General features: G+C 50.4%; 1 protein-coding gene across 7 annotated transcripts; it reads left to right on the top strand.

Moving 5' to 3' along the window:
- Positions 1 to 24,154: 24,154 nt before the first annotated feature.
- On the top strand, positions 24,155 to 62,883 carry LOC141161267 (uncharacterized). Of its 7 annotated transcripts, XM_073646053.1 has the most exons (10): positions 24,290 to 24,447; positions 33,390 to 33,431; positions 33,533 to 33,595; positions 33,670 to 33,958; positions 34,110 to 34,301; positions 36,000 to 36,034; positions 38,452 to 38,481; positions 38,700 to 38,729; positions 55,455 to 55,490; positions 56,269 to 56,891. In XM_073646053.1, the coding sequence occupies exons 1-10, from the start codon at positions 24,301 to 24,303 to the stop codon at positions 56,281 to 56,283; spliced, it is 879 nt and encodes a 292-aa protein (XP_073502154.1). In that variant the 5' UTR covers positions 24,290 to 24,300; the 3' UTR covers positions 56,284 to 56,891. The 7 variants fall into 7 exon arrangements, with proteins under 7 accessions (XP_073502160.1, XP_073502154.1, XP_073502153.1 ...); XM_073646059.1 differs by lacking the exons at positions 24,290 to 24,447; positions 55,455 to 55,490; positions 56,269 to 56,891 and adding exons at positions 24,155 to 24,223; positions 62,632 to 62,880; XM_073646052.1 differs by lacking the exons at positions 55,455 to 55,490; positions 56,269 to 56,891 and adding an exon at positions 62,632 to 62,880.
- Positions 62,884 to 72,089: the final 9,206 nt, after the last annotated feature.

Below are 72,089 nucleotides of genomic sequence, written 5' to 3'. Positions count from 1 at the left end.
TCCACAATCACGGTCTCACCGCTCCACAATCACAGGCTCCCCGCTTCACAATCACAGGCTCCACAATCACAGGCTCCCTGCTCCACAATCACAGGCTCCCCGCTCCACAATCACAGGCTCCCTGCTCCACAATCACAGGCTCCCCGCTCCACAATCACAGGCTCCCCGCTCCACAATCACGGCCTCCCCGCTCCACAATCACGGCTTCCCCGCTCCACAATCACAGGCTCCCCGCTCCACAATCACAGGCTCCCCGCTCCACAATCACAGGCTCCCCGCTCCACAATCACAGGCTCCCTGCTCCACAATCACAGGCTCCCAGCTCCACAATCACAGGCTCCCTGCTCCACAATCACAGGCTACCCGCTCCACAATCACAGGCTCCCCGCTCCACAATCACGGCCTCCCCGCTCCACAATCACGGCTTCCCCGCTCCACAATCACGGCCTCCCCGCTCCACAATCACAGGCTCCCCGCTCCACAATCACAGGCTCCACAATCACAGGCTCCCTGCTCCACAATCACAGGCTCCCCGCTCCACAATCACAGGCTCCACAATCACAAGCTTCCTGCTCCACAATCACAGGCTCCCCGCTCCACAATCACATGCTCCCCGCTCCACAATCACGGCCTCCCCGCTCCACAATCACGGCCTCCCGGCTCCACAATCACAGGCTCCCCGCTCCACAATCACAGGCTCCCCGCTTCACAATCACGGCCTCCCCGCTCCACAATCACGGCCTCCCCACTCCACAATCACAGGCTCCACAATCACAGGCTCCCCGCTCCACAATAACAGGCTCCCCGCTCCACAATCACAGGCTCCACAATCACAGGCTCCCCGCTCCACAATCACAGGCTTCCCGCTCCACAATCACGGGCTCCACAATCACAGCTTCCCCGCTCCACAATCACAGGCTCCACAATCACAGGCTTCCCGCTCCACAATCACAGGCTCTCCGCTCCACAATCACAGGCTCCACAATCACAGGCTCCCCGCTCCACAATCACAGGCTCCCCGCTCCACAATCACAGGCTCCACAATCACAGGCTCCCCGCTCCACAACCACAGGCTCTCCGCTCCACAATCACAGGCTCCACAATCACAGGCTCCCCGCTCCACAATCACGGGCTCCCCGCTCCACAATCACAGGCTCCACAATCACAGGCTCCCCGCTCCACAATCACAGGCTCCACAATCACAGGCTCCCCGCTCCACAATCACAGGCTCCACAATCACAGGCTCCCCGCTCCACAATCACAGGCTCCACAATCACAGGCTCCCCGCTCCACAATCACAGGCTCCACAATCACAGGCTCCCCGCTCCACAATCACAGGCTCCACAATCACAGGCTCCCCGCTCCACAATCACGGGCTCCCCGCTCCATAATCACAGGCTCCACAATCACAGGCTCCCCGCTCCACAATCACAGGCTTCTTCTGCTGAGGAGCCTCGCCGCTACCCTGAGGCCTCAGTCCTACGTCTTCAGAGGCAGAACGCTGCCTGTTGTAGTCTATGGGGTTCTTCACATGGAGTCATGGATGAAAAATCGCAATATACAAGTCTATGGGTCCCTGACAATCCTGGACAGCACACGGTTGAATCGGGGGTTCAGTGTGCGCCGCCCGTGATTAACATCGTAGTGAATGAGAGACGCAGACAAACCACTGGTGCAACCTGTGCGGCTGTACAGGAGGTCAGGGGGCCACATCCACCTCCAGAACTGGTGGAGTTGTGCCCTATGAGGGGCCCCTTTTACGGTTCCTGCACAGGGGCCGCTCCTGTCTCTGCTGCTCCAATCACAGATGACACTTGGACTGTTTTTTTTGCACACATGAATAAACCAGCAAACGGTTTCCTCAAGGAACACACGCACCTCCTGACCTAACATGAGCCAGAGTTCTGTTTCGGGATGTTTTCTCCTCATTAGTGCAAAGCAGGAATTCTGATTTTGATGAATGAGAGGCTTCTGACGTGGGATCTAAGAAGACACGTCTCTTCTTGTGGAGAGCGCCAAGCCACTGTAAGGAGACTCCTAGGCCATGCAATGCTCCTCTGGGAAATTAAATATGCAAATAGCCTCTTCAGTAGGAGGAGTACTTGATCTCTGGTGCCACCTATTGGATGTAACAATCCTAAAAGTCAATATTGACCCTTTAACACACCTCGTCACATGACTGAATATGAAAGCCAAACAAGACATCCTACCTACAGATTCGTGTTTCTGGGTGTTGCCCCTCATCAGCGCAAAGCAGGAGGTCTGATTTGGATCTTTAAAGGGGAACATTTCTCTTTGTGGAGAGTGCCAAACTGGCCTCAAAACACCACAAAAATTGAAGTTTCCACTCCAAAACATCAGGTTACATTCACACAGAGGGAGTTTTTTGGTTTTTTTTTAGAGGCAATCGATAATAAGTTTTATTTTGGCAACTGCTCCAGGAAACTCTTCTCCTCCTGGGAGTTTTTGGAGGAGTTTGTCTTTTCCTGATTGGTCAGTGCATTGTTTGGAGCAGATTCCATCAGGAGCGGCTCCATAGATCTGAGTGACGGGCATCGTTCAAAATCTGCGGTGGAAAAACTCTAAAAAGAAAACTGATTATACGAACAGAAAAGTGTTTTTGCAATAGAAAGGAATAGGCGGAGTATTTCAAATGTTTTTGAAGTGATTTTTAGGTGTTTTTTGAAGCTCCAAAACTTCTAAAAAACTCTTGCATGTGCATACCCTAAGGCAGTGTTCACACACAGTGTTTTTGCTGTGGTTTCTTTCTGCAGCCAAAACCTGCTCCTTTGGCAGTAAAAAGGCTGCATTCAATACTTTCTGCTGCATTTTTGCCCCTTTTTTTTTTTACGTGGATTACTATGTCTGCAGTAGTTTAATAAAGTAAATTGTAATTGGATTTTTCTGCAGCATTTTTTTTCACTTTCCGATTGCTTTCTGTGGGTGAAAAAAACACTGAAAGATGCTGCAATTTTCAAATTCAGCCAGGAAAAAAAAACAAGCGTCGTGTGCAGGAGATTGCTGACATCTGAGCAAAAAAAAGCACCAAAACTGCAAAAAAAATCTGCAGATTTGTGATGCAAAAAAAAAAACATGAAACATGTGAAAATAGCCTTAAAGTCAATATCGATCTTTTAACGAATCTCGACCCATGACAGGATAGGAAGCCAAACCAGAAACTCCATTTTTAGACACGTGTTACCAGGGTGTTGCCCCTCCTCAGTGCAAGATCTGATTTGGCTGGGTGATTTTTTGGATTGCTACATCCAGTAGGTGGCAGCAGAGATCAAGTCCCTTTTCCTTCGGAAGAAGCTATTTGCATATTTAATTTCCCAGAGAAGCATTGCATGGCCTTTAAGTTTCCTTACTCCAACATGCCAAGGATGTCACTCTCCCCAAGGAGAGACATTACACCTAGACCGTCTTCATAATGTAGAACCCCAGAAGACTCCAGACAAGACTTCTTCTTTTAAAAAAGTTTGCCATCTTCTAAAAGACTGAAAAATGTAAAAGACGCTGAAAAGCCTGAACATGTGAATAACAAATAATTTTTCTATACAAATTGAATATGTTCGTACTTTTTGAGTGTTTTACCTTGTTATTTTACATCCAAAAATAGTGGAAAACAGTGTGAACACTTCCTTAGGGATGTTTTGGCGGTCCCGTTTTTCTCATCCTGGTTGTATCATGGATAGAGCTCATACTTACGATCGTATATGCAACTGTTCACATGACCGTGGATCCTTACAGACTGAGGATATGTTCGATTTAGATCTGAGCCTGGGATCGATCTCACCAATGTGAATCTATAAGCTTGATTTTCATGCACAGATTGATGGGAGAATATCAAGAAAAACTGATGATCATTTTTCAGAACCGGGGTAACATAAGTTGGGAGATGACCATGCGGTGTGGGAATATACTTCATTCTTCCCCCCTGTCTCCCATTCGTGGAAGAAAGTCTGAAACAATCCCTTGCAGGATAATACCCATGGAGGTGTTCACTAGGAACCCCACGGGGTTCACTATATTCAGACCCCCTAGTCTCCCCGTGCGGTAAGTGACCTCCCGCTTGACTAGGTTCAGTCTGTTCCCCCATAACATCTGGAAGAACAGACTGTAGACTCGTGTCCAGAGAGGCTCTGGCAAGACACAGACGCTGCCCAGGTAGATTAGCAAGGGGAGCAGGAAAGCTTTGCACAGGCCAACCCTTTCCCTCAGGGTCAAAGACCAACCCCTCCATTGGTCCACTCTTTGGGCGACACCTTTGATTCTGCCTTCCCAGTTTTTCGTGGGGTAATCACCCTGGCCAAATCGGATGCCCAGGACTTTGGCATGTTCTTAGGGTTCGGGGAGGGTGTTCGGAAGATCAAACCAGGATCTCAGCCTCCCAGCCAGAGACTCTCACACTTATCCTGGTTGATCTTTGACCCGGATGCCTCCAAGTAGCTCTCCACTTCTGACATCACCACCATCGCCTCGTCTTGCGAAGAAACAAAGATGGTGACATCGTCTGCGTTGGCCACTACCATCAGGACAGTCTCCATGCCCATCCTAACCCCCGCCAACGGTCTACAATAAACCCTTCTGTGGAAGGGATCAAACACAAATGCATAAAGCAAAGGGATAAGAAAACAGATCTGTTGAACATCAGATCCTACCCCGAAAGGTTGTCCAATCCACCCATTTACCAGAGGGAAAGTCTCAGCCCCTGCATACAAGGTCTTAAGCCAGTCCACAAACCCTCCAGGCAGACCATACCTCAAAAGAGTGGACCAGAGGTACTCGTGGGTGACACAATCAAAGGCTTTTGCCTGATCCAGGGTCAGCAAGAACCCCTTCCAGAGGCCCGCCCTGCCTTGCTCCACGGCCTCTCGGACACCTAGAACAGCACTAAAAGTGCTACGGCCAGGAACGCAACAGTGCTGAAGCTCCGAAAGGAGCCGGGGTGCAAACTTCACCAGCCTGTTGAAAAGTATCTTAGCCAAAATCTTCCTTTCCACATTGAGAAGTGCTATGGGACGCCAGTTCTCAATGTGTGACGGATCCTTACCCTTTGACAAAATGATCAAAGCTGACCTCCTTAATGATCTCGGCAGAGTGCCCGAGGAGAGACACTCGTTAAACACCTGAGTCAAGAGGGGGACCAAAGAGTCCCTAAAGGTCCTAAAGAACTCGGATGTTAAGCCATCCGGACCTGGCGATTTTTGGGGCCTTAGCCCATCGATCTCTAGTCTCATTTCCTCTTCTTTGATCGCTTCTACCAAATCTCCCAACGAGAGGTCAGCTCCTAACTCAAGAACAGCTTCAGCCAAGAAAGCCGACATCTTATGATCCAGCTCCCTCCTTCCCAAGAAGTGCGAGTAGTAGGAACTGACGACCTCCAAGATCCCTGATCTGGACCTTCTAAGGGATCCCGTGCTATCTAGCAGCCCCATCACTATCTTAATATTCACTGACATCTTACAATTTCTGTAAGGGTCAGGCAAGCAGTACTTTTCGTAGTTCTTCTCAAAAAACAAAGATGTGTGCCTATCGTCTATCCTAGACCTGCACTGACTACCTCTAATTAAAGTGAATCCTGTGTGGCCTGGGTTGTGTCAGATGTAGACATCCGCTAGGCGTGCCTCACTTACTATACTGATTAACGCGACAAAATCATAAGTGAGCCAATCTCCAGGGACCTCCTCTATCACAGGGTCTCGTGATATTATTTAAATCCCCTCCAAAGACCACCTGCCAACTCGAAAATAAAAAAGGTTTGATCCCCAGTCTCACTTGGACTGGGGACCACAGATGTCAATGAGCCGAAGATCCTGTACCCCCATGAAGATATCTAGAATCAAGCATCTCCCCATTCCTAATTCGATCACTCATCTGCATTCAACCTCTGTGGTCTTAAAAATAGCGCCACCCCACTATACAGCTCAGCAGCAAAAGACCAGTAGGATGGCCCATGCCTCCACTCCTGCCTTGCAAGATTGATATATCAGTCAACCTGGTCGCCTGCAAAAATAAAATGTTGGTGTCAAGTTGGCCAAGAAAATGAAAGGCCGTGTACCTTGCCGCATCTGACTTTATGCTGGAAACATTGATGGTTGCCAGTGTCAATGGGTTGGGTACCTCCATCGTGATTGACAGAATTAGATAGCCTTTTTCTTCCCACCACCGACAGTCCCACCCTCTTCCTTTGATAATGATGAGTTTTTAGTGCGCTTAAGACAAACAGACTCATCCATTCTCTCCTTGTCTGATGGTCCTTGATTAGTTCCCCCAGAGGGCCTTTTATTTGCTCCCTGAGAGGAAAACCCAGCCACCTCCTGAGCTCCAGCAACCCTGTCCGCTACCTCTGGCCCCGCGTTCCCATCCTCCTCAGGAGCGAAGTCCTGAAGGGGTTTGGAACTGTTTGGAGAGATCCACCAGAGGGGGGGGGGTGGTATCTTGACCTTCTAGTGGCACCTGAATTAGGATTAGAGCATCAGAGGGGTCCAACTCCAAAGAGGAGGTTCAAGACCTGGTTGTTTTCCTGTTACGCTTTTTATTTTTCTGTGACCACTGCCCCTCTCCCTCATCAAGACAGTCACCGGATGAAGGTTTCTGGAAAGACATGGCGTCCTTCTGCTCCTCCCTTTCAAGTCCCTTGACTTCCTCGCTCAATTCGCTGTCTTTAGGATCCTCAGCTACAAGTGAAATACTTGGGTCAGAGTTTAGGGACATTACTCCCTGCCCCCTCTCCCCACGGCGCTGCTCCTGTCGCCTCCTTTTGGAAGGCGGCAGCTTACTCTTCATCGGTTCCCTACCTCCTTCGCCCCTACAGGTCCCTTCACTGGCAAGAATAGTCCCGGCTTTCACATGTCCCGCACTCGCCGCTTTCTGAACCGCATTGGCAAAGAAACGTGGACAACGACTGAACTGGTGACTGAGGTCACCACACAAGTTACACTTAATCCTGCCACATGTAGCAGCAAGATGACCAAGGTCCCCACACAGTGTGCATCTCTGGGTGGTGCACTACACACTAAAGTGCCGCACCTGTGGCAAACCTTAGGCTGCCCCCGGTAGAAAATAAAGATCCCAAAAATATTGAGGAAGGGATATGGGTAACAGTGTTTCCTGAAACCTTCAATTTCACTATGAAGGTCTGGGCCCTTGACCAGATACCATCATCATTGAGGTTCTTTTGAGGAACATCGACGATATCTCCATATCGACTTACCCAGGTGATAAGGTCCATACAGGAAAGTGACTCGTTACTGTTCAAAATTGTCACCTTCTTGACTGAATTCTGGCGAGTTATTACCAGAGCAAAGAAACCCTGCCATTCGGAGCAATTCCGAGCCAACTCATGGCAGACCAGTAGGTCCCATAAGAATGGATCAAGGCAAAGATCTCACATGACGCAAAGCCCATCCCCAGCAGCAGCTCAGCAACCTTCGACCTATCAGGACAGGCATCCTTGCTTACCCACTGGAGATGGACCACGTTCCTACGGTTACTCCTCTGCCCCGTTGTCAGCTGAGACCAAACAGTCTCTGCCCCTCTATCTCGGAAGGCTAAAAGACCATGTCTCTCTCCAGAAAGACAGATCAACCTCCCTCCCTTCTACATTGATGGAACTCTCCTCAGGGCGTCTACGAGTTGCTGTTGCAAGTCACCATCCCCAGGGCCACTAGACAAGGCGCACTACAGCCCCCAGCATTGACAGCTCCTGAAGCTTTGGGATGAAGGCACTGCCACAGCTGGGGGGCAGCAGAACCAGTACCTACTTTCTCCCCACCAACACCAGTGATAATCTCCTCATTCACTCCAATACTACTCCCATCATTTGCTGCACTGCTACTTTCATTCCCCTTACTTGTCACACCATTACTGCCACCTTCAGTCACCCCATTACCACTCATACCACCACCTCCTGTCACCCCATTACCACTCATACCGCCTCCTTCTCTCACCTTGTTACCACCTCCAGTCACCCCATTATCAATGTTCTCACCACCATTTATTCCATTGTTCTCTGCACATCCATTCCTTTTTCCCTTGTATCTGGCGTTTTTGCAGTCACACCGGCTGGGTTGGGGGATGGGAGCATTTTCAGAGACTCTTTTTCCTGCAGCACCACACGTTTTCCTGGGATTGGTGCTAGCTCTCTGTTGTGTTCTCTTGGAGCGCCTTTCCCCCCTACTGCAGCAGTTTTCTCCTTATTATCTTGGGCATGTTGTTTTTCGGGCACTGCCGCCTGCCCTGTACACACAGACTTTGGGGTCTTAGTGTCACATGTAGGCGCCTCCCTGTCGCAGCAGTGCGCCCAAGGTTCCACACAGATATTTCTTCTGCTGCTTATCTGCAGCAACATTCTTGGCACATGACACCTTCTTCCCAGCCTCGAACCTTTTCTCCTCTGTTGAGGTGCACTAAGCCCCAGTCACCACAGTGCCTCTCACTTCACCGGCTCCAGTAGTGGCATTGCTCGATGATGGAGCGCACCTCCCCTCTTTCGAAGCAACACGCTCCTCCTCCCTGCAACCGTCGGCTGGCTCAGCCTCAGTGAGCAGGGATGGAGTCTCCTCACACCGTCCCCCTTTCGCAATGGCGTGTACATCTCTCCTGCCCTTTGCGTCCCCGGCAATAACCAGCTTAGCCGCAAAGGGCAGGGAGGGAAACTCCACAATCTCCTATGTCCGGCGCAGTGATTACTTCCACAGCTTCGCCCCCTGCACTGTTCCCCGAACAGATGGCAACATCGCCGGACGTCCTCCTCTCCCCACCTTGCCTCTGCCTCGGTCCCACTCCAGAACCCATGCCTTTAGGTTTGGTGGGGTGGATGCAACATCAGACATTGCTACATACTAGTAACTCACCACCTCCCGTGCAGTTCCTCTGGTCTTCGTCCTCTTTTTCTTGGTCTCCTCCACTGGTTCGTCCTCCCAGAAGGTAAGTGATTTAGGTTCACAGGAGACTCCAGCTCTCGAATCTCCCTCAGCAATCCACCTTTCTTCTCCTCCTCTTCCTCCCTTGACACTCCAGTCTCTGCTGTCAGGAGTCGTCCACCCTGCAGGGAGGCCACTTCCTTCTTGGCTTGTTCCAGCACAATGCCAGTCAACTCTTCGTCCTTCTCCCCCTCTTTGGTTAGGACACCAGTTGGTGGTTCTCCAGAGGTATTTAACCCCTTCGTTTTTGAGAACCGCCGCTGGTTCTTAAACCTCTCCAGGAAGGGACCTGCGCTTTTTTCAATCCCCTCCTGGAGGACCACTGACCTGACCACCTCGTCTCTGAGGGCTTTAAACCTCTAGGAAGTCACGGGTCTTTCCTTGTTAAATGCCTGGGTGTTCAGGACCCGGGCCTCCCGCAGCTCCTCTTTCAGCTGGGTTAGTGTTTTGCCAGTGTCCTCATACTCCCTCAACATGGAGTCCATATGGGTGAAGGAACTTGCGGACTCAGTGGAGCTCATCTCCAGGATCTTCCTGGACTCTTCTTCCTGGGGTGCCCCTGTCTCCCTCTCTGAGCGGGCGATGAACTGTCTCCGGGTTAGAGTAGGTAGGTACGTTCCTACTCACCCTTCTTAATCATCTCACTCCCTCCTGGGCCGGTTGTTGAGACTCCCAGTCCCCCGCCAGCATTGACTGGGGAACAGAAGCCTGGAAAGCTGTGCTGGCCTCCCAGGACGCCTGCCTCTCCCTGGGGAGAAGAGAGGCCGACCACGGTCCTCCTCCTGGGGAGAAGAGAGGCCGACCACGGTCCTCCTCCTGGGGAGAAGAGAGGCCGACCACGGTCCTCCTCCTGGGGAGAAGAGAGGCCGACCACGGTCCTCCTCCTGGGGAGAAGAGAGGCCGACCACGGTCCTCCTCCTGGGGAGAAGAGAGGCCGACCACGGTCCTCCTCCTGGGGAGAAGATAGGCCAAACACGGTCCTCCTCCTGGGGAGAAGAGAGGCCAAACACGGTCCTCCTCCTAGGGAGAAGAGAGGCCGACCACGGTCCTCCTTTCTGGGGAGAAGAGAGGCCGACCACGGTCCTCCTCCTGGGGAGAAGAGAGGCCGACCACGGTCCTCCTCCTGGGGAGAAGAGAGGCCAAACACGGTCTTCCTCCTGGGGAGAAGAGAGGCCGACCATGGTCCTCCTCCTGGGGAGAAGAGAGGCCAAACACGGTCCTCCTCCTGGGGAGAAGAGAGGCCAAACACGGTCCTCCTCCTGGGGAGAAGAGAGGCCAAACATGGTCCTCCTCCTGGAAGTCCTGGAGCTCCTGAGACAGGTGCTACTCCTAGCAGGGAGGCATAGATTGTAGAACAAAACTGCAGAACAAGACGACAAAACCCAGCAGAAATCACAGAAAACAGAAGCAAAATAAATCAACCAGAAATAGAAGATTCGACCTACTGAGAAAGAACAAAATCCCCCCAGGAATATATACATAGAGAAGAAATAACTATTATAAAACCTATAAAACCCCCGGCCCAGCTTCATTCATACTACTATATACAATCCCACACAACACTCACACCGTCCTATATACACATAAAACACCGTCCTATATACAAGATTATATACAATAAAACACTAAACCTAATATAACGTATATACAACCGGGAACTAACACTAACCTACTGGTCCCACTGCCTGACCTTAGTCACCCCCTTACCGCACCTCATTCACACCACAGAAAACCAAAAATAACAATATATACAATAGTGACATGGACTTTTTTTATATATATATATTGTATTTTTTTTATTTTATATATTTTTTTGTAATTTTTTAGTATATATATAAAACACAGCCCTACACTAACTATCCCGCCACCCCTGATCCAGCTCTGGCCACAAAGTTCAGGATTACTCCGAGCTAGGATCAGGCCCCAAAAGTTTATCCCCAGGCGGGGCCTGGACCAGGCCAGATCAGTCCTCTTATCACCGCTGATGAAGAACTCCCCCAAATCCCCCACCCAACCTAACTAAAACCCCCTATTATACATTATATAAAATATATACAGAACACAACCTACACACTCACCATCCAATGCTCAAGGTCGATGCCGGCAAACCTTCTATTCAGGAGACAAAAATACAAAACAAAAATCTAGGGTGGAAAGACATCAGCCCACCACCAGGATATAGGAGTACTACCGGACTAAGGCACCCTGAAGGAAAAGCCCCTCCAGAGACGGGCCGCCCTCCGGGCACCCAGTCTTTCATACTCCAGAGAACGTACCTTCACCAGGTCACCTAGGATATTCCTACAGACTTCATCTACATGGAGGATTTTACTCTGCGTCGAGACTAAAACTCGTGAGTAGGCCACCACCCTCAGGATAGCCTCCGGCGCCGCCCCGCCCATCCGCACCCCCGCCAACGGTCCACAATCGATTCTTCTGAGGAAGGGATCAATTGCAAACGCGTAAAGCAAAGTGCTAAGTGGACAGCCCTGACGGACACCGGATCCTACCCCGAAAGGTTGTCCAATCCACCCATTCACCAGAGGGAAAGTCTTAGCCCCTGCATACAAGGTCTTAAGCCAGTCCACAAACCCTCCAGGCAGACCATACCTCGAAAGAGTGGACCAGAGGTACTCGTGGTTAACCCGATCAAAGGCTTTTGGCTGATCCAAGGTTCAGCAAGAACCCCTTCGAAAAGCCCACCCTGCCTTGCTCCACGGCCTCTCGGACACCTAGAACAGCACTAAAAGTGCTACGGCCAGGAACGCAACAGTGCTGAACCTCCGAAAGGAGCCGGGGTGCAAACTTCACCAGCCTGTTGAAAAGTATCTTAGCCAAAATCTTCCTGTCCACATTGAGAAGTGCTATGGGACGCCAGTTCTCAATGCGTGACGGATCCTTACCCTTTGACAAAATAATCAAAGCTGACCTCCTTAATGATCTCAGCAGAGTGCCCGAGGAGAGACACTCGTTAAACACCTGAGTCAAAAGGGGGACCAAAGAGTCCCTAAAGAACTCAGATGTTAAGCCATCCGGACCTGGCGACTTTTTGGGCCTAAGCCCATCGATCGCCAGTCTCACTTCCTCTTCTTTGATCGCTTCTGCCAATCCGCCCAGCGAGAGGTCAGCCCCTGGCTCAGGAACAGATTCAGCCAGGAAAGCCGACATCCCGTCACGATCCAGCTCCCTCCTTCCCAAGAGGTGCGAGTAGGTAGTCGGAACTGACGACCTCCAAGATCCCTGATCTGGACCTTCTCAGGGACCCCGTACTGTCCATCAGCCCAGTCACTATCTTACTATTCACTGACATCTTACAGTTTCTGTAAGGGTCGGGCGAGCAGTACTTCCCGTAGTCCCTCTCGAAAACCAAAGATGCGTGCCTATCGTACTGACACCTCTTCAGCAAGGACTTCACTCTGGAGGTCTCCTCGCGGCTACCTCCAGTCAAGACAAGATGCTCGAGTTTCCTCCTCAGGCTCTGATACAGGCGATCCCTGTTCAGGCTTCTGAGGTTCGAGAGCTGCCGGAAGAATCTCACCACCTGATGTTTGAACATCTCCCACCACTCCAACTTAGTGTTACTTAGGCCCAGCAATGGTACCTGGCTCTGAAGGAGACCGTCTTACAGCTTCTTCCTCAAGGAGTGACGAATTCAGCTTCCAATAACCTCTTCCCATCCGAGGAGTCTCTGTAACGTTCAGAGAAAACATAATCAAACCAGTTGGAGAGATCCACCAGAGGGGAGGCGGCTGAACCCTCCAATGGCGCCTGGATCACGGCCAGAGAGTCAGGGGGGTCGCACTCCAAAGAGGCAGCTTGAGACCTGGTCCCCCTCCTACCTCTGGCCGTTTTCCTGTTACCCGTTTTCTTTTTCTGTGACCACTCCCCCTTTCCCTCATCTAGACTGTCACCAGAAGAGGGTTCCTGGGAAGACGTGGCGTCCTCTCGCTTTTCCCTTTCAAGTCTCTTGACTTCCTCACTCAGTTCGCTGTCTTTAGGATCCTCCGCTGCAAGTGAAGTACCTGGGTCAGAGTTTAGGGACATTACTCCCTGCCCCCTGTCCCCACGGCGCTGCTCCTGCCGCCTGATGTTGGATGGCGGCAGCTTGCTCCTCACCGGACCCCTGCCTCCCCCGCCTCTGCTCGTCCCTTCACCGGCAAGATTAGTCCCGGCTTTCGCCTGTCCCACACTCGCCGCTTTCAGGACCGCATTGGTGAAGGAAAGCGGACAGCGACTGAACGGGTGACCGAGGTCACCACACAAGTTACACCTAATCCTGCGACAGGCAGCAGCAAGATGACCAAGGTCCCCACACAGTGCGCATTTCTGGGTGGTACACTGCGCACTGAAGTGTGTGGGGCTACCGCACCTGTGACAGACCTTAGGCTGCCCCCGGTAGAAAATCAAGATCATATCCCTCCCCAAAAAGATTGAGGAGGGGATATGGGTAACAGTGTTTCCCGAAACCTTCAATTTCACCATGAAGGTCCAGGCCCCTGACCAGATACCATGGTCATCGAGATTCTTTTAGGGAATATCGGTGACCTCTCCGTATCGACTCACCTAAGTAGTAATGTCCATACAGGAAAGCGACTCGTTACTAGTCAAAACGGTCACTTTCCTGACTGAATTTTGGCGGGTTATTGCCAGGGGAAAGAGACCATGCCATTCGGGGCGACTCCGAGCCAGCTCATGGCGAGACCAGAAAAGCTCAAGGCCCTCTGGTCTCACGAAGCTGACATCGAAGTAGGAAGTCCCGTAGGGATGGATCAAGGCAAAGATGTCATATGCCGCAAAGCCCATCCCCAGCAGGAGCTCAACCACCTCCGACCTATCAGGACAGGCATCCTTGCTCACCCACTGGAGACAGGCCACGTTCCTACGGTTACTCCTCTGCCCCGTTGTCGGCAGAGACCAGACAGTCTCTGCCCCTCTATCTCGGAAGGCTGAAAGACCATGTCTCTCTATCCAGAAAAACAGATCAACCTCCCTCCCCTCTACAGTGATGGAGCTCTCCTCTCTCCTCAGGGGGCAAGGAGCTGCTGCAAGTCACCATCCCCAGGGCCACCAGACGAGGGCGCACTACTACCCCCAGCACTGACAGCTCCTGAATAGCTTTGGGCTGAAGCCCCCACCAATGCTGGGGGGGCAGCGGGACCAGCGCCTACTTCCCCCAACCAACACCAGTGCTGCTCCCATCTTTCACTCCACTACTACTCCCACCATTTGCTGCACCATTACTCCCATCATTCACACCACTACTACTCCCACCATTTGCTGCACCACTATTCCCATCATTCACACCACTACTACTCCCACCATTTGCTGCACCACTACTCCCATCATTCACTTCACCACTACTCCCAGCATTCATTCCACCATTACTCCCATCATTCACTGCACCACTACTTCCATTCCCTTTACTTGTCACCCCATTTTCTCCGCTGTTCTCTGCACCTTCCACAGTCACCTCCATTCCTTCCTCCCTTGTGTCTGGTCTCTCTGCACTCACACCTGCTGGGCCGGGGGAGGGGAGCACTTCCAGAGACTCCTTTCCCTGCAGCTCCACACCCGTTTCCCTTTGGTTGCTGCTGGCTTTCTGCAGGTCGTCTCCTGGAGCGCCCCGCCCCCCTACTGCAGCATTTTGTTCCTTGTGCTGGGCAGACTGTTTGTTGGGCACCTGCCCTGCACCCACAGACTTTGGGATCTTAGTGTCCTTTTTGGGCGCTGGGGCACACTGTCCCCCTGTCACAGCAGTGTGCCCAGTGTTCCTCGCAGATGTGTTTTTCACATCCCTCCCGGCCTCCCCGGCCCCGGTAATAACCGGCTTAGCCGCAGAGGGCAGGGATGGAAACTCCACAGAACTTCCTATGTCCGGCGCTGTGAGTACTTCCACAGCCTCGCCCCCTGCACTGTTCCCCGCACAGATGGCAGCATCGCCGGACGGTCTTCTTCTTCTTGGTCTCCTCCACTGGTTCGTCCTCCCTGAAGGAAAACCGCGTCAGGTCCACTGGAGACTCCAGCAGTCTGATCTCCCTCAGCAGTCCTCCCTCCTCCTCCTCTTCCTCCCCCGACACTCCAGCCTCTGCTGTTGGAGTCCTCTGCCCTGCAGGGAGACCACTGGAACTCCGGCTCTGCCCCTCACTGGCTCCAGCAACTGAGACTCCAGTCACCTCTTCATCTTCCTCCTCCTCTTCACTAAGGACGCCGGCTGGCGGTTCTCCTGAGGTGTTTAACCCCTTCATTTCTGAGAACCGCCGCTGGTTCTTAAACCTCTCCAGGAAGGGACCTGCGCTTTTCTCAATCCCCTCCCGGAGGAGCACTAACCTGACCACCTCGTCTCTGAGGGCTTTAAACCTCTGGGAGGTCGCGGGTCTCTCCTTGTTGGAGGCCCGGGTGTTGAGGACCCGGGCCTCCCGCAGCTCCTCTTTCAGCTGGGTTAGTGCTTTGCCGGCGTCCTCGTATTCTCATAGCATGGCGACCACTCGGGAGGAGAAGGAACTTGTGGACTCGCTGGAGCTCATCTCCCCCCAGGATCTTGCTGGGCTCTTGTTCCTGGGGCCTGGGGTGCCCGGTCTCCCTCTCTGGGCAGGCGGTGAACAGTCTCAGGGTTGGAGTAGGTGGGTATGTTCTTCTTCACCCTTCCCGATCTCCTCACTCCCTCCTGGGCCGGTTGTTGTGGCTCCTTGTCCTCCGCCGGCATAGACCGGGGGATAGGAGGCTGGGAAGCCATGCCGGCCTCCCAGTAAGCCTGCCTCTCCCTGGGGAGAAGAGAGGCAGACGACGACCCTCCTCCTGGAAGTGCTGGAGCTCAGGAGGCAGGTGCTACTTTCAGCAGGGAGAAACTGATTGTGAGCACCTGTCCTACAGTCACCTCCCCCAGTAATGGCTGATACCAGGGAGTAATAAATTGTAGTCTCCTGTCCTACAGTCACCTCCCCCAGTAATGGCTGATAACAGGGAGTAATAGATTGTAGTCTCCTGTCCTACAGTCACCTCCTCCCCTAGCAATGGCTGATAACAGGGAGTAATAGATTGTAGGTCTTTTTTATTTATAGAAGAAGAACATTACAGGACACAAAACATAAGAACAAAACAAGATGACAAAAACCCGACACAAATCACAGAAAATAGAAACAAAATAAATCAAAACAGAAATATAAGATCCGACCTACAGAGAAAGAACAAAATCACCATCACCCCAGGAATATATACATAGAGAAGAAATAAATACTATAAAACCTATAAAACCCCCGGCCCAGCTTCATTCATACTACTATATACAACCCACACAACGCTCACACCGTCCTATATACACATAAAACACCGTCCTATATACAAGATTATATACAATAAAACACTAAACCTAATATAACGTATATACAACCGGACACTAACACTAACCTACTGGTCCCACTGCCTGACCTTACAGTCACCCCCTTACCGCACCTCATTCACACCACAGAAAAACAAAAATAACAATATATACAATAGTGACATGGACAATTTTTTTTTTTTTTTTTTATATTTTATATATTTTTTTAATTTTTAATATATATACATAAAACACAGCCCTACACTAACTATCCCGCCACCCCTGATCCAGCTCTGGCCACAAAGTTCAGGATTACTCCGAGCTAGGATCAGGCCCCAAAGTTTTTCCCCAGGCGGGGCCTGGACCAGGCCAGATCAGTCCTCTTATCACCGCTGATGAAGAACCCCCCCAAATCCCCCACCCAACCTAACTAAAACCCCCTATTATACATTATATACAATATATACAGAACACAACCTACACACTCACCATCCAAGGCTCAAGTTCGATGCCGGCAAACCTTCTATCCAGGAGACAGAAATACAAAACAAAAATCTAGGGTGGAAAGACATCAGCCCACCACCAGGATATAGGAGTACTACCGGACTAAGGCACCCTGAAGGAAAAGCCCCTCCAGAGACGGGCCGCCCTCCGGGCACCCAGTCCTTCATACTCCAGAGAATGTACCTTCACCAGGTCACCTAGGATGTTCCTACAGACTTCATCTACATGGAGGATTTTACTCTGCGTCGAAACTAAAACTCGTGCGTTCCACGTGAAATACCTGACCACTGCGCTGACTATGAATAAAGTGTCTCGGTCCCTTCTCCCAAGGTCTCCGAACGCTCCATAGGCCCACCCGGCGTAGGACAGAGTAGCCAGCCGCGGCCAACCAATGGAAGCCCCCACCCTGTTGTACACCTCTGTATTAAAGGGACAATGAAGCAGGAAGTGCTCCATGCTTTCCAGCACGTTAGCACAAGCCTCACGGGGGCAATTCCTGTCCTCGGAGCTCCTGTACTTCAAATTGTTCCTCACATACAGCTTACCATGGAAGCAGCGCCAAGTCAAGTCCCAGTACTTCTTGGGGATCCTGCTAGAATTTAACAAACTCAACCCAACCTCCAGATCCCGACTTGGGCAGTCTTTGAGGACCAATGGACTCTGAAAATGAGAAAGCAAGACCCTCATATCAAGGAGTTTCCTCGGGAGGGACCTCACCTCCCACATTCCCAGACCCCACCGGCGGATCATTTTCAGAACCGGGGTAACGTAAGCCGGGAGATGCCCGTGTGGTGTGCGAAGATCCTTCACTCTTCCCCCTGTCTCCCATTCCTGTAAGAAAGGCTGAAACCATCCCTTGCAAGAGAATACCCACGGGGGAGCCCTCTCTTTCCAGAGGTTTGCCACGTTCACTTTCAAGAAGGTGTTCACTAGGAACAGCACGGGGTTCACCATATTCAAACCCCCTAGTCTCCTCGTGCGGTAAGTGATCTCCCGCTTGACTAGGTTCAGTCTGTTCCCCCATAACATCTGGAAGAACAGACTGTAGACCCGTGTCCAGAGAGGCTCTGGCAAGACACAGACGCTGCCCAGGTAGATTAGCAAGGGGAGCAGGAAAGCTTTGCACAGGCCAACCCTTTCCCTCAGGGTCAAAGACCAACCCCTCCATTGGTCCACTCTTTGGGCGACACCTTTGATTCTGCCTTCCCAGTTTTTCGTGGGGTAATCACCCTGGCATGTTCTTGGGGTTCGGGGAGGGTGTCCGGAAGATCAAAACCGGGATCTCCGCCTCCCAGCCAGAGACTCTCACACTTATCCTGGTTGACCTTGGACCCGGATGCTTCCGAGTAGCGCTCCACTTCTGACATCACCGCCGCTGCCTCCTCTTGCGAAGAAACAAAGACGGTGACATCGTCCGCGTAGGCCACCACCCTCAGGATAGCCTCCCGCGCCGCCCCGCCCATCCGCACACTCGCCAACGGTCCACAATCGATCCTTCTGAGGAAGGGATCGATCGCAAACGCGTAAAGCAAAGGGCTAAGAGGACAGCCCTCACGGACACCGGACCCTACCCCGAATGGTCGTCCAATCCACCCATTCACCAGAGGGAAAATCTCAGCCCCTGCATACAAGGTCTTAAGCCAGTCCACAAACCCTCCAGGCAGACCATACCTCAAAAGAGTGGACCAGAGGTACTCGTGGTTAACCCGATCAAAGGCTTTTGCCTGATCCAGGGTCAGCAAGAACCCCTTCCAAAGGCCCGCCCTGCCTTGCTCCACGACCTCTCGGACACCTAGAACAGCACTAAAAGTGCTACGGCCAGGAACGCAACAGTGCTGAACCTCCGAAAGGAGCCGGGGTGCAAACTTCACCAGCCTGTTGAAAAGTATCTTAGCCAAAATCTTCCTGTCCACATTGAGAAGTGCTATGGGACGCCAGTTCTCAATGCGTGACGGATCCTTACCCTTTGACAAAATGATCAAAGCTGACCTCCTTAATGATCTCGGCAGAGTGCCCGAGGAGAGACACTCGTTAAACACCTGAGTCAAGAGGGGGACCAAAGAGTCCCTAAAGGTCCTAAAGAACTCGGATGTTAAGCCATCCGGACCTGGCGACTTTTTGGGCCTAAGCCCATCGATCGCCAGTCTCACTTCCTCTTCTTTGATCGCTTCTGCCAAACCGCCCAGCGAGAGGTCAGCCCCTGGCTCAGGAACAGATTCAGCCAGGAAAACCGACATCCCGTCACAATCGAGCTCCCTCCTTCCCAAGAGGTGCGAGTAGTAGGAACTGACGACCTCCAAGATCCCTGATCTGGACCTTCTCAGGGACCCCGTACTGTCCACCAGCCCCGTCACTATCTTACTATTCACTGACATCTTACAGTTTCTGTAAGGGTCGGGCGAGCAGTACTTCCCGTAGTCCCTCTCGAAAACCAAAGATGCGTGCCTATCGTACTGACACCTCTTCAGCAAGGACTTCACTCTGGAGATCTCCTCGCGGCTACCTCCAGTCGAGACAAGATGCTCGAGTTTCCTCCTCAGGCTCTGATACAGGCGATCCCTGTTCAGGCTTCTGAGGTTCGAGAGCTGCCGGAAGAATCTCGCCACCCGATGTTTGAACATCTCCCACCACTCCGACTTAGTGTTACTTAGGCCCAGCAATGGTACCTGGCTCTGAAGGAATTCCTCAAAAGACCGTCTTACAGCTTCTTCCTCAAGGAGTGACGAATTCAGCTTCCAATAACCTCTTCCCATTTGAGGAGTCTCTGTAACGTTCAGAGAAAACATAATCAAACAGTGATCGGAGAACTCCACCTCCACAACCGACAACGGTGAAGAGACAGCCTCCTCCTTCAAATAAAACCTGTCTAGCCTAGACCTGCACTGACTACCTCTAAAAAAGGTGAATCCCGTGTCGCCCGGGTTGTGCCGGATGTGGACATCCACCAGGCGAGTCTCACTTACTATCCTGTTTAACGCGACGCAGTCATAAGCCAGCTGGTCTCCAGAACCTCCTCTATCACAGGATCTCATGACGTTGTTGAAATCCCCTCCGAAGACCACCTGCCGACTCGAAAATAAAAAAGGTTTGATCTTCAGGAAGAGACATTTGCGGTCCCACTTGGACTGGGGACCGTAGATGTTAATGAGCCGAAGCTCTTGTCCCCACATGGAGACATCTAGGATCAAGCATCTCCCCATTTCTAATTCGATCACTCGTCTGCATTCAACCGCTGCGGTCTTAAAAAGGACCGCCACCCCGCTATACGGCTCGGCCGCAAGAGACCAGTAGGAGGGTCCATGCCTCCACTCCCGCCTTGCTTTATGCAAGGTTGATATATCGGTCAACCTGGTCTCCTGCAAAAACAAAATGTCGGCGTCAAGTTGGCCGAGAAAATGAAAGGCGGTGTACCTTGCCGCATCTGACTTTATGCTGCAAACGTTAATAGTTGCCAGCGTCAACGGGGTGGGTGCCGCCATCATGATTGATTGAATTAGATAGCCTTTTTCTTCCCACCACTGACAGTCCCAACCTCTTCCTCCGATAACGACGGGTTTTTAGTGCGCTTAAGACAAACAGACTCGTCCATTCTCTCCTTACATACATTCTTGCCCTTGTCTGGTGGTCCTGGGTTAGTCGTCCCCCCAGAGGGCTTTGTATTTGTATTTGCCCCCCGAGAGGAAGACCCAGCCATCTCCTGAGCCCCAACCACCTTGTCCGCAACCTCCGGCCCCGGGTCCCCACTTCCCCCCTCCAGAGGGAGGTCCTGGAGAGCCCCGAACCGGTTGGAGAGATCCACCTGAGGGGGGGCGGCTGAACCCTCCAATGGCGCCTGGATCACGGCCAGAGAGTCAGAGGGGTCGCACTCCAAAGAGGCAGCTCGAGACCTGGTCCCCCTCCTACCTCTGGCCGTTTTCCTGTTACCCTTTTTCTTTTTCTGTGACCACTCCCCCTCTCCCTCATCTAGACTGTCACCAGAAGAGGGTTCCTGGGAAGACGTGGCATCCTCTCGCTCTTCCCTTTCAAGTCTCTTGACCTCCTCACTCAATTCGCTGTCTTTAGGATCCTCAGCTGCAAGTGAAGTACCTGGGTCAGAGTTTAGGGACATTACTCCCTGCCCCCTGTCCCCACGGCGCTTCTCCTGCCGCCTGATGGTGGATGGCGGCAGCTTGCTCCTCACCGGATCCCTGCCTCCCCCGCCTCTACTGGTCCCTTCACCGGCAAGATTAGTCCCGGCTTATGTCTGTCCCGCACTCGCCACTTTCAGGACCGCATTGGCGAAGGAACGCGGACAGCGACTGAACGGGTGACCGAGGTCACCACACAAGTTACACCTAATCCTGCGACAGGCAGCAGCAAGATGACCGCCGAGGTCCCCACACAGTGCGCATTTCTGGGTGGTACACTGCGCACTGAAGTGTGTGGGGCTACCGCACCTGTGACAGACCTTAGGCTGCCCCCGGTAGAAAATCAAGATCCTATCCCTCCCCAAAAAGGTTGAGGAGGGGATATGGGTAACAGTGTTTCCCGAAACCTTCAATTTCACCATGAAGGTCCAGGCCCCTGACCAGATACCATGGTCATCCAGATTCTTTTCGGGAATATTGGTGACCTCTCCGTATCGACTCACCCAGGTGGTAATGTCCATACAGGAAAGTGACTCGTTACTAGTCAAAACGGTCACTTTCCTGACTGAATCTTGGCGGGTTATTGCCAGGGGAAAGAGACCATGCCATTCGGGGTGACTTCGAGCCAGCTCATGGCGAGACCAGAAAAGCTCAAGGCCCTCCGGTCTCACGAAGCTGACATCGAAGTAGGAGGTCCCGTAGGGATGGATCAAGGCAAAGATGTCATATGCCGCAAAGCCCATCCCCAGCAGGAGCTCAACCACCTTCGACCTATCAGGACATGCATCCTTGCTTACCCACTGGAGACGGACCACGTTCCTACGGTTACTCCTCTGCCCCGTTGTCGGCAGAGACCAGACAGTCTCTGACCCTCTATCTCGGAAGGCTGAAAGACCATGTCTCTCTATCCAGAAAGACAGATCAACCTCCCTCCCCTCTACAGTGATGGAGCTCTCCCCTCTCCTCAGGGCGTCCAGGAGCTGATGTTGCAAGTCACCATCCCCAGGGCCACCAGAAGAGGGCGCACTACTACCCCCAGCACTGACAGCTCCTGAATAGCTTTGGGCTGAAGCCCCAGCCAATGCTGGGGGGGCAGCAGGACCATCGCCTACTTCCCCCCCACCAACACCAATGCTGCTCCCACCATTCACTCCACTACTACTGCCACCATTCGCAGGACCATCACTCCCATCATTCACTCCACTACTTCTCCCACCATTTGCTACACCATTACTCCCACCATTCATTCCACCACTACCCCCACCATTTGCTACACCACTACTCCCACCATTCATACCACCACTACCCCCACCATTTGCTGCATCATCATTCACTGCACCACTACCCCCACCATTTGCTGCATCATCATTCACTGCACCACTACTTCCACCATTCCTACTACTCTCACCATCTGCTCCACCATTACTCCCACCCTCTGCTCCACCATTACTCCCATCATTCACTGCACCATTACTCCCATCATTCACTGCACCACTACTTCCATTCCCTTTACTTGTCACCCCATTACCTCGGCTGTTCTCTGCACCTTCCACAGTCACCTCCATTCCTTCCTCCCTTGTGTCTGGTGTCTCTGCACTCACACCTGCTGGGCCGGGGGAGGGGAGCACTCCCAGAGACTCCTTTCCCTGCAGCACCACACCCGTTTCCCTTTGGTTGCTGCTGGCTTTCTGCAGGTCGTCTGCTGGAGCGCCCCGCCCCCCTACTGCAGCATTTTGGTCCTTGTTCTGGCCAGACTGTTTTCTCGGCACCTCTGCCCACCCTGCACCCACAGACTTTGGGGTCTTAGTGTCCTTTTTGGGCGCTGGGGCACACTGCCCCCCTGTCGCAGCAGTGTGCCCAGTGTTCTTTGCAGATGTGTTTTTCACATCCTTCCCTGCCCCCCCAGCCCCGGTGATAACCGGCTTAGCCGCAGAGGGCAGGGTGGGAAACTCCACAGAACTTCCTATGTCCGGCGCTGTGAGTACCTCCACAGCCTCGCCCCCTGCACTGTTCCCCGCACAGATGGCAGCATCGCCGGACGTCCTTCTCCTCTCCCCACCTTGCCTCTGGCTCGAGCCCACTGCAGAGCCCGTGCCTTTAGGTTTGGTGGGGTTTACACAGGAGGTGGCAGGTGCAACATCAGACATTGGTACATACTTGTAACTCACCACCTCCTGTGCGGCTCCTCCGGTCTTCTTCCTCCTCTTTTTTTTCTCCTCCACTGGATCGTCCTCCCCGAAGGAAAACCATGTCAGGTCCACTGGAGACTCCAGCAGTCGGATTTCCCTCAGCAGTCCTCCTTCCTCTTCCTCCACCGACACTCCAGCCTCCGCTCTGGGAGTCCTCTGCCCTGCAGGGAGACTACAGGAACTCCGGCTCTGCCCCTCACTGGCTCCAGCACCTGGAACTCCAGTCACCTCTTCATCCTCCTCCTCCTCTTCACTAAGGACGCCGGCTGGCGGTTCTCCTGAGGTGTTTAACCCCTTCATTTCTGAGAACCGCCGCTGGTTCTTAAACCTCTCCAGGAAGGGACCTGCGCTTTTCTCAATCCCCTCCCGGAGGAGCACTAACCTGACCACCTCGTCTCTGAGAGCTTTAAACCTCTGGGAGGTCGCGGGTCTCTCCTTGTTGGACGCCCGGGTGTTCAGGACCCGGGCCTCCCTCAGCTCCTCTTTCAGCTGGGTTAGTGCTTTGCCGGCGTCCTCGTATTCTCGTAGCATGGCGACCACTCGGGAGGAGAAGGAACTTGTGGACTCGCTGGAGCTCATCTCCCCCCAGGATCTTGCTGGGCTCTTGTTCCTGGGGCCTGGGGTGCCCCGGTCTCCCTCTCTGGGCGGGCGATGAATCGTCTCGGGGTTGGAGTAGGTGGGTATGTTTTTCTTCACCCTACCCGATCTCCTCACTCCCTCCTGGGCTGGTTGTTGTGGCTCCTTGTCCCCCGCCGGCATAGACCGGGGGATAGGAGGCTGGGAAGCCATGCCGGCCTCCCAGTAAGCCTGCCTCTCCCTGGGGAGAAGAGAGGCAGACGACGACCCTCCTCCTGGAAGTCCTGGAGCTCACGAAGCAGGTGCTACTCTCAGCAGGGAGAAACTGATTGTGGGCACCTGTCCTACAGTCACCTCCCCCAGTAATGGCTGATAACAGGGAGTAATAGATTGTAGTCTCCTGTCCTACAGTCACCTCCCTCAGTAATGGCTGATAACAGGGAGTAATAGATTGTAGTCTCCTGTCCTACAGTCACCTCCCCCAGTAATGGCTGATAACAGGGAGTAATAGATTGTAGTCTCCTGTCCTACAGTCTCCTCCCCCAGTAATGGCTGATAACAGGGAGTAATAGATTGTAGTCTCCGGTTGGTGTCTCTTTCCTGTCCCGTTGTTTATCACTATTGTTTATTGTTATTGTTATTAGATACAATGTATCAGTGATATGGTATATAATAATAATAACATCATTCTCCTTTTCGGAATCTTCGGCTCTCGTCGGCCATTAACCCTTTACACTTTCTGTTCTTCACTTTCACTTTCTCTCTCGTGTCTTCCTGGTTGTGAACATTTTAGGAAACTTCAGCTTTGTGTGAGTATAAGATAATGATAAATGTTCAGGCTGATGATGGGGGTTATAACGCGGAGGAGGATAACCCCCAGCTGCTGTGTTTGTGGGGGGAGGGGATCTGTGAGTGACAGTAGATCCCCTGGCTGTGGACTCGCAGGGTGAGCTGTGGGGTGTGAGGGACATCGGTCTCTGCAGCCAGTGTCACACAGGGGACATTCATGATCAGAGCACAGATCACGGTGTCCGGAGCAGTCGGGGGGGTCTCCTGACCCAACATCTCACGGATCTCAGGAGCGGTCGGGGGTCTCCTGACCCAACATCTCACGGATCTCAGGAGCGGTCGGGGGTCTCCTGACCCAACATCTCACGGATCTCAGGAGCGGTCGGGGGTCTCCTGACCCAACATCTCACGGATCTCAGGAGCGGTCGGGGGTCTCCTGACCCAACATCTCACGGATCTCAGGAGCGGTCGGGGGTCTCCTGACCCAACATCTCCCGGATCTCAGGAGCGGTCGGGGGTCTCCTGACCCAACATCTCACGGATCTCAGGAGCGGTCGGGGGTCTCCTGACCCAACATCTCACGGATCTCAGGAGCGGTCGGGGGTCTCCTGACCCAACATCTCACGGATCTCAGGAGCGGTCGGGGGTCTCCTGACCCAACATCTCACGGATCTCAGGAGCGGTCGGGGGTCTCCTGACCCAACATCTCACGGATCTCAGGAGCGGTCGGGGGTCTCCTGACCCAACATCTCACGGATCTCAGGAGCGGTCGGGGGTCTCCTGACCCAACATCTCACGGATCTCAGGAGCGGTCGGGGGTCTCCTGACCCAACATCTCACGGATCTCAGGAGCGGTCGGGGGTCTCCTGACCCAACATCTCACGGATCTCAGGAGCGGTCGGGGGTCTCCTGACCCAACATCTCACGGATCTCAGGAGCGGTCAGGGGTCTCCTGACCCAACATCTCACGGATCTCAGGAGCGGTCGGGGGTCTCCTGACCCAACATCTCACGGATCTCAGTAATTCTCTGCTTTTGTACTCGGCTTTAATCCGTCCTCTTCTGTCATCCTGGATCATTATATATAGTGATATATATATATATATATATATACATATATATATATATATATATTCTCCCCTTTATAGTGCCATCATATATCACAGTGCTGTACAGGCATCCTCCTCACTGTCCCCATTGGGGCTCACAATCTACATTCCCTATCTGTATGTCTCCATACTGTGTGAGGAAACCAGAGAATTCAGAGGAATCCTGCAAACTCCTGCAGATGTTGTCCTTGGTGGGATTTGGGTCTATGCCCCCAGGACTGCAAAATAACTGTGCTAAACTCTGAGCCACCATGCTGCCCTATATACAGTATAGAACTAACCACTGAGCCACCGTGCTTTCCTATATATAGTACTGTGCTAACCACTGAGCCACCATGCTGCCCTATATACAGTACAGTGCTATACAAGTGTAAAGACCAGGATGTGGTCCTTACACTTGTCCATATGACACATAGGGGCAGCTCTGGAGAAGTTCTGGGTTCTCCCTTATGATTTAGCCTCTGGTGATATCGGTACCAGGATGTGGTCCTTACACTTGTCCATATGACACATAGGGGCAGCTCTGGAGAAGTTCTGGGTTCTCCCTTATGATTTAGTCTCCGGTGATAACTGTACCAGGATGTGGTCCTTACACTTGTCCATATGACACATAGGGGCAGCTCTGGAGAAGTTCTGGGTTCTCCCTTATGATTTAGTCTCCTGTGATAACGGTACCAGGATGTGGTCCTTACACTTGTCCATATGACACATAGGGGCAGCTCTGGAGAAGTTCTGGGTTCTCCCCTATGATTTAGTCTCCGGTGATAACGGTACTAGGATGTGGTCCTTACACTTGTCCATATCAGACAGAGGGGCAGCTCTGGAGAAGTTCTGGGTTCTCTCCTATGATTTAGTCTCCGGTGATAACTGTTAGAACCTTGCTCTTAGGTTTTTTCCTTTGCTGGTCACATGACATTGTTGGCCTATTTAATCCTGCTCCGCCCTTCTGGCTTTGCTGGACTTCATTGTATAACTACTTTCTAGCTAGCCTGTGCTCTGTATCTAACTCTGTTAGTTTGCTTGGTCTACGGACCTCTTTGTTCTATATATTTTGTTTGTTCGTCTGTCTGCTACTATTTCTGTTAGGAGGTGTCCCATTTTCCTCCCAGTCCTTAGTACTTGTAGGGATTCCTTCCCCACATCTATAGGTCTCCGTACAGACTAGCTTAGGACTTTAGCAGGTCTGATCGCAGGATCAGGTCCCCTGTTACAGTTCTATCGTAGGGACAGATCTCCTCTCTTTCCTTAGCTCTGGTAGCAGAACATAACAGTAAGTCCAGCCTAGCAAATGCTCTAAGGAAAGATTTTTTCTGTTCCATCATGGTGTCGGTTCAGGATTTGGCTAAACACCTGCAGGGACTCTCTTTGGAGGTGACTGAGCTCCGTCAGCACGTGAGTAACTGTCCTGGAACACATTTCTTGGAGCCTAAGGTACGTTTGCCGGATTTATTTTTTGGTGAACACCGAGAATTTTTTTCATTTAAAAATGCTTGCTTATTGTATTTTCGTTTGAGACCCAAGTCCTCTGGGGATGAATCCCAGCGCATAGGGTTCATAATGTCACTTTTGCGCAAAGAGCCTCAGGAGTGGGCCTTTTCTTTGCAACCTAGTGATACATGCTTCAGATCAGTGGATAGTTTTTTTTTCTGCTTTGGGGCTATTATATGATGATCCTGACCGTGTCTCATCAGCTGAGACTGAGTTAAGACGTTTGAGACAGGGATCAGGTAATGTGGAAAAATATTGTACTCATTTCCGTCGGTGGTCTACTCAAATAGGGTGGAACGATTCTGCTCTGAAAAGTCTATTTCTTGCTGGGCTCAGTGAAAGGATTAAAGACCTGCTAATTGCTTATCCTACACCTGAAGATTTGCAACAGGCTATGCAATTAGCTATACGGGTGGATAGGAGACTGCGTGCAAGGGTTAATGAGAGCAAATCCTCTGCTATGTCAGTTTCTGGTTATGAGAATGTGTATACTAACAGTGGTGAACCGATGGAGATTGGATCGGTGGCACCTCACTCTCAAGAAAAAGATCGCAGATTTTCTGAAGGCTTGTGTTTCTATTGCGGAAAATCTGGTCATTTAATTAAAGGCTGTGAGCTTCGTATGAAGAAAGAAAAAAAAATGGTCAGTCATGCCCGTATTGCCTGTTTAAATTCCAAGGGTGTATTTTTAGCTGCTTCCACGATTGCTCAGGAAAAATTAATGGAATTTCGGGTGTTTGTTGATTGTGGGTCTACTCTGAATGTAATTGATGGGGGATTCTTGGAAAAACTCAATTTAAAACCCGAACCTTTATCATCCCCCATTGCTGTGGTTTCTGTGGATGGTTCCCCTTTGAAGAATATTACTCTCAAGGTCTGTGAATTTCCTCTCACTATTAATGGTGTTCACCATGAGAAATTGGATTTGGTAGTTTTGAATAACTTGCCTTCTCCAGTAATATTGGGATTGCCCTGGTTAAAATTTCACAATCCTGTACTGGATTGGTCTACCAGTGAAATTAAGTCCTGGAGCCATAAATGTTATGACAAGTGTTGTAACGGGCGTATTGCAGCTTTGGATAGGGGAGAATTGCCTGTTCCTATTCAGGATTTTTGGAGAGTTTTTTCTGAGAAGGAATCGCAGGTTTTGCCTCCCCATAGAGACTATGATTGTTCTATTGAATTTGTCCCTGGAGCGACTCTTCCTAAAAGTCGTTTATTTAACCTTACTATTCCTGAGAGGAAGGCTTTGGAGGAATACATACAGACAAGTTTGGCCGCCGGTCACATTAGGCCCTCTAAGTCTCCTGTGGCGGTTGGATTTTTTTTTGTAAAAAAAAAGGACGGCGGTTTACGTCCTTGTCTGGATTTTCGTGAGATTAACAAAATTACTGTACGCAATCCTTACCCACTGCCATTGATTCCTGATCTGTTTAACCAGTTAATGGGGGCCAAGTGGTTCTCTAAAATTGACCTTAAGGGGGCATACAATCTGTTGCGCATGAAGGAGGGTGACGAATGGAAGACTGCTTTTAACACTCCTGTGGGTCATTTTGAGAATCTGGTTATGCCTTTTGGTCTTACTAATGCTCCTGCATTTTTTCAGAATCTTATTAATGACATCCTTAGACCTTTGATCGGCAAAAATGTGGTTGTGTATTTGGATGACATTTTGATTTATTCGCCGGATCTGGAGTCTCATTGGCGGAGCGTACGTGAGGTATTACAGTTATTAATGGACAATTCGCTTTTTGCTAAGCTGGAGAAATGTGAGTTCGCTGTACAGAGAATTAGTTTTTTGGGTTACATTATCTCCAGCGAAGGTTTTGAGATGGACCCGGTTAAAGTTCAAGCTGTACAGGAATGGCCTAGGCCTATTGGTTTGAAATCGATACAGAGGTTTTTAGGTTTCGCCAATTATTACAGAAAATTCATAAAAAATTTTTCTAGTATTGTCAAACCTCTGACTGATCTCACCAGGAAAGGTGCTGATGCGGTTCAGTGGTCTTCTGAGGCCATTGAAGCTTTTGTGTATCTCAAGGAGAGGTTCACCTCTGCTCCCATCCTTATGCAGCCTGATGTTACTAGGCCGTTTTTGGTTGAGGTTGATGCTTCCTCTGTGGGGGTTGGCGCAGTATTGTCTCAGGATAACGGGGATGGATTACATCCCTGTGCCTTTTTTTCAAAAAAATTTTCGGAGACTGAACTGAATTACGATATTGGTAATCGGGAATTATTGGCTATTAAACTCGCATTTGAACACTGGCGCCACTTCTTGGAAGGTGCGGAATTTCCCGTTCAGGTTCTTACGGATCATAAAAATCTGATATATCTTGATGCTGCCAAGCGCCTGAATGCCCGTCAGGCTAGGTGGGCACTGTTTTTCTCGCGGTTTAATTTCTCCGTTACTTACATCCCTGGTACTAAGAATGTTAAGGCGGATGCCTTGTCTCGCAGTTTTTCTCCCATAGTCGGTGCTGAGAAAGAGGAAAACATTTTACAAGAAGGTGTTGTGATAGCTGCTTTAGACTCCGTTTTGGAAGATGAGATTCTTAAAGCTCAGGAGAATGCCCCATCTAACACTCCTCATGGGAGGTTGTTTGTGCCTGGGACCTTTAGGAGAGATTTGTTTGTTGAGTGTCACGAATCTCGGTTGGCAGGTCATCCAGGAATTTCTGAGACCAAGAGACTTGTGGGTCGCAGTTTTTGGTGGCCTGGATGGCAGAAGGAAGTCATTAAGTGGGTGCGTCAATGTACTATATGTGCTAGATCTAAGTCCTCACATACTCCTGCTGCGGGGTTGCTTTGTCCTTTGGAGGTTCCCAGTGCTCCTTGGACACATTTGGCTATGGACTTTATAACTGACCTTCCCCCCTCTGAGGGTTTTACTGTCATCTGGGTGGTCGTGGACCGTTTTAGCAAGATGTGTCACTTGGTTCCCTTCGTCAAACTGCCCTGCGCTAAAACTCTCGCTAAGGCCTTTGTCAAGGAAATTGTCAGACTTCATGGCGTTCCTACTGACATTGTTTCTGATAGGGGTCCTCAGTTCGTGGCTCGTTTTTGGCGTGCCTTTTGTGACAGGTTGGGAGTTCATTTGTCGTTCTCGTCCGGATATCATCCTGAATCTAATGGCCAGACAGAAAGGAAAAACCAGGATGTTGAGCAGTTCTTGCGTTGTTTTGTGGCAGACAATCAAGAGGGGTGGTCTGAGTTTCTGCCACTTGCTGAATTTGCTCTGAACAATCATACATCTTCTTCTGCTGGTTGTTCGCCTTTTTTTTGTTGTTCTGGGAGACATCCGTCGTTTGGGTCGTTCTCCAAGTTGGGATCTGCCGTGCCTGAGGAGGAGAATTTTTCCGGTGATTTGGAGAGAGTTTGGACGGATGTGCGTGGTAATCTTCAGGAGGCCAACAGAAAATCTAAAGACTACTTTGATAGGAAACGACAGGAGGTTTTGTTCGCTGTTGGTGACATGGTTTGGTTGTCCTCTAGGAATCTGCGGTTGAGGATTCCTTCTAAGAAATTGGGTCCCAAGTTTGTAGGGCCCTTTAAGGTGCTTCAGGTTGTCAACCAATCTGCTGTTAGGTTGGAGGTTCCTACCTCCTGGAGAATTAATCCGGTATTTCATGTCTCTCTGTTGAAAAAAGCTGTTGTATCGGATTGTGACGCCTCTGCCTCTGTTCCTCCGGTGGTGGAGGACGGGGAATATGAAATTTCTCGCATCCTTAACTCTAGACGGTATAGAGGTAGTTTGCAGTATCTTGTGGCCTGGAAAGGTTTCGGACCCGAGTATAACTCTTGGGTGAGGTCGGATGATGTTTCCGCGTCCAGACTTATCAGAGCGTTTCACAGGAGATTTCCTGATAAGCCCGGGCCTAGGGGATCCGGAGGATCCTGTTAGAAGGGGGGGTACTGTTAGAACCTTGCTCTTAGGTTTTTTTTTCCTTTGCTGGTCACATGACCTTGTTGGCCTATTTAATCCTGCTCCGCCCTTCTGGCTTTGCTGGACTTCATTGTATAACTACTTTCTAGCTAGCCTGTGCTCTGTATCTAACTCTGTTAGTTTGCTTGGTCTACGGACCTCTTTGTTCTATATATTTTGTTTGTTCGTCTGTCTGCTACTATTTCTGTTAGGAGGTGTCCCATTTTCCTCCCAGTCCTTAGTACTTGTAGGGATTCCTTCCCCACATCTATAGGTCTCCGTACAGACTAGCTTAGGACTTTAGCAGGTCTGATCGCAGGATCAGGTCCCCTGTTACATCGTAGGGATTAAGCTGAGTTCTATCGTAGGGACAGATCTCCTCTCTTTCCTTAGCTCTGGTAGCAGAACATAACAATAACGGTACCAGGATGTGGTCCTTACACTTGTCCATATGACACATAGGGGCGGCTCTGGAAAAGTTGTGGGTTCTCTCCTATGATTTAGTCTCCGGTGATAACGGTACCAGGATGTGGTCCTTACACTTGTCCATATGACACATAGGGGCATCTCTGGAGAAGTTCTGGGTTCTCTCTCCTATGATTTAGTCTCCGGTGATAACGGTACCAGGATGTGGTCCTTACACTTGTCCATATGACACATAGGGGCAGCTCTGGAGAAGTTCTGGGTTCTCTCCTATGATTTAGTCTCCGGTGATAACGGTACCAGGATGTGGTCCTTACAATTGTCCATATGACTCAAAGGGGCAGCTCTAGAGAAGTTCTGGGTTCTCTCCTATGATTTAGTCTCTGGTGATATCGGTACCAGGATGTGGTCCTTACACTTGTCCATATGACACATAGGGGCAGCTCTGGAGAAGTTCTGGGTTCTCCCTTCTGATTTAGTCTCCGGTGATAACGGTACCAGGATGTGGTCCTTACACTTGTCCATATGACACATAGGGGCAGCTCTGGAGAAGTTCTGGGTTCTCCCCTATGATTTAGTCTCCGGTGATAACGGTACTAGGATGTGGTCCTTACACTTGTCCATATGACACATAGGGGCGGCTCTGGAAAAGTTGTGGGTTCTCTCCTATGATTTAGTCTCCGGTGATAATGGTACCAGGATGTGGTCCTTACACTTGTCCATATGACACATAGGGGCATCTCTGGAGAAGTTCTGGGTTCTCTCTCCTATGATTTAGTCTCCGGTGATAACGGTACCAGGATGTGGTCCTTACACTTGTCCATATGACACATAGGGGCGGCTCTGGAAAAGTTGTGGGTTCTCTCCTATGATTTAGTCTCTGGTGATAATGGTACCAGGATGTGGTCCTTACACTTGTCCATATGACACATAGGGGCATCTCTGGAGAAGTTCTGGGTTCTCTCTCCTATGATTTAGTCTCCGGTGATAACGGTACCAGCATGTGGTCCTTACACTTGTCCATATGACACATAGGGGCAGCTCTGGAGAAGTTCTGGGTTCTCTCCTATGATTTAGTCTCCGGTGATAACGGTACCAGGATGTGGTCCTTACAATTGTCCATATGACTCAAAGGGGCAGCTCTAGAGAAGTTCTGGGTTCTCTCCTATGATTTAGTCTCTGGTGATATCGGTACCAGGATGTGGTCCTTACACTTGTCCATATGACACATAGGGGCAGCTCTGGAGAAGTTCTGGGTTCTCCCTTATGATTTAGTCTCCGGTGATAACTGTACCAGGATGTGGTCCTTACACTTGTCCATATGACACATAGGGGCAGCTCTGGAGAAGTTCTGGGTTCTCCCCTATGATTTAGTCTCCGGTGATAACGGTACTAGGATGTGGTCCTTACACTTGTCCATATCAGACAGAGGGGCAGCTCTGGAGAAGTTCTGGGTTCTCCCCTATGATTTAGTCTCCGGTGATAACGGTACCAGGATGTGGTCCTTACACTTGTCCATATGACACATAGGGGCAGCTCTGGAGAAGTTCTGGGTTCTCCCCTATGATTTAGTCTCCGGTGATAACGGTACCAGGATGTGGTCCTTACACTTGTCCATATGACACATAGGGGCAGCTCTGGAGAAGTTCTGGGTTCTCTCCTATGATTTAGTCTCCGGTGATAATGGTACCAGGATGTGGTCCTTACACTTGTCCATATGACACATAGGGGCATCTCTGGAGAAGTTCTGGGTTCTCTCTCCTATGATTTAGTCTCCGGTGATAACGGTACCAGGATGTGGTCCTTACACTTGTCCATATGACACATAGGGGCAGCTCTGGAGAAGTTCTGGGTTCTCTGCTATGATTTAGTTCCCGGTGATAACGGTACCAGGATGTGGTCCTTACACTTGTCCATACAACACATAGGGGCAGCTCTGGATGATCTTATCCGTTGATAAATCGGGGGTTTATTCTCGGCCTCTCATGATCATAGTTCCGTCTTTATTCCTCTCTCTGTAGAGCTCCAGATCGGTGGTCATCATGTCCTACTTCTCCTGCCTGGTAAGATGGGGTCTTTTTCATCCTCCCATATTCCCTGTTACATGGTGTCCAGTCTCTGAGGGTCACCATTACTCATTCAGACGGTGATGTTCTCTCCTCAGGTCTCCATCGTCTGCTACCCTTTTGCGTGTTTGGGGGTCTTTATACGTTTCTTGGTGTCTCCGGTAAGCACGAGGTGTAACATCTAGTCATTATTATTATTACCGACGTTATATCCATGTCTCTCTGACCCGCACAGATTTGTGGCTCCTTTTCCTCCCCTCGTGTTGTTGGGATTTTCTCTCGCTCGGCCACTGTTGATTACGAGTGGCTGATGACGGCCCTGAAATCCTCCATGTTTACTGGTCTTGTGGCTGAGCCCCAGCCCGTCTACATCTCCAACAGAGATGAGCATCGCTTCCAAGAGGCTGTCCAAGACTGTGACTTCGCCATTCTGTATCACACCAAGAACCGTGGAAGGATCAACATCATCAATGTGACGGACTCCATCTACGACGAGGAGCTGACGTACATGGCTTCTTCTAAAGGTAGTCTGGTGACAGCTACGATTGTTCCTATGGTCACTGGGTGGTGGCGATGATTGTGCCCTGAGACCTACAAGCTCCGTCTCTGATCGGGACGTCATCCTGATGATTTCACCTCTATCGGGAATAACCGGAACATTTATTTTACTTTAAGGCAGGGACAACGTGATTGTGCTGGTGGATGACCTGGAGAAGAGTGACTATCTAGAGAAGTGCCGCATTCTGGACGGTCAGCCTGACATCACCATGTACTCTCGAGACCTGATACTGGTCACCAGCAATGAGAAGAGGCAGCCACAGCTACTGGGTCAAAAGCTGCAGGACATCAAGGCCAACATCTCTGCCGGTAAACAGTCATTCCTGGGGGTCTGACGGGTTGTAGACAGGATATTATTGTAGTACCACCGCATATTAGTACCATGGGGCTCCTGGAGAAACCTTATGGGTAAGCTCCTGGAGAAACCTTATGGGTAAGCTCCTGAAGAAACCTTATGGGTAAGCTCCTGGAGAAACCTTATGGGTAAGTTCCTGGAGAAACCTAATGGGTAAGCTCCTGGAGAAACCTAATGGGTAAGCTCCTGGAGAAACCTTATGGGTAAGCTCCTGGAGAAACCTTATGGGTAAGCTCCTGGAGAAACCTTATGGGTAAGCTCCTGGAGAAACCTTATGGGTAAGCTCCTGGAGAAACCTTATGGGTAAGCTCCTGGAGAAACCTTATGGGTAAGCTCCTGGAGAAACCTTATGGGTATGCTCCTGGAAAACCTTATGGGTAAGCTCCTGGAGAAACCTTATGGGTAAGCTCCTGGAGAAACCTTATGGGTAAGCTCCTGGAGAAACCTTATGGGTAAGCTCCTGGAGAAACCTTATGGGTAAGCTCCTGGAGAAACCTAATGGGTAAGCTCCTGGAGAAACCTTATGGGTAAGCTCCTGGAGAAACCTTATGGGTAAGCTCCTGGAGAAACCTTATGGGTAAGCTCCTGGAGAAACCTTATGGGTAAGCTTCTGGAGAAACCTTATGGGTAAGCTCCTGGAGAAACCTTATGGGTAAGCTCCTGGAGAAACCTTATGGGTAAGCTCCTGGAGAAACCTTATGGGTAAGCTCCTGAAGAAACCTTATGGGTAAGCTCCTGGAGAAACCTTATGGGTAAACTCCTGAAGAAACCTTATGGGTAAGCTCCTGGAGAAACCTTATGGGTAAGCTCCTGGAGAAACCTTATGGGTAAGCTCCTGGAGAAACCTTATGGGTAAGCTCCTGGAGAAACCTTATGGGTAAGCTTCTGGAGAAACCTTATGGGTAAGCTCCTGGAGAAACCTTATGGGTAAGCTCCTGGAGAAACCTTATGGGTAAGCTCCTGGAGAAACCTTATGGGTAAGCTCCTGAAGAAACCTTATGGGTAAGCTCCTGGAGAAACCTTATGGGTAAGCTCCTGGAGAAACCTTATGGGTATGCTCCTGGAAAACCTTATGGGTAAGCTCCTGGAGAAACCTTATGGGTAAGCTCCTGGAGAAACCTTATGGGTAAGCTCCTGGAGAAACCTTATGGGTAAGCTCCTGGAGAAACCTTATGGGTAAGCTTCTGGAGAAACCTTATGGGTAAGCTCCTGGAGAAACCTTATGGGTAAGCTCCTGGAGAAACCTTATGGGTAAGCTCCTGAAGAAACCTTATGGGTAAGCTCCTGGAGAAACCTTATGGGTAAGCTCCTGGAGAAACCTTATGGGTATGCTCCTGGAAAACCTTATGGGTAAGCTCCTGGAGAAACCTTATGGGTAAGCTCCTGGAGAAACCTTATGGGTAAGCTCCTGGAGAAACCTTATGGGTAAGCTCCTGGAGAAACCTTATGGGTAAGCTTCTGGAGAAACCTTATGGGTAAGCTCCTGGAGAAACCTTATGGGTAAGCTCCTGGAGAAACCTTATGGGTAAGCTCCTGGAGAAACCTTATGGGTAAGCTCCTGGAGAAACCTTATGGGTAAGCTCCTGGAGAAACCTTATGGGTAAGTTTCAGAGGAAGCGAATGGATCTCTGACTTGTCTTTGTCTCTTATAGGGTCTTCGACTTCAGTGAATATGTGGAATTATTTGGTAAGAAAATCTGCAAAGTCTGGAGTGAAAATAAGTCTCAATACTGCAACTTATCTGTCTATTTTGTGTTGGATTTTTTTTTGCTTGTTTCCGCCCCAGGATGATTCACTTTTATCTCTGCTGTTGGCCCAGAGTGCGACCAGTCATCCATGTAAGATGCGCTGATGCCCTTCCATCTCAGGGGGGTGTCAGGGTCGCCCGGGTCAAGGGCTTTCATTATAATCCCAGACACCAGTGAACCAGGTTCCTCCAGGTGTCTGCTGCCACCTTTGTAGGTGTCTCCCTCTATGGCCCAATACTCGTAGATGATGCGGACAATCATCATAGACCATATGTTCCAGTCACCTACGGAAACTAATGCATTTTATTAAAAAAAAAAAGGTTTTAAATGTTAAAATAAGAAAAGGAAACATTCTCTCCCAAAATGACAATTTTTCAAACAAACAAAAAAAATCCGGAAAAAAATCCCATATTTGGTAACGCTGTGTCCTCTTCAACATTTCCTATAACATTGTCATTATTCGTCCCACGTCGTGAACACTACTGACCCGTATTATGCCGTATATTAGGAAAAAGTACAAGAATCCATAGCAGAATTGCTGGGCTTTCCTCATCCGACCTTACCAAAAAATAAAACAAAAAGTTTTTTTTTATTAAAAATTGGCACCAATGAAAACCACCGCAAAAAAATGTCTGTCTACATAAAAAGGCAACATGTGAGGGTCTCAGAATACAGTGAAAATCCCCACTGTGTGTAAAAGTAGTAATTTATAAAGTTTTGAAGTTTTATTTTCTTATCGAGCTGCAGAATAAGGTCTACACATTAAACTGCAGTGTGAACAGTGTTTAAAAAATAATTCCAGAATTGTTGGTTTATACAACCCACCTCCGAAAAAGTGAAATAGAAAGTGATGAAAAAGTCACTTGAACCCGAAAAACAAACTGTTTGTTGTTTGTATTTTTCAGAGTATTTATTGTACAAAAGTGATGACACAAATCTCCATAAATGTGGTATCGCCATAATCCCACTGACCCTCAGAATGAAGACCCCTGATTTGTGCAGCACCTGAATAGCAGAAAGTTTAAAACCTCAAAAAACAGTTTTTTTTCGAATTCTCCCTATAAAAAGTGAATAAAAGTTTGATAATAAATGATACGTACCCCAGAAAGCTGCCGCTCACAAATACAACTCAGAGACATCGGCAAATAAAAGTGCTAGAGGCTCGAGGAATTTGAGAAAACAGAAAAAAATGCTTTGTCCTAAAGGCCCAAAATGAGCTAGACCTTGAGGGGTTAAAGGATCGCTCCACTACTTGTATATTAAGAACCTATCCTAAGGACATCCTCAGTGCCGGTACAGCCAGACAGATTTCAGCAGCTGCAGAGCTAAACAGTATAGATCTGACCACTGTGTGGTTGGTGGTGGCCACAGCTGGGTGCGGCTGACCCACTGCTATTCTTTCACGTGGGGCGGATGTGCGGCCTCCATGCCCCGAAACAGCAGCTCCAGTGTTCTATGCACTAACACTTCCAGCTTTGGCTTACACGTAGCCTCTGTCCCTGTTTCCTGCTGTCTCAGGGTCCCCACTATCCCACAGTTCCCTTCAGCACCTCTGGACCCGTACCACTGATTTTGTCTCCTGTCTCATTGTTCTGGGCCTCAGGACTCACCATCCTTATTCCAGATCCACCGCCACATATCTGGCTCCATTACAGACTTACCACCTCCATCCTTTCTTCTCTCACCCTGGCAGCCCGGTCTCTTCACTCCTCACTTCTCTCCCTATCACACTCTGACCAGCACTTATGAAGTTACCCTTTCTGCTCTATAGCGCCTCCCTGCTGACAGGGCTGGCTAGCTGTTAACCCTTCCCTGGCTCTGCGTCTGCAGTGTGCTGTCTCTCTATATATATCTCATCTCATTAATACAGGACATTGTCCATTATATTCCACAAGAAAGTCACAAATCATAAAAGATCCAGCACCTAATATAACAACAAGTAACAGCGGCACAATCTGCAGGGAGTACCGGCGATCTCATAGGCCTTAATATGGGTATGAATGACCGTAAGGGAACCTGTCACCTGCTTCCTGCTGCCCCAACCACGAGCAGCGGGAATCAGAGCCTGGCTGTACGACTGCAGCAAAGGATGTCACTCTGAAATGCTGCGGTGTCAGAGAAGATATAGTTGTAGAGCTTTTTCGGCTCCACCTGACTGACAGGTCTCTTACTAAGTGCACACATAGGAGTATACACGGCGGCAGTCGTACAGGCAGGATGCGGGTTGTGCGGCCGAGGCTTTGTCAGCATTGAGTGACAGTTTCCCTTTTAGGCTGATAGATGTGACAATGACCTCTGTGAGCTCTTACCTCTCCACCTTCTCCGGATACCAAGTAACTGAGTCTCTTCTTTCCAGGAATCTATGGCTGTTTGGGTTCGTAGTAATGTGAGTCACATTGTCATATTGTCTACGATGGCTCCTCTGTGTCTTTACTCTGTCTTCTACTCTGTTCCTCCTCTATGGCTCTCCTGGCTCCTCTGTGGCTCCTCCTCTGTGTGTCCTTTGCTACTTACTATCACTGTACTATATGATTACTATACAGTTACTTTTCCAGCTCTTTGTGTCCGGTATTATCTGTGTTACTTTGTGTTTCCTTATTCCAGGTCTCTGCAGTCTGGTCTTCTCCTGCAGTGGTAAGAAACCATCATTACCAACTTCTGACATTAAATCAGACCATTACATATGGGGGATTACACCGTGTCGGGTCACCAAACAGACCGTTACATATGGGGGATTACACAGTGTCGGGTCACACACCGGACCGTTACATATGGGGGATTACACAGTGTCGGGTCACACACCGAACCTTTACATATGGGGGATTACACACTGTCGGGTCACACACCGGACCGTTACATATGGGGGATTACACCGTGTCGGGTCACACACCGGACCGTTACATATGGGGGATTACACCGTGTCGGGTCACACACCGGACCGTTACATATGGGGGATTACACACTGTCGGGTCACACACCGGACCGTTACATATGGGGGATTACACCGTGTCGGGTCACACACCGGACCTTTACATATGGGGGATTACACCGTGTCGGGTCACACACCGGACCTTTACATATGGGGGATTACACCGTGTCGGGTCACACATGGACCGTTACATATGGGGGATTACACCGTGTCGGGTCACACACCGGACCGTTACATATGGGGGATTACACCGTGTCGGGTCACACACCGGACCGTTACATATGGGGGATTACACAGTGTCGGATCACCAAACAGACCGTTACATATGGGGGATTACACCATGTTGGGTCACCAAACGGACCGTTACATATAGGGGATTACACCATGTCGGGTCACACACCGGACCATTACATATGGGGGATTACACCGTGTCAGGTCACTAAACGGACCGTTACATATGGGGAATTACACTGTGTCGGGCCACCAAACGGACCATTAAATATGGGGGATTACACCGTGTCGGGTCACACACCGGATCGTTACATATGGGGGATTACACAGTGTCGGGTCACTCACGGACGGTTATGTATGGAGGATTACACTGTGTTGGGTCACCAAACGGACCGTTACATATGGGGGATTACACCGTGTCGGGTCACGCACGGACCGTTACATATGGGGGATTACACAATGTCAGGTCACTAAACGGACCGTTACATATGGGGGATTACACTGTGTCAGGTCACCAACCGGACCGTTAAATATGGGGGATTACACTGTGTCGGGTCACACACCGGACCGTTACATATGGGGGATTACACCGTGACGGGTCACACACCGAATCGTTACATATGGGGGATTACACCGTGTCAGGTCACCAAATGGAACGTTACATATGGGGGATTACACCGTGTCGGACCGTTACACCGGACCGTTACATATAGGGGATTACACAGTGTCGGATCACACACCGGACCGTTACATATGGGGGATTACACTGTGTCGGATCACACACCGGACCGTTACATATGGGGGATTACACATTGCTGGGTCACACACCAGACCATTACATATGGGGGATTACACCGTGTCGGGTCACGCACGGACCGTTACTGTTACGCTCACGCCCGGACTGACTGGCGTGAGTGTGATTAGTGATCCCACTGTACCATGAACCGAGGAGTGCCTGGAGGTGCGTAACTAAGTATCAACCCGATCCGAGCAAGGTCGCACGGCGGCTTAGTCGACTCCGTGGACCAAGGAGGAACCGAGCAGAGGGACCAGGTGCGACTCCAGGTCAGACCCCGGTCACAGCTGTTGACTCACACAGGGGAATGCAGGAACAGGCAGGTTAGACTGGCATACAGGCAGGTGGGTATTGGCAAGTACGGCTGGTATGCAGACAGGTGGGTACTTGCAAGTAGAATCATAGAATGGTAGAGTTGGAAGGGACCTCCTGGGTCATCTGGTCCAACCCCCTGCTCAAAGCAGGATTCACTAGATCATCTCAGACAGATGTCTGTCCAGCCTCTGTTTGAAGACGTCCATTGAAGGGGAACTCACCACCTCTCGTGGCAGCCTGTTCCACTCATTAATCACCCTAACTGTCAAAAAGTTTTTTCTAATATCTAATCTGTGTCTCCTCCCATTTAGTTTCATCCCATTGCTTCTAGTCTTTCCTTGTGCAAATGAGAATAAAGATGATCCTTCTACAATGTGACAGCTCTTGACATATTTGTAGACAGCTATTAAGTCTCCTCTCAGTCTTCTTTTTTGCAAGCTAAACATTCCCAAATCCTGCAACCGTTCCTCATAGGACATGGTTTGCAGACCAGTCACCATTCTGGTCGCTCTTCTCTGAACTTGCTCCAGTTTGTCTATGTCTTTTTTAAAATGTGGTGCCCAAAACTGTACACAGTATTCCAGATGAGGTCTGACCAAAGAGGAGTAAAGACCGATAATGACTTCACGTGATCTAGACTGTATGCTTCTGTTAATACATCCCAGAATTGTATTTGCCTTTTTTGCTGCTGCATCACACTGTTGACTCATGTTCAGTCTATGATCTATTAGTATACCTAAGTCTTTTTCACATGTACTGTTGCTTAGCTCTATTCCTCCCATTCTGTATATGCTTTTTTCATTTTTATTGCCCAGATGTAGTACTTTGCATTTTTCCCTGTTATAAACCATTCTGTTAGTTGCTGCCCATTGCTCCAGTTTATTTAGGTCTTTTTGAATCCTCTCTCTCTCTTCTCTAGTATTAGCTATCCCTCCTAGCTTTGTGTCATCAGCAAATTTAATCAGTTTACCCTCAATTCCTTCATCTAAATCATTGATAAAGATGTTGAACAATACAGGTCCCAGGACAGAGCCCTTTGGTACCCCACTTGAGACATTCATCCAGCTGGATGTGAAGCCATTTACAACCACCCTTTGAGTCCGATCACTAAGCCAGTTATGAATCCACCTAACAGTTGCCTGGTCCATTGCATACTTGGTCATTTTTTCAATAAGGATGGTGTGAGATACTTTGTCAAATGCTTTGCTGAAGTCAAGATATACTATATCTACAGCATTTCCCTGATCCACCCAATCAGTGATTCTGTCATAGAAGGAAATTAAGTTAGTCTGACATGACTTGTTAGTTACAAACCCATGCTGACTCTGGTTAATCACTTCATTCTTATCCAGGTACTTACATACATGTTGTTTAATAATTTGTTCAAAGATCTTTCCTGGTATAGAAGTCAGACTCACCGGCCTATAGTTCCCTGGGTCCACCTTCTTCCCCTTTTTGAAGATAGGAACAACATTTGCTCTTCTCCAGTCTTCTGGGACTTCTCCTGTTCTCCAAGAATTTTCAAAGATTATGGAGAGTGGTTCTAAAATTTCTTCTACGATCTCCTTCAGTACTCTGGGGTGTAATTCATCTGGACCTGGAGACTTGAACTCATTTATGTTAGCTAAATATTCCCTCACAATCTTTCTGTTTACAGATAACTTGGATTCTTCTATTCCTTTAAAAGGACAGTGAAGATCAGTTGATGTTACATTTTCTTTCTGAGAGAAAACAGATGTAAAATAGGAATTAAAAAGTTTGGCCTTCTCAACATCCTCTCTTACCATTTCTCCATTTTCATCCTGTAAAAATCCTATAGCATCTTTGACTTTTCTTTTACTTTTGACATACCCCCAAAATCCTTTTTTATTGCTTTTGACATCTCTTGCAAGCCTTAATTCATTGTCAGCTTTAGCTAACCTTATACATGCCCTGCAGGATCTGCAGACTGCATTATAATCTTCTTTAGATATGCCTCTCTCTTTCCATTTAATAAACATTTCTTTCTTTCTTTTTAGCATGTGTTTAAGTTCTGTGTTCATCCATCCTGGTTTCCTTAAATGCTTCCCATTCTTCCTACTTTTCGGGATTGTTAACGATTGTGTTTTGAGAATCTCATTTTTAAAAATTTCCCATCCTTCCTGGACATTTTTGTCCTTAAGGACATCCAGCCATTAAGTACGGCTGGTATGCAGACAGGTGGGTTCTGGCAAGCATGGCTGGTATGCAGACAGGTGGGCACTAGCAAGCACGGCTGGTATGCAGACAGGTGGGCACTGGCAAGCACGGTTGGTATGCAGACAGGGAGATACTGGCAAGCACGGCTGGTATGCAGACAGGGAGATACTGGAAAGCATGGCTGGAGTGCAGACAGGGAGGTACTAGCAGGTTGGAGCGCAGGCTGGATAGGGTCCAGTACAGACTGGGAGACAGGTACAGAGCCGCAGATGCAGTAGACAAGCAGAGTAAAGTGAAACCGCCAGAGCGGAGGACAAGGCAGAGCAGAGAGGAACTGCTGGTGCGGTGAGCAAGCAGAGTGGAGTGAAAACCGCAGGTGCGGTGGGCAAGGCAGAGCAGAGCGGAACTGCCGGAGCGGTGGACAAGGCAGAGCAGAGAGAAACCGCAGGTGCGGTGGACAAGGCAAAGCAGAGCGGAACCGCCGGAGCGGTGGGCAAGGCAGAGCAGAGAGACGCCGCCGGAGCGGTGGGCAAGGCAGAGCAGAGAGAAGCCGCCGGAGTGGTGGGCAAGGCAGAGCAGAGAGAAACCGCTGGTGCGGTGAGCAAGGCAGAGCAGAGATAAACCGCCGGAGCGGTGGGCAAGGCAGAGCAGAGAGAAGCCGCCGGAGCGATGGGCAAGTCAGAGCAGAGAGGAGCCGCCGAATCGGTGGGCAAGGCAGAGCAGAGGGAAGCCGCCGGAGAGGTGGTCAAGTCAGAGTGGAGAGAAACCGCCGGAGCGGTGGGCAAGACAGAGCGGAACGAAACCGCAGGTGCGGTGGACAAGGCAGAGAGGACAGGGCTCTGTTCACATGGAACAGACAGAAAAATGCAGGAAGATGGCTAGAACACAGGAGGAAGATACGGAGGAAGGGAAAAGGGACAAGCAGAACCAGATACACACAAGGTACTTCACATGAAGTAGTGAGTGGACACAAAACTCACAAACAGAAGTACAAAGACAACGAGTTGGAGTTAGGTGCAGGTTCAGATACTGCAGGAAAAGGGAAGGTATGGACATAGAGACAAACAGGTAACAGGCTAGGATACAGTTCAGACAGGAACTGCTACTGCACTGAGATACAAGAACGAGCCTGGGTATACAGCCCCCAGAGGCGGAAACAGACTAGAAGTCAGAGATAACAGGTCTGGGAATACAGCCCCCAGAGATGGCAGAAACAGATTAGAAGTCAGAGATAACAGGTCTGTGAATGCAGCCCCCAGAGTGGCGGAAACAGAGAAGATAGAGGACAGGACCTGGCAATACAGTTGCAAAGACAAACTGAGTGAAGGTGTTGCTCAGGCACCTCCTACTGGGTGGAGGGGGTTTAAATATCCAGTGACTCACAGCAATAGGCTGGAGACGCATTAGGGGTGTGCCCACAGCAGCTATAAGAATCAGGAAGTAACCGGGCCGCCGCCCTAAACAGTCAGTCAAGAGACATGCACACAGCATGAACTTGAGCAAGATTTGCAGGCTAGACTGACAGGTAAGATTGCGGTCTTGCATAGTGGGAGGTGGTGCACTATGCAAGCACGCCACAAGGGATGTTACAGTTACATATGGAGGATTACACCGTGTCGGGTCACCCACGGACCGTTACATATGGGGGATTACACCGTGTCGGGTCACGCACGGACGGTTATGTATGGAGGATTACACTGTGTTGGGGCACCAAACGGAACATTACATATGGGGGATTACACCGTGTCGGGTCAAACAAGGACCGTTACATATGGGGGATTACACCGTGACGGGTCACGCACGGACCGTTACGTATGGGGGATTACACCGTGTCAGGTCACCAAATGGAACGTTAAATATGGGGGATTACACCGTGTCGGGTCAAACACCGGACCGTTACATATAGGGGATTACACAGTGTCGGATCACACACCGGACCGTTACATATGGGGGATTACACATTGTTGGGTCACACACCGGACCGTTACATATGGGGGATTACACCGTGTCAGGTCACTAAACGGACCTTTACATATGGGGGATTACACCGTGTCGGGTCACCAAACGGACCGTTACTGTTACGCTCACGCCTGGACTAACTGGCGTGAGTGTGATTAGTGATCCCACTGTACCATGAACCGAGGAGTGCCTGGAGGGGCGTAACTAAGTATCAACCCGATCCGAGCAAGGTCGCACGGCGGCTTAGTCGACTCCGTGGACCAAGGAGGAACTGAGCAGAGGGACCAGGTGCTACTCCAGGTCAGACCCCGGTCACAGTTGTTGACTCACACTGGGGAATGCAGGAACAGGCAGGTTAGACTGGCATACAGGCAGGTGGGTATTGGCAAGTACGGCTGGTATGCAGACAGGTGGGTACTGGCAAGTAGAATAATAGAATCATAGAATGGTAGAGTTGGAAGGGACCTCCTGAGTCATCTGGTCCAACCCCTTGCTCAAAGCAGGATTCACTAGATCATCTCAGACAGATGTCTGTCCAGCCTCTGTTTGAAGACGTCCATTGAAGGGGAACTCACCACCTCTCGTGGCAGCCTGTTCCACTCATTAATCACCCTAACTGTCAAAAAGTTTTTTCTAATATCTAATCTGTGTCTCCTCCCATTTAGTTTCATCCCATTGCTTCTAGTCTTTCCTTGTGCAAATGAGAATAAAGATGATCCTTCTACAATGTGACAGCCCTTGACATATTTGTAGACAGCTATTAAGTCTCCTCTCAGTCTTCTTTTTTGCAAGCTAAACATTCCCAAATCCTGCAACCGTTCCTCATAGGACATGGTTTGCAGACCAGTCACCATTCTGGTCGCTCTTCTCTGAACTTGCTCCAGTTTGTCTATGTCTTTTTTAAAATGTGGTGCCCAAAACTGTACACAGTATTCCAGATGAGGTCTGACCAAAGAGGAGTAAAGACCGATAATGACTTCACGTGATCTAGACTGTATGCTTCTGTTAATACATCCCAGAATTGTATTTGCCTTTTTTGCTGCTGCATCACACTGTTGACTCATGTTCAGTCTATGATCTATTAGTATACCTAAGTCTTTTTTCACATGTACTGTTGCTTAGCTCTATTCCTCCCATTCTGTATATGCTTTTTTCATTTTTATTGCCCAGATGTAGTACTTTGCATTTTTCCCTGTTATAAACCATTCTGTTAGTTGCTGCCCATTGCTCCAGTTTATTTAGGTCTTTTTGAATCCTCTCTCTCTCTTCTCTAGTATTAGCTATCCCTCCTAGCTTTGTGTCATCAGCAAATTTAATCAGTTTACCCTCAATTCCTTCATCTAAATCATTGATAAAGATGTTGAACAATACAGGTCCCAGGACGGAGCCCTGTGGTACCCCACTTGAGACATTCATCCAGCTGGATGTGAAGCCATTTACAACCACCCTTTGAGTCCGATCACTAAGCCAGTTATGAATCCACCTAACAGTTGCTTGGTCCATTGCATACTTGGTCATTTTTTCAATAAGGATGGTGTGAGATACTTTGTCAAATGCTTTGCTGAAGTCAAGATATACTATATCTACAGCATTTCCCTGATCCACCCAGTCAGTGATTCTGTCATAGAAGGAAATTAAGTTAGTCTGACATGACTTGTTAGTTACAAACCCATGCTGACTCTGGTTAATCACTTCATTCTTATCCAGGTACTTACATACATGTTGTTTAATAATTTGTTCAAAGATCTTTCCTGGTATAGAAGTCAGACTCACCGGCCTATAGTTCCCTGCGTCCACCTTCTTCCCCTTTTTGAAGATAGGAACAACATTTGCTCTTCTCTAGTCTTCTGGGACTTCTCCTGTTCTCCAAGAATTTTCAAAGATTATGGAGAGTGGTTCTAAAATTTCTTCTACGATCTCCTTCAGTACTCTGGGGTGTAATTCATCTGGACATGGAGACTTGAACTCATTTATGTTAGCTAAATATTCCCTCACAATCTTTCTGTTTACAGATAACTTGGATTCTTCTATTCCTTTAAAAGGACAGTGAAGATCAGTTGATGTTACATTTTCTTTCTGAGAGAAAACAGATGCAAAATAGGAATTAAAAAGTTTGGCCTTCTCAACATCCTCTCTTACCATTTCTCCATTTTCATCCTGTAAAAATCCTATAGCATCTTTGACTTTTCTTTTACTTTTGACATACCCCCAAAATCCATTTTTATTGCTTTTGACATCTCTTGCAAGCCTTAATTCATTGTCAGCTTTAGCTAACCTTATACATGCCCTGCAGGATCTGCAGACTGCATTATAATCTTCTTTAGATATGCCTCTCTCTTTCCATTTAATAAACATTTCTTTCTTTCTTTTTAGCATGTGTTTAAGTTCTGTGTTCATCCATCCTGGTTTCCTTAAATGCTTCCCATTCTTCCTACTTTTCGGGATTGTTAACGATTGTGCTTTGAGAATCTCATTTTTAAAAATTTCCCATCCTTCCTGGACATTTTTGTCCTTAAGGACATCCAGCCATTAAGTACGGCTGGTATGCAGACAGGTGGGTTCTGGCAAGCATGGCTGGTATGCAGACAGGTGGGCACTAGCAAGCACGGCTGGTATGCAGACAGGTGGGCACTGGCAAGCACGGTTGGTATGCAGACAGGGAGATACTGGCAAGCACGGCTGGTATGCAGACAGGGAGATACTGGAAAGCATGGCTGGAGTGCAGACAGGGAGGTACTAGCAGGTTGGAGCGCAGGCTGGATAGGGTCCAGTACAGACTGGGAGACAGGTACAGAGCCGCAGATGCAGTAGACAAGCAGAGTAAAGCGAAACCGCCAGAGCGGAGGACAAGGCAGAGCAGAGAGGAACTGCTGGTGCGGTGAGCAAGCAGAGTGGAGTGAAAACCGCAGGTGCGGTGGGCAAGGCAGAGCAGAGCGGAACTGCCGGAGCGGTGGACAAGGCAGAGCAGAGAGAAACCGCAGGTGCGGTGGACAAGGCAAAGCAGAGCGGAACCGCCGGAGCGGTGGGCAAGGCAGAGCAGAGAGACGCCGCCGGAGCAGTGGGCAAGGCAGAGCAGAGAGAAGCCACCGGAGTGGTGGGCAAGGCAGAGCAGAGAGAAACCGCTGGTGCGGTGAGCAAGGCAGAGCAGAGATAAACCGCCGGAGCGGTGGGCAAGGCAGAGCAGAGAGAAGCCGCCGGAGCGGTGGGCAAGTCAGAGCAGAGAGGAGCCGCCGAAGCGGTGGGCAAGGCAGAGCAGAGGGAAGCCGCTGGGGCAATGGGCAAGTCAGAGCAGAGAGAAACCACCGGACCGGTGGGTAAGGCAGAGCAGAGGGAAGCCGCCGGAGAGGTGGTCAAGTCAGAGTGGAGAGAAACCGCCGGAGCGGTGGGCAAGACAGAGCGGAACGAAACCGCAGGTGCGGTGGACAAGGCAGAGAGGACAGGGCTCTGTTCACATGGAACAGACAGGAAAATGCAGGAAGATGGCTAGAACACAGGAGGAAGATACGGAGGAAGGGAAAAGGGACAAGCAGAACCAGATACACACAAGGTACTTCACATGAAGTAGTGAGTGGACACAAAACTCACAAACAGAAGTACAGAGACAACGAGTTGGAGTTAGGTGCAGGTTCAGATACTGCAGGAAAAGGGAAGGTATGGACATAGAGACAAACAGGTAACAGGCTAGGATACAGTTCAGACAGGAACTGCTACTGCACTGAGATACAAGAACGAGCCTGGGTATACAGCCCCCAGAGGCGGAAACAGACTAGAAGTCAGAGATAACAGGTCTGGGAATACAGCCCCCAGAGATGGCAGAAACAGACTAGAAGTCAGAGATAACAGGTCTGTGAATGCAGCCCCCAGAGCGGCGGAAACAGAGAAGATACAGGACAGGACCTGGCAATACAGTTGCAAAGACAAACTGAGTGAAGGTGTTGCTCAGGCACCTCCTACTGGGTGGAGGGGGTTTAAATATCCAGTGACTCACAGCAATAGGCTGGAGACGCATTAGGGGTGTGCCCACAGCAGCTATAAGAATCAGGAAGTAACCGGGCCGCCGCCCTAAACAGTCAGTCAAGAGACATGCACACAGCATGAACTTGAGCAAGATTTGCAGGCTAGACTGACAGGTAAGATTGCGGTCTTGCATAGTGGGAGGTGGTGCACTATGCAAGCACGCCACCAGGGATGTTACAGTTACATATGGAGGATTACACCGTGTCGGGTCACACACGGACCGTTACATATGGGGGATTACACCGTGTCGGGTCACGCACGGACGGTTATGTATGGAGGATTACACTGTGTTGGGGCACCAAACGGACCATTACATATGGGGGATTACACCGTGACGGGTCACGCACGGACCGTTACGTATGGGGGATTACACCGTGTCAGGTCACCAAATGGAACGTTAAATATGGGGGATTACACCGTGTCGGGTCAAACACCGGACCGTTACATATACGGGATTACACAGTGTCGTATCACACACCGGACCGTTACATATGGGGGATTACACATTGTTGGGTCACACACCGGACCGTTACATATGGGGAATTACACCGTGTCAGGTCACTAAACGGACCTTTACATATGGGGGATTACACCGTGTCGGGTCACCAAACGGACCGTTACATATGGAGGATTACACAGTGTCGGGTCACACACCGGACCATTACATATGGGGGATTACGCCGTGTCAGGTCAATAAACGGACCGTTACATATGGGGAATTATACTGTGTCGGGTCACACTCCGGATCGTTACATATGGGGTATTGCACAGTGTCGGGTCACACACCGGATCGTTACATATGGGGGATTACACAGTGTCGGGTCACACACGGACCGTTACATATGGGGGATTACACCGTGTCAGGTCACGCACGGACCGTTACGTATGGAGGATTACACTGTGTTGGGTTACCAAACGAACCGTTACATATGGAGGATTACACCGTGTCGGGTCACACACGGACCATTAAATATGGGGGATTACACCGTGTCAGGTCACTAAACGGACCGTTACATATGGGGGATTACACTGTGTCAGGTCACACACCGGATCTTTACATATGGGGGATTACACCGTGTCGGATCACACATGGACCGTTACATATGGTGGATTACACTGTGTCGGGTCACCAAACGGACCGTGACATATGGAGGATTACACCGTGTCGGATCACCAAACGAACCGCTACATATGGGGGATTACACCGTGTCGGGTCACACACCGGACCATTACATATGGGGGATTACACCGTGTCAGGTCACTAAACGGACCGTTACATATGGAGGATTACACCGTGTTGGGTCACACATGGACCATTACATATGGAGGATTACACAGTGTCGGGTCACACACGGACCGTTACATATGGAGGATTACACCGTGTCGGGTCACCAAACGGACCGTTACATATGGAGGATTACACAATGTCGGGTCACACACCGGACCATTACATATGGGCGATTACACCGTGTCAGGTCAATAAACGGACCGTTACATATGGGGAATTATACTGTGTCGGGTCACACACCGGATCGTTACATATGGGGTATTACACAGTGTCGGGTCACACACCGGATCGTTACATATGGGGGATTACACAGTGTCGGGTCACACATGGACCGTTACATATGGGGGATTACACCGTGTCAGGTCACTAAACGGACCGTTACATATGGGGGATTACACTGTGTCAGGTCACACACCGGATCTTTACATATGGGGGATTACACTGTGTCGGATCACACATGGACCGTTACATATGGTGGATTACACTGTGTCGGGTCACCAAACGAACCGCTACATATGGGGGATTACACCGTGTCGGGTCACACACCGGACCATTACATATGGGGGATTACACAGTGTCGGGTCACACACGGACCGTTACATATGGAGGATTACACCGTGTCGGGTCACTAAACGAACCGTTACATATGGGGGATTACACTGTGTCAGGTCACACACATGGACCGTTACATATGGGGGATTACACCGTGTCAGGTCACTAAACGGACCGTTACATATGGGGGATTACACTGTGTCAGGTCACAGACCGGATCTTTACATATGGGGGATTACACTGTGTCGGATCACACATGGACCGTTACATATGGTGGATTACACTGTGTCGGGTCACACACCGGACCGTTACATATGGTGGATTACACCGTGTCAGGTCACTAAACGGACCGTTACATATGGAGGATTACACCGTGTCGGGTCACACATGGACCATTACATATGGGGTATTACACAGTGTCGGGTCACACACGGACCGTTACATATGGAGGATTACACCGTGTTGGGTCACACATGGACCATTACATATGGAGGATTACACAGTGTCGGGTCACACACGGACCGTTACATATGGGGGATTACACAGTGTCGGGTCACACACGGACCGTTACATATGAGGGATTACACTGTGTCGGATCACCAAACGGACCGTTACATATGGGGGATTACACCGTGTCGGGTCACACACGGACCGTTACATATGGGGGATTACACCGCGTCGGGTCACACACTGGATCATTACATATGGGGGATTACACCGTGTCAGGTCATGCACGGACCGTTACATATGGGGGATTACACCGTGTCGGGTCACACACGGACCGTTACATATGGGGGATTACACCGCGTCGGGTCACACACTGGATCATTACATATGGGGGATTACACCGTGTCAGGTCATGCACGGACCGCTACATATGGAGGATTACACCGTGTCGGGTCACACACCGGACTATTACATATGGGGGATTACACCGTGTCAGGTCACTAAACGGACCGTTACATATGGGGGATTACACCGTGTCGGGTCACGCACGGACAGTTACGTATGGAGGATTACACCGTGTCGGGTCACACACGGACCGTTACATATGGTGGATTACACTGTGTCGGGTCACACACGGACCGTTACATATGGGGGATTACACCGTGTCGGGTCACACATGGACCGTTACATATGGGGGATTACACAGTGTCGGGTCACACACGGACCGTTACATATGGGGGATTACACCGTGTCGGGTCACACACCGGACCGTTACATATGGGGGATTACACCGTGTCAGGTCACACTCCGGATCGTTACATATGGGGGATTACACCATGTTGGGTCACGCACGGACCATTACATATGGGGGATTACACCGTGTCAGGTCACACACCGGATCGTTACATATGGGGGATTACACCGTGTCGGGACATACACCGGACCGTTACATATGGGGGATTACACCGTGTCAGGTCACACACCGGATCGTTACATATGGGGGATTACACCATGTCGGGTCACACACCGGACCGTTACATATGGGTGATTACACTGTGTCGGGTCACCAAACGGACCGTTACATATGGAGGATTACACTGTGTCGGGTCACCAAACGGACCGTTACATATGGGGGATTACACCGTGTCAGGTCACACACGGACCGTTACATATGGGGGATTACACCGTGTCGGGTCACGCACGGACTGTTACATATGGGGGATTACACCGTGTCAGGTCACACACGGACCGTTACATATGGGGGATTACACCGTGTCGGGTCACACACGGACCGTTACATATGAGGGATTACACCGTGTCAGGTCACACACGTACCGTTACATATGGGGGATTACACCGTGTCGGGTCACACACGGACCGTTACATATGGGGGATTACACCGTGTCGGGTCACGCACGGACTGTTACATATGGGGAATTACACTGTGTCAGGTCACCAAACGGACCGTTAAATATGGGGGATTACACCGTGTCTGGTCACACACCGGACCGTTACATATGGGGGATTACACCGTGTCAGGTCACACTCCGGATCGTTACATATGGGGGATTACACCATGTTGGGTCACGCACGGACCATTACATATGGGGGATTACACCGTGTCAGGTCACACACCGGATCGTTACATATGGGGGATTACACCGTGTCGGGACATACACCGGACCGTTACATATGGGGGATTACACCGTGTCAGGTCACACACCGGATCGTTACATATGGGGGATTACACCATGTCGGGTCACACACCGGATCGTTACATATGGGGGACTACACTGTGTCAGATCACCAAACGAACCGTTACATATGGGTGATTACACCGTGTTGGGTCACTAAATGGACCGTTACATATGGGGGATTACACCATGTCGGGTCACACATGGACCGTTACATATGGGGGATTACAACGTGTCAGGTCACTAAACGGACCGTTACATATGGAGGATTACACAGTGTCGGGTCACACATGGACCGTTACATATGGTGAATTACACCGTGTCGGGTCACGCACGGACCGTTACATATGGGGGATTACACCATGTCGGGTCACGCACGGACCATTACATATGGGGGATTACACAGTGTCAGGTCACTAAACGGACCGTTACATATGGGGGATTACACTGTGTCAGGTCACCAAACGGACCGTTAAATATGGGGGATTACACCGTGTCGGGTCACACACCGGACCGTTACATATGGGGGATTACACCGTGTCAGATCACACACCGGATCGTTACATATGGGGGATTACACCTTGTTGGGTCACTCACGGACCGTTACATATGGTGAATTACACTGTGTCGGGTCACCAAACGGACCGTTATATATGGAGGATTACACCGTGTCGGGTCACACACGGACCATTACGTATGGAGGATTACACAGTGTTGGGTCACACGCGAACTGTTACTTATGGGGGATTACACCATGATGGGTCACGCACGGACCGTTACGTATGGGGGATTACACCGTGTCAGGTCACCAAATGGAACGTTACATATGGGGGATTACACCGTGTCGGATCACACACCAGACCGTTACATATGGGGGATTACACCATGTCGGGTCACACACCGGACCGTAACCTATGGGGGATTACACCGTGTCGGGTGACACACGGACCGTTACATATGGAGGATTACACCGTGTCGGGTCACACACCGGACCGTTACATATGGGGGATTACACAGTGTCGGATCACACACCGGACCGTTACATATGGGGGATTACACCGTGTCTGGTCACACACCGGACCGTTACATATGGGGGATTACACCGTGTCGGGTCATACACCGGACAGTTACATATGTTGGATTACACATTGTTGGGTCACACACCGGACCGTTACATATGGTGGATTACACTGTGTCGGGTCACAAACCGGACCATTACGTATGGGGGATTACACAGTGTTGGGTCACCAAATGGAACGTTACATATGGGGGATTACACCGTGTCGGATCACACACCGGACCGTTACGTATGGGGGATTACACAGTGTCGGGTCACATGCGGACCGTTACATATGGGGGATTACACCGTGTCGGGTCACACACCGGACCATTACGTATGGGGGATTACACAGTGTTGGGTCACACGCGGACCGTTACATATGGGGGATTACACAGTGTCGGGTCACACAACGGACCGTTACATATGGGGGATTACACCGTGTCGGGTCACACACCGGACATTTACATATGGAGGATTACACCGTGTCGGGTCACACACCGGGCCGTTACATATGGGGGATTACACCGTGTCGGGTCACGCACTGGATCATTACATATGGGGGATTACACCGTGTCGGGTCACGCACGGACTGTTACATATGGGGGATTACACCGTGTCGGGTCATACACCGGACAGTTACATATGGTGGATTACACATTGTTGGGTCACACACCGGGCCGTTACATATGGTGGATTACACTGTGTCGGGTCACGCATAGACCATTACATATGGGGGATTACACAATGTCGGGTCACACACCGGACCGTTACATATGGAGGATTACACTATGTCGGGTCACACACCGGACCGTTACATATGGAGGATTACACTATGTCGGGTCATACACCGGACAGTTACATATGGTGGATTACACCGTGTCGGGTCATACACCGGACCGTTACATATGGGGGATTACACTGTGTCGGGTCATACACCGGGCCGTTACATATGGTGGATTACACTGTGTCGGGTCACGCACGGACCATTACATATGGGGGATTACACCGTGTCGGGTCACACACTGGACCGTTACATATGGTGAATTACACCGTGTCGGGTGACACACGGACTGTTACATATGGAGGATTACACCGTGTCGGGTCACACACCGGACCGTTACATATGGAGGATTACACTGTGTCGGGTGACACACGGACTGTTACATATGGAGGATTACACCGTGTCGGGTCACACACCGGACCGTTACATATGGAGGATTACACTGTGTCGGGTCACACACCGGACCGTTACATATGGAGGATTACACCGTGTCGGGTGACACACGGACTGTTACATATGGGGGATTACACCGTGTCGGGTCACACACGGACCGTTACATATGGGGGATTACACCGTGTCGGGTCACGCACGGACTGTTACATATGGGGGATTACACCGTGTCGGGTCACACACCGGACCGTTACATATGGGGGATTACATCGTGTCGGGTCACGCACGGACTGTTACATATGGAGGATTACACCGTGTCGGGTCACATACTTTCTATAATAACAAGGTTACAGGCCACTAATGTCTGGGGCTCGGATCCATAGATCAGTTCTTTGTTCTTTTTTTCCAGTTTTCTGTCATAAAACTGCTTGAAGTTTTGCCACTCAGGTTGCACCAAAAATTTGCTAATTTTGGTCATTTTTACCCTGATTCTGCCCAGTTCCGCCAACCTCTTGAAGTGGCCGGATCTTATGGGGGAGGGGAGGGCTGAGTGCGAATAATAATCCATCATAATTCATCTCTCTAAAGTCAGACAAACTAAGACAAATATGGACGTCAGACCCCGACTGCAGAACATTGCTCTTCTCCTCTTGGCCCATTTTACATCCAGAGAACTTTTCATCAAGACTGAACAAAATGTGTAAAATCTCTATTCTTTGTAGACTTACAGAAGAAGAGGACGAGGCGAGATGGATGAGGTAACGGATAGTGTAGTGAAATAATGTGATCAATGACCACGCGGCCTCAGAAAGGGCGACGTCTGGGCCTGGAAATGTCAGACGCGAGGAACGTGCCAGGACGCCATAAAGATACAAAGATAAAGCATCTCATATTTACTATAGAATCCGATACAGTGTAACACAATAAGCGAGAAAGTGGCAGGAGGAAAAGGACTAGCAAATATTCACATTCAGCGTGTCGACCCACATTGGATTTACTCCTACATATCGGATGCTTGATATTCTGCTCCGAGGCTTCTCCAGACGGCGGAAAGTAATAAATATAGGTGATAAATATGTCACATACCGGCCTCAGCCGTCTCCCGCTCAGCCCTGGTCCAGTCATCTTCTCTATAGTCGTCACTGGGAGTGACCGGTGCAACGCTGCGCGGGGGATGGCAGAGGGCGGAAGGCGTATAAGATTTGGCATTTTTAGAACCTCTCAGTCCCCTCGATAAGTGAGAAGATCTCTGTAATTTCCTCGCCTTTACGCCCTGGCTCCAGTCTCTGCTGCTCCATAGTGTAGACCCTGCAGGGACGTCGCATGACCGCGGCAGCCATAAGAGGCGCCGTGATTTGTGATATCACTGTGACCCCTCATTCATGTGATGACATCAGACATGATGTATCACCCTGCCAGAGCAGAACCTGGAATAGCCGAGGCTCCCCTCGGTGCCTTCGATGTGTCCTCATCCCATCACACAGATCCTGGACATGACTCAGACACCCTATAATCTGGTTCTCTTTGATCTTTCAGCCGTTACTTGTCTGACCCAGAGCGGATCTCTTTGTCCCGGTTCTGTCGCCTCCTCTCATCACGTTCTTCTTATATCTCGCCCTGGCCGTCAGCACTGAAGAATCCCGGAATATATTGATGAAGGATATTTCTCCAAGACGATCCCAAAATTGAGAAAGAGAAATATATAAATCCATAAGAATGTGACGCATCCCTCCGACTGTGCGACGTTACATCTCATCACTCGAAGGAAGATTCTGACCAACAGAGGAACCTCCGGTCCCGTGACCGACTCATTGGCCTGACACATTGTAACTTCTCAGGAGAGGACTTGCCTCAAGTCTCCGTCATGCTCAGAGCCGCCATTACTCTTACGTCTGGTGACTTTTTATTATTTCTGGTTTCATCTCATAATTGATCACATCCTCTCGGGGGTCATTTATGGAGTCGATATCAGAGAAGATCACAAGTTTATCTGAAGTATCGCGGTAAAGCTTGTGTCTTCTGGGGTCAGAAACGTCTGTTTTCTAAGTTGTGAAGGCTTCTGTATTCTGTATGTGTATGATTGAAGGCGGGTGATCTTATGTAGCGGCACCCGTTGTCTCCTGATACAAATAATTAATAAAACATTCTGTAGTCACTCAGTGATGTCTGGCCGTTAATTACCAGATCCTCTTCACAAATTGTAGAGCCTGTCTGTAGACATACATGTAGTACAAAAAACAGAGAGGCGCACCCTGAGAAGTTCCCAGGTGGTCTAGTGGGGAAATGTGTTGTGAGGTGGGGGATTATCCGCTCACCTGATGGGGTTGTGCACCCTTGCATAACACCGGCAACAGCACAATATCGAGGGGTTTTGGGCTGCTGCCCCTCCTCCTTCCCGGTAAGGTCACGTGCTATGGAGTCCCGGTCACCTGACGTCCGCATCACCGGATAAACGTCATTTAAGGTCCTGGAAGGCTCTTGAGAGCTCACTAACCGCTCCAAGAAGCTCCAGCCACAATCCCAAGGTTGGGAAAGGCAAATTTTGAAAGAAACAATTTGTGGTCAGGAACAGAGCACTAGGTAGCAAGGAGACTCTCAGAGAGGAGACGTTATACGGACCTGTTTATTACACAATCACTACGCATCACCGGATAAACGTCATTTAAGGTCCTGGAAGGCTCTTGAGAGCTCACTAACTGCTCCAAGCAGCTCCAGCCACAATCCCAAGGTTGGGAAAGGCAAATTTTGAAGCAAACAATTTGTGGTCAGGAACGGAGCGCTAGGTAGCAAGGAGACTCTCAGAGAGGAGACGTTATACGGAACTGTTTATTACACAATCACTACGCGCTTCGACAGCAGCCTGCTGTTTTCCTCAGGTGAAACTTTCAACTTTCCAATCAAAAACCACAGGTGAAAGTTTTACCATTAATTGCAGTCCATGTATGTAGTTTATTTTTTACAATGTCCTTGTGGACTGCAGTCCGTGGGCCGCACCATCCAGACGGTACACGCTAGGTTAAACAAACACCGTCAGAACATACGGAATGGATTCTTACAACACAGTGTATCCAAACATTATTGTTTGGTCCATCAAAAAAGATCCCTCAAAACTGAAATTGATTGTTATTGATCAAGTACCTGCAAAAATCCCGAATCGCTACAGTACATTAATAAAGAGAGAGAGCTTTTGGATTTCTAAGCTCGGTACTTTGATCTTGAGGGTCTCAATTTGACCATCGAAAACGTAGCGAAATAACATACATAGAGTTGATACGGAATCCCAATGGTCCCTTATGAGTCATCAAATTTTAGTGTTTTTCTAAAGAGATTTTTTTTTATATATATATATATTTTAATATATATTCAATATTGGTTTAATGCACTATTGGTCGTCTGTAAGGTAAAACATGATTTTATGGATATCCTCCGATTTGTTTTTGCTGTTTATTTGTGAGGTTGGCTTCATTTTATTTTAACATTTTTAGCATATTTCTTATCATTGTGCTTGTTATATCTTTTATGTTTTTAGAGGTGTGTCTCCTGAATTTGTATTTTATTTTATTTGTCCCTGTTTTAACACATCTAGGATAATTTAATGATTGTATATGTTTTATTTTATTAGTCTGTATAGTTACTGTTAGTTTGTAGCGTTTCCTGCAGTAATTGGGAATGCCAAGGGTTAAATGACATCACTAAATGGCTATTCTCCCAATTGGTCAATGTCCCTATAAATGGCCACTTCCCTCACTTGTCCATAAACCCCACCTGAGGAAGACAGTAGGCCGCTGTCAAAACGCGTAGTGATTGTGTGTTACGCTCACGCCCGGACTGACTGGCGTGAGCATGATAAGTGATCCCACTATACCATGAACCGAGGAGTGCCTGGAGGAGCGTAACTAAGTATCAACCCGATCCGACCAAGGTCGCACGGCGGCTTAGTTGACTCCGTGGACCAAGGAGGAACTGAGCAGAGGAACCAGGTGCGACTCCAGGTCAGACCCCGGTCACAGTTGTTGACCCACACAGGGGAATGCAGGAACAGGCAGGTTACACTGGTATGCAGACAGGTGGGTACTGGCAAGTACGGCTGGTATGCAGACTGGTGGGCAGTGGCAAGCACGGCTGGTATGCAGACAGGTGGGCACTGGCAAGCACGGCTGGTATGCAGACAGGTGGGCACTGGCAAGCTCGGCTGGAGTGCAGACCAGGAGGTACTAGCAGGTTGGAGTGGTGAGCAAGCAGAGCGGAGCGAAAACTGCAGGTGCGGTGGGCAAGGCAGAGCAGAGCGGAACCGCCGGAGCGGTGGACAAGGCAGAGCAGAGAGAAACCGCCGGAGCGGTGGGCAAGTCAGAGCAGAGAGAAACCGCCGGAGCGGTGGGTAAGTTCGAGCAGAGAGAAACCGCCGGAGTGGTGGGCAAGTCAGAGCAGAGAGAAACCGCCTGAGCGGTGGGCAAGTCAGAGCAGAGAGAAACCGCCAGAGCGGTGGGTAAGACAGAGCGGAGTGAAACCGCAGGTGCGGTGGACAAGGCAGAGCAGAGCAGAACCACCGGAGCGGTGGGTAAGTCAGAGCAGAGAGAAACCGCCGGAGCGGTGGGCAAGCCAGAGCGGAGCGAAACCGCAGGTGTGGTGGACAAGGCAGAGCAGAAGAGGGCTGAAGGTGCAGGCAGAGAGGTCAGGGCTCTGTTCACATGGAACAGACTGGAAAATGCAGGAAGATGGCTAGAACACAGGAGGTGGATAAGGAGGAAGGGAAAAGGGACAAGCAGAACCAGATACACACAAGGTACTTACTATGAAGTAGTGAGTGGACACAAAACTCACAAACAGAAGTACAGAGACAACGAGTTGGAGTTAGGTGCAGGTTCAGATACTGCAGGAAAAGGGACGGTACGAACATAGAGAAAAACAGGTAACAGGCTAGGATACAGTTCAGACAGGAACTGCTACTGCAATGAGATACAAGAACGAGCCTGGGTATACAGCCCACAGAGAGGTGAAACAGACTAGAAGTCAGAGATAACAGGCCTGGGTATACAGCCCCCAGAGATGGCGGTAACGGACAAGTAGTCACAGATAACAGGTCTGGGTATGTAGCCCCCAGAGATGGTGGAAACAGAGAAGAAGCAGAGCTGGACCTGGCAACTTTCAGAGTCAAGGAGCACACTGAATGTTAGTGTTGCTCAGGCACCTCCTACTGGGTGGAGGGGGTTTAAATATCCAGTGACTCACAGCAATAGGCTGGAGATGCATTAGGGGTGCACCCACAGCAGCTATAAGAATCAGGAAGTAACTGGGCCGCCACCCTAAACAGTCAGCCAAGAGACATGCACACAGCATGAACTGGAGCAAGATTTGCAGGCTGGACTGACAGGTAAGATTGCGGTCTTGCATAGTGGAAGGTGGTGCACTATGCAAGCACGCCACCAGGGATGTTACATTGCGTAATACACAGGTCTGTATAACATCTCCTCTCTGAGAGTCTCCTTGCTTCCTAGCGCTCCGTTCCTGACCACAAATTGCTTGTTTCAACAAATGTCTGAAGACATACGGCCCGAATATCAGCGAGCTGCTAATAATGGAGACATCGTAGAGTAAAAGTGGTACTGACGACAGTCGATTACTGAAGATGGGCCAGTGATCCATTGACTTATTCTAATGGTCAGATTTGGAAGTCGGGAAGGAAATTGTAATTGTGTCCTCCTCATGTGTGGTCATGAGGGATCAACGCTACAGTGGAATGGGCCAACCCATAGATAGTCCCATACATTTAGCTTGTGTTACCATAGTGGTTGAGTCTACACTTCAGCCTTAAAGGATACTTGATGATCACTTTTATCTTGTAGCCAACTGTTTAGTAGTTTGGATCATTGGAGGTTCAGGTTCTGAACCTACAGATTGCTCGGAAGAAGCAGAAGCCCTCAGCATATCCTCCAGTAGGAGCAGAGCCGTGCCCAGGTGCAGAACAAAGTCTGGCTCATGCTCATCCTCCAATATAAGCCAAGTGCTTCTGTCTTTGCCTTTATTACCTTGTTGGGAGCTCAGGACTCATTCTAATCAAATGACGTCAGCAACATTTTTATTCAATGCCATGCAATAATATTCGTACAGCAGGCACAGAGTCTGGGGCATCCAAAATCGAATCTGTCTTCTCCTTAGAGGTCCTCACATCTGGGTCATATCCCAGCTGAAGGCATGAAATAAATTCTGATAAGGAAACGGCGCTGGTCACATCTTCGTGTCTGGTTCTGGGCACCAGGCTGCACCCAGGGGCAAGGATTGGGAGTTGTGCAGTCTGAGCCCCTGTCTCTCTATGTCAGGGGGGCTCATATGTTTCTCCCAAAGGGTAAATAGCAGATAATCGTCTTATATCAGTTACACGGAAGGTGACTAGCTGCATGGAAATCAGGTGCAAATTCTGCCAGACGGACTAATATGTTTGAAGCATCCTGACCACAAAAACAAATGAGCAAATCCCTTGCTCCCTTCATTCCTGCCCAGATCTTTGGATCGAGTCTTTCTGGATCAGTCAGTGCCTTTGCATCTACCTTCTGGTGCAGCTTTCTGTTACTGTTGGTCCTGGACTTGGTTGTTGATCAGGCTTATTGGATATGGCCTTGATTTGAATGATGTATTGGGCGAGTTCATAGATGCAAATACACGTAGACCGCGAAGCTGTTGACACAACGCAGTTTCTCTGGCTCTACACAATCTATGTGCTTGGGTTTTGCATGGTGCTATGAATTCTGGACTCTCAGACTTTGTCATATATTCAGGTCTCAGAAGTCATTTCTGAAGAACATTTTGCCTTCTGTCTCGGATTGATGACGATTGGGCATAAATCTATCTGACCAATCCGTGTAAACTAGGGAAAGGCTTGACCAATCGCAAGAGCAACGATGAGCAAATAAAAAGCCAGGACACAAATTGGCTCCTAAGTTCTTCATTGACCAGCATCTACTCCATGTAGAACTGCAGATGTCTTCACCTTCTTCGTTATAGGTGATCCTCTATATTAGGGCAGCCATGGTCTACCAAGACCCAATAATCCCTGTGTACATTGCTATCCTTAGTCTGGAGACCATTTATGGAGTATCCACCAATGTGTTCATTGTCTTGTTTCTTTCCTATTATTATGTTCGTGGTCTGGACAGGAGTGTCACTAATATTATCATCTTGGCTTTGAGCATCTCCAATGTCCTCTACGCCTTTGTCTCATATGTGAATATTTTATTGCTCTATTTTAATCCCTTAATTTTTCTGAAAACCCTTATTACTCGAGCCGTCTATGTCTTTGCCTCATTCATGATCACCTCCTCTTCCTGGCTCACTGCCTGCTTGTGCTTCTTCTACTTCATGAAGATCCAAACTTTTCGGTCTGGCTTCCTCTCCCGGATAAAGATGAAGGTCAACATTGCTATTCCATGGATGATCCTTATTGCCGAGCTTCTATCTCTTGTCACTGCCTCACTGAACATAATAGAGTTTATTGAAAACAATCACTCTCCCAAGAACATCTCCCTGGTCCAGTTGGCCAAGATGAAGGCAAAGTCAAATGGGGTATTTCCCAACAATTTGTACATCTCGTTTGTGAGCAGCTGCTTTCCGTTTCTCATAAGTGTGGTGACCACAGCAGCCACGGTTTGGTCCCTGAATAAACACAGCAAAAAGATGGAGAAAAACCAAACTAAATCTTCTGTCAATGTGAATGCTTATGAAAATACAATCCGTAACATGATGCGACTTCTAATCTTTTATGGGTTTTTTTACGTCACATTGTTCCTCTTTTACTTTAACCTATTTGTTTCATACACCACCGGGTTTTGGGTGTTTCTGATGTTGACATTTTTATATGCTCCTGTTCAATCAACTCTTCTAATTTTTTCTAATACCAAACTGAAGAAAGCCTGGATGAAGATCCTCTACTTCAAAGTGACGTCCACCCAGGTAGAAGAGAGCAGCAACATCTCCTCCTCGCCAGAGAACTGAGTCAGCATTTATCTACACCCGAGGCCTAAATATTCCAGATGGTAAACGGGTCATAATTCATCTTTGACTGAAACTAAATACGGGGTCATCGAATACCCATAATGGTCAATATTTTATCAACCCATTAACCTGAAAAATATAGTGATTATAGAAATGTGACAAAAAAGCAACAATAATGTAATGGCATTGATTAATAATTTGACACGTTTTCTCAAATAATAAATTATGGGATAAATTGTTTAGAACATTGTTTCTTCTGTTTCAAAATCATTTAGAAAAATTCCCATATTCATCGTCTTCTTTATTTCCAGACTTTCCTGCTTCATCATCTTCTTTGTTACCTCCTCGATCATCTGCGTTTCAGACGTACTTATCTTCTTCTTTACCTCCTCAATCATCTTTGTCTGTTATTGTTACCTCTTTGATCATCTTCGTTTCCTTATCATTTTTGTTACCTCCTCTGTTATCTTGTTACCAGACTTCGTTATCTTATTCTTACTTGACTTCTCGATAATCATCATTACCAGACTTCTTGCTTCATCATCTTCTTTATTACCTTCTCGATCATCTTCTTTGTTACCTCCTCTGTCATCTTCATTACCAGACTTCCTTATCTTCTTCTTCATTACCTTCTCAATCATCTTCTTTCTTACCTCCTGTGTCATCTTCATTACCCGACTTCCTTATCTTCTTCTTCATTACCTTCTCAATCATCTTCTTTCTTACCTCCTGTGTCATCTTCATTACCCGACTTCCTTATCTTCTTTTTCGTTACTTTCTTGATCATCTGCGTTGCTAGATTTCCTGCTTCTTCCTCTTGTTCCTTTTACTGCTTTATAAACCTCGATTTCTCGAGCAGTTTTGACCAGAATTCAGGTAGACCTTGAAGTTCTGCAACTCGAAGTAGCACAAAATATGTTACAGATTTACTTTTTGCTGTTTCTTTGGTCAAATTTGCACCAGTCCTGGCTGCTCTACCAACTTTTAGAAAAGTAGGTGAAACTTGAGCAGGATGGTGTCTCACCAAGCAGTCCGACCACATCTTTGTCATTTACATCTTACTGTGGTGTAAATTATGAAATAAATGTACTCCGACCCCTAGTGCTGGTACAATGGCGGTTGAATAAGGCAGCATGCATGTTCATTAAAAAAAGGTGCCTGTCTCTGGATGAATTTGACGCATCTTACTCCAGTGCTCCCTTCATTATGATTTGTGTACAAAATGCTGTTTTATAAATCAGTGTCATGGTTTTCTTCTTACACTTGATCTGCCTAGTTCTGGAGGAGGCAGAACAAATCTCTGAACACAATAGAAAATTCCATGAAATAGGAAAAAAAAGGCTCCATGCAGGGGCTTCACTAGAATTCATACGACCCACATCATAATGAATTAGTGTCCACCTCCTCGAAGCTAATGATTTTTTCTCAAAATTGTCTGTTTGTTTTTCTTACTGATTTAAAGAAGTTCTGAAGATTAACTTTTCTAGATAGCAACCAACTTCTTACTACTACAATGCAAGCTCTTCCCAAGGGAAGACACAGACTCCAATCACAGTTACTGAGGATGACTAGACAGCTCCTGTCTAATATTGGATATGAAAGTTCAGGGACATGAGATCACATAACTTATAATATTAGAGCTCCCCAGAAATACTTATATTTTGAGCTTAGAATACCCAAATGTGCTGTGTGCAAGGACTTTATTCATGAATTTGCCTCTTCCTTTTAACATGAACTTCTAATGTTTATTTGTCATTTAGGAAAATAACATAAAAATTCAGATTTTGGATGGTATTGTTATTGTTATGGGCAGGGTAAACATACAGCCTAAAAATTATTCCTAGAGGACTCCAGAACAATCTATGTAATAAAGGGGTAATTCGGAGCAGTCGATTTGAGCTGTGTCTTTGGGAGAAGTCTATAAAAGTGGGGGCATAGGGAGCAGCCTGTGAGAGAGGGATGGTGTATAGTGATCAGTGTATGTGCAGAAGAATCACAAGCAGTCTGTAAGAGAGGGATGGGGCATGTGGATCGGTTTGGGCAGAAGCAGTTTATGGGGAGCAGTCTGATAGAGAAGGGTTTATGAGAAGCAGTCTGTGATGGGGGGAACATGGGGATCTGTCTGTAAGAGATGGAGGGGGCATAATGACCAGTGTATGTGCAGAGGAATCACGAGCAGTCTATGTGAGAGGAACGGGGCATGGGGAGCAGTCTGTGTGAGACCGGTTACATGAATTCTTTGGAATCCTGGGGGAACCGTTACTCAGGGCGACCATAGACCATGTGCTGCAGCTTCTCTCCGGCACACAGGGGTATTGACCCTCAGGCTCAGACACGTAGGTTGTTTCACTTGCTGACCAGACACACTTGACAAGAGTCCTCATAAACGGTAGAACAGTAGCATTTAATAAGAAGCCGCACAGCCAGTGCAAGTTAAGTCTTATGAGCAACAGGCTCCAGTGACAAACAGTACAGTTTCCTTAGCAGCACAGCCGTTCACAGTCTTCCCAGTAGTACAGGACAGCACAGTTCTAATGCAAAGGCACATTAATGAACACAGCATTCTTTACAGCACAGTGAAATGGAGGAGGGGAGAGGGTTTGTTGAGGAAGATGATCCCTGTGACACCATTTCTTCCAGTCCTTATCTTTCTGCCTGACAATACTCTGCACTGCTAGTTCAGGAAATATACCTGACCTGTGCTTAGCTTCACTCCTGACTTGAATCCTTTTCACTTGCAGGGGAGCTTCTGTGAGATACAGAACACACACACCACCTTTCTCTTCGACTCCAGCCAGACAGTAAACAACTTTCCCACAATCCCCCTGGGGTCCTGCTAAAACACTCCACTTCTCCTGTGACTGTGTTAACCCCTCTAATTGCTGGATGCTTCTGGAGCACAACATTTCCTGTCTCATGTGCTTGTGTTACTTTTAATAGTTGCTGAATGCTTTTAAAGCAACAGCACTACTTGTGACTGACACACTCTGCAACAGCACTACTTCTGCATGTCACACATGGGGAGCGGTCTGTGCAAGAGGGATGGGGCATTGAGAGCGGTCTGCAGGAAGGGCTGGGGCATGGGGAGTGGTCTGTGTGAGAGGGATGGGGCATGGAGAGCGGTCTGTGTGAGAGGGATGGGGCATGGGGAGTGGTCTGTGGGAGAGGGCTGGGGCATGGGGAGCAGTATGTGTGAGAGGGATGGGGCATGGGGAGTGGTCTGTATGAGAGGGCTGGGGCATGGGGAGCGGTCTGTGTGAGAGGAACGGAGCATGGGAAGCAGTCTGTGTGAGAGGAATGGGGCATGGGGAGCAGTCTGTGAGAGGGATGGGACATGGGGAGCGGTCTGTGTGAGAAGGATGGGGCATGGGGAGCAGTCTGTGGGAGAGTGCTGGGGCACGTGGAGTGGTCTGTGGGAGAGGGATGGGACATGGGGAGTTATCTGTGTGAGAGGGATGGGGCACGAGGAGAGGTCTGTGGGAAAGGGATGGGGCACGGGGAGCGGTCTGTGTGAGAGGGATTGGGCACGGGGAGCGGTCTATGTGAGAGGGATGGGTCACTGGGAGCGATCTGTGTGAGAGGGATGGGGCACAGGGAGCAGTCTGTGAGAAAGGGATGGGGCACGGGGAGCAGTCTGTATGAGAGGGATGGGGCACGGGGAGCAGTCTGTGTGAGAGGGATGGGGCATGGGGAGCGGTCTGTGTGAGAGGGATGGGGCATGGGGAGCAGTCTGTGTGGGAGGGATGGGGCATGGGGAGCGGTCTGTGTGAGAGGAATGGGGCATGGGGAGCGGTCTGTGTGAGAGGGATGGGGCACGGGGAGCGTCTGTGTGAGAGGGATGGGGCATGGGGAGCGGACAGTTTGAGAGGGTTGGGGCACGGGGAGAGGTCTGTGGGAAAGGGATGGGGCACGGGGAGTGGTCTATGTGAGAGGGATGGGGCACGGGGAGCAGTCTGTGAGAGAGAGATAGGGCACGGGGAGCAGTCTGTGTGAGAGGGATGGGGCACGGGGAGCAGTTTATGTGAGAGGGATGGGACACGGGGAGCGGTCTGTGTGAGAGGGATGGGGCACGGGGAGCGGTCTGTGTAAGAGGGATGGGGCACGGGGAGCGGTTTGTGTGAGAGGAATGGGGCACGGGGAGCGGTCTGTGTGAGAGGGATGAGGCATGGGGAGCGGTCTGTGTGAGAGGGATGGGGCACGGGGAGCGGTCTGAGTGAGAGGGATGGGGCACGGGGAGCGGTATGTGTGAGAGGGATGGGCACGGGGAGCGGTCTATGTGAGAGGGATGGGGCACGGGGAGCGGTCTGTGTGAGAGGAATGGGGCATGGGGAGCGGTCTGTGTGAGAGGGATGGGGCATGGGGAGTGATCTGTGTGTGAGGGATGGGGCTCGGGGAGCAGTCTGTGTGAGAGGGTTAGGGCACGGGGAGCGGTCTGTGTGAGAGGAATGGGGCACGGGGAGCGGTATGTGTGAGAGGGATGGGCACGGGGAGCGGTCTATGTGAGAGGGATGGGGCACGGGGAGCGGTCTGTGTGAGAGGAATGGGGCATAGGGAGCGGTCTGTGTGAGAGGGATGGGGCATGGGGAGTGATCTGTGTGTGAGGGATGGGGCTCGGGGAGCGGTCTGTGTGAGAGGAATGGGGCATAGGGAGCGGTCTGTGTGAGAGGGATGGGGCACAGGGAGCGGTCTGTGTGAGAGGGATAGGGCACGGGGAGCGGTCTGTGTGAGAGGAATGGGGCACGGGGAGCGGTTTGTGTGAGAGGGATAGGGCACGGGGAGCGGTTTGTGTGAGTGGGATGGGACACGGGGAGCGGTCTGTGAGTGGAATGGGGCACGGGGAGCGGTTTGTGTGAGAGGGATGGGACACGGGGAGCGGTCTGTGTGAGTGGAATGGGGCACAGGGAGCGGTCTGTTTGATAGGGATGGGGCACGGGGAGCGGTCTGTGTGAGAGGGATGGGGCACGGGGAGCGGTCTGTGTGAGAGGGATGGGACACGGGGAGCGGTTTGTGTGAGAGGAATGGGGCACGGGGAGCGGTCTGTGTGAGGGCGATGGGGCATGGGGAGCGGTCTGTGGGAGAAGGATGGGACACGGGGAGCTGTTTGTGTGAGAGGAATGGGGCACGGGGAGCGGTTTGTGTCAGTGGAATGGGGCATGGGGAGCGGACTGTGTGAGAGGGATGGGACACGGGGAGCAGTTTATGTGAGAGGAATGGGGCACGGGGAGCGGTTTGTGTGAGAGGGATGGGGCACGGGGAGCGGTCTGTGTGAGAGGGATGGGGCATGGGGAGCGGTCTGTGGGAGAGGGATGGGGCACGGGGAGCGGTATGTGTGAGAGGGATGGGCACGGGGAGCGGTCTATGTGAGAGGGATGGGGCACGGGGAGCGGTCTGTGTGAGAGGGATGGGGCATGGGGAGCGGTCTGTGGGAGAGGGCTGGGGCATGGGGAGCAGTCTGTGTGAGAGGGATGGGGCATGGGGAGTCGTCTGTATGAGAGGGCTGGGGCATGGGGAGCGGTCTGTGTGAGAGGAACGGAGCATGGGAAGCAGTCTGTGTGAGAGGAATGGGGCATGGGGAGCAGTCTGTGAGAGGGATGGGACATGGGGAGCGGTCTGTGTGAGAAGGATGGGGCATGGGGAGCGGTCTGTGGAAGAGTGCTGGGGCACGTGGAGTGGTCTGTGGGAGAGGGATGGGACATGGGGAGTTATCTGTGTGAGAGGGATGGGGCACGAGGAGAGGTCTGTGGGAAAGGGATGGGGCATGCGGAGCGGTCTGTGTGAGAGGGATGGGGCACGAGGAGCGGTCTGTGGGAAAGGGAAGGGGCACGGGGAGCGGTCTGTGTGAGAGGGATTGGGCACGGGGAGCGGTCTATGTGAGAGGGATGGGTCACTGGGAGCGATCTGTGTGAGAGGGATGGGGCACAGGGAGCAGTCTGTGAGAAAGGGATGGGGCACGGGGAGCAGTCTGTATGAGAGGGATGGGGCACGGGGAGCAGTCTGTGTGAGAGGGATGGGGCATGGGGAGCGGTCTGTGTGAGAGGGATGGGGCATGGGGAGCAGTCTGTGTGGGAGGGATGGGGCATGGGGAGCGGTCTGTGTGAGAGGAATGGGGCATGGGGAGCGGTCTGTGTGAGAGGGATGGGGCACGGGGAGCGTCTGTGTGAGAGGGATGGGGCATGGGGAGCGGACAGTTTGAGAGGGTTGGGGCACGGGGAGAGGTCTGTGGGAAAGGGATGGGGCACGGGGAGTGGTCTATGTGAGAGGGATGGGGCACGGGGAGCAGTCTGTGAGAGAGAGATAGGGCACGGGGAGCAGTCTGTGTGAGAGGGATGGGGCACGGGGAGCAGTTTATGTGAGAGGGATGGGACACGGGGAGCGGTCTGTGTGAGAGGGATGGGGCACGGGGAGCGGTCTGTGTAAGAGGGATGGGGCACGGGGAGCGGTTTGTGTGAGAGGAATGGGGCACGGGGAGCGGTCTGTGTGAGAGGGATGAGGCATGGGGAGTGGTCTGTGTGAGAGGGATGGGACACGGGGAGCAGTTTATGTGAGAGGAATGGGGCACGGGGAGCGGCTTGTGTGAGAGGGATGGGGCACGGGGAGCGGTCTGTGTGAGAGGGATGGGGCACGGGGAGCGGTCTGAGTGAGAGGGATGGGGCACGGGGAGCGGTATGTGTGAGAGGGATGGGCACGGGGAGCGGTCTATGTGAGAGGGATGGGGCACGGGGAGCGGTCTGTGTGAGAGGAATGGGGCATGGGGAGCGGTCTGTGTGAGAGGGATGGGGCATGGGGAGTGATCTGTGTGTGAGGGATGGGGCTCGGGGAGCAGTCTGTGTGAGAGGGTTAGGGCACGGGGAGCGGTCTGTGTGAGAGGAATGGGGCACGGGGAGCGGTATGTGTGAGAGGGATGGGCACGGGGAGCGGTCTATGTGAGAGGGATGGGGCACGGGGAGCGGTCTGTGTGAGAGGAATGGGGCATAGGGAGCGGTCTGTGTGAGAGGGATGGGGCATGGGGAGTGATCTGTGTGTGAGGGATGGGGCTCGGGGAGCGGTCTGTGTGAGAGGAATGGGGCATAGGGAGCGGTCTGTGTGAGAGGGATGGGGCACAGGGAGCGGTCTGTGTGAGAGGGATAGGGCACGGGGAGCGGTCTGTGTGAGAGGAATGGGGCACGGGGAGCGGTTTGTGTGAGAGGGATAGGGCACGGGGAGCGGTTTGTGTGAGTGGGATGGGACACGGGGAGCGGTCTGTGAGTGGAATGGGGCACGGGGAGCGGTTTGTGTGAGAGGGATGGGACACGGGGAGCGGTCTGTGTGAGTGGAATGGGGCACAGGGAGCGGTCTGTTTGATAGGGATGGGGCACGGGGAGCGGTCTGTGTGAGAGGGATGGGGCACGGGGAGCGGTCTGTGTGAGAGGGATGGGACACGGGGAGCGGTTTGTGTGAGAGGAATGGGGCACGGGGAGCGGTCTGTGTGAGGGCGATGGGGCATGGGGAGCGGTCTGTGGGAGAAGGATGGGACACGGGGAGCTGTTTGTGTGAGAGGAATGGGGCACGGGGAGCGGTTTGTGTCAGTGGAATGGGGCATGGGGAGCGGACTGTGTGAGAGGGATGGGACACGGGGAGCAGTTTATGTGAGAGGAATGGGGCACGGGGAGCGGTTTGTGTGAGAGGGATGGGGCACGGGGAGCGGTCTGTGTGAGAGGGATGGGGCATGGGGAGCGGTCTGTGGGAGAGGGATGGGGCACGGGGAGCGGTATGTGTGAGAGGGATGGGCACGGGGAGCGGTCTATGTGAGAGGGATGGGGCACGGGGAGCGGTCTGTGTGAGAGGGATGGGGCATGGGGAGCGGTCTGTGGGAGAGGGCTGGGGCATGGGGAGCAGTCTGTGTGAGAGGGATGGGGCATGGGGAGTGGTCTGTATGAGAGGGCTGGGGCATGGGGAGCGGTCTGTGTGAGAGGAACGGAGCATGGGAAGCAGTCTGTGTGAGAGGAATGGGGCATGGGGAGCAGTCTGTGAGAGGGATGGGACATGGGGAGCGGTCTGTGTGAGAAGGATGGGGCATGGGGAGCGGTCTGTGGAAGAGTGCTGGGGCACGTGGAGTGGTCTGTGGGAGAGGGATGGGACATGGGGAGTTATCTGTGTGAGAGGGATGGGGCACGAGGAGAGGTCTGTGGGAAAGGGATGGGGCATGCGGAGCGGTCTGTGTGAGAGGGATGGGGCACGAGGAGCGGTCTGTGGGAAAGGGAAGGGGCACGGGGAGCGGTCTGTGTGAGAGGGATGGGGCACGGGGAGCGGTCTATGTGAGAGGGATGGGTCACTGGGAGCGGTCTGTGTGAGAAGGATGGGGCACAGGGAGCAGTCTGTGAGAAAGGGATGGGGCACGGGGAGCAGTCTGTATGAGAGGGATGGGGCACGGGGAGCAGTCTGTGTGAGAGGGATGGGGCATGGGGAGCGGTCTGTGTGAGAGGGATGGGGCATGGGGAGCAGTCTGTGTGGGAGGGATGGGGCATGGGGAGCGGTCTGTGTGAGAGGGATGGGGCATGGGGAGCGGTCTGTGTGAGAGGGATGGGGCACGGGGAGCGTCTATGTGAGAGGGATGGGGCATGGGGAGCGGACTGTTTGAGAGGGATGGGGCACGGGGAGCGGTCTATGGGAAAGGGATGGGGCACGGGGAGTGGTCTGTGTGAGAGGGTTGGGGCACGGGGAGCGGTCTGTGGGAAAGGGATGGGGCACGGGGAGTGGTCTATGTGAGAGGGATGGGGCACGGGGAGCAGTCTGTGAGAGAGAGATAGGGCACGGGGAGCAGTCTGTGTGAGAGGGATGGGGCACGGGGAGCAGTTTATTTGAGAGAGATGGGACACGGGGAGCGGTCTGTGTGAGAGGGATGGGGCACGGGGAGCGGTCTGTGTGAGAGGGTTAGGGCATGGGGAGCGGTTTGTGTGAGAGGGATGGGGCACGGGGAGCGGTTTGTGTGAGTGGGATGGGACACGGGGAGCGGTCTGTGAGTGGAATGGGGCACGGGGAGCGGTTTGTGTGAGAGGAATGGGGCACGGGGAGCGGTCTGTGTGAGAGGGATGGGGCATGGGGAGCGGTCTGTGTGAGAGGGATGGGACACGGGGAGCAGTTTATGTGAGAGGAATGGGGCACGGGGAGCGGCTTGTGTGAGAGCGATGGGGCACGGGGAGCGGTCTGTGTGAGAGGGATGGGGCACGGGGAGCGGTCTGTGTGAGAGGGATGGGGCACGGGGAGCGGTATGTGTGAGAGGGATGGGCACGGGGAGCGGTCTATGTGAGAGGGATGGGGCACGGGGAGCGGTCTGTGTGAGAGGAATGGGGCATGGGGAGCGGTCTGTGTGAGAGGGATGGGGCATGGGGAGT

Source organism: Phyllobates terribilis, unplaced genomic scaffold (genome assembly GCF_046119375.1).
Source record: "Phyllobates terribilis strain yellow unplaced genomic scaffold, ASM4611937v1 Scaffold_9__5_contigs__length_417890890, whole genome shotgun sequence".
NCBI classification, from domain to species: Eukaryota; Metazoa; Chordata; class Amphibia; order Anura; family Dendrobatidae; genus Phyllobates; species Phyllobates terribilis.
The sequence above is the reverse complement of the archived record's forward strand: the minus strand, read 5'-3'. Positions and strand labels throughout refer to the sequence as shown.

Coding starts and splice junctions, on each gene's coding strand:
- LOC141161267 (XM_073646052.1), top strand. CDS start 24,301: ATGGTATATAATAATAATAACATCATTCTCCTTTTCGGAATCTTCGGC. Junction 24,448..33,389: donor TTAGGAAACTTCAGCTTTGT/GTGAGTATAAGA, acceptor CTCTCTCTGTAG/AGCTCCAGATCGGTGGTCAT. Junction 34,302..35,999: donor CAAGGCCAACATCTCTGCCG/GTAAACAGTCAT, acceptor TGTCTCTTATAG/GGTCTTCGACTTCAGTGAAT.